This window comes from Barbus barbus (genome assembly GCF_936440315.1).
Source record: "Barbus barbus genome assembly, chromosome: 1".
Taxonomy (NCBI): Eukaryota; Metazoa; Chordata; class Actinopteri; order Cypriniformes; family Cyprinidae; genus Barbus; species Barbus barbus.
The window spans coordinates 31,125,533-31,197,621 of record NC_136729.1 but is presented as its reverse complement, the minus strand read 5'-3'; the positions used below and the strand labels follow the sequence as shown (position 1 = coordinate 31,197,621).

The 72,089-nt window shown below is 36.8% G+C and overlaps 4 protein-coding genes and 1 pseudogene across 6 annotated transcripts; 2 read left to right on the top strand and 3 right to left on the bottom strand.

The window, feature by feature from the left end:
• Positions 1-9,553: 9,553 nt before the first annotated feature.
• LOC306872376 (methylthioribulose-1-phosphate dehydratase) lies at positions 9,554-14,634 on the bottom strand. The gene is made up of 7 exons (XM_079420893.1): positions 14,447-14,634; positions 14,172-14,272; positions 11,391-11,439; positions 11,190-11,307; positions 10,980-11,115; positions 10,662-10,829; positions 9,554-10,570 (listed from the first exon to the last, which is right to left on the bottom strand). Exons 1-7 carry the CDS (start codon positions 14,498-14,500, stop codon positions 10,471-10,473), a joined length of 726 nt encoding a protein of 241 aa, XP_079277019.1. The 5' UTR covers positions 14,501-14,634; the 3' UTR covers positions 9,554-10,470.
• Positions 14,635-19,836: 5,202 nt separating this feature from the next.
• On the top strand, positions 19,837-25,437 carry LOC306872365 (uncharacterized protein). Its single transcript, XM_079420882.1, has 8 exons — positions 19,837-20,060; positions 21,352-21,517; positions 21,649-21,788; positions 21,886-21,960; positions 22,428-22,880; positions 24,407-24,472; positions 24,573-24,651; positions 24,751-25,437. Exons 1-8 carry the CDS (start codon positions 19,994-19,996, stop codon positions 24,947-24,949), a joined length of 1,245 nt encoding a protein of 414 aa, XP_079277008.1. The 5' UTR covers positions 19,837-19,993; the 3' UTR covers positions 24,950-25,437.
• A 1,607-nt stretch (positions 25,438-27,044) lies between these two features.
• LOC306848645 (excitatory amino acid transporter 2-like) lies at positions 27,045-37,490 on the bottom strand. 2 transcript variants are annotated; one of them, XM_079383313.1, is made up of 12 exons: positions 37,216-37,483; positions 35,115-35,254; positions 33,911-34,063; positions 33,130-33,380; positions 32,847-32,982; positions 32,631-32,757; positions 31,768-32,001; positions 31,395-31,589; positions 30,383-30,517; positions 29,899-30,118; positions 29,153-29,206; positions 27,045-28,996 (listed from the first exon to the last, which is right to left on the bottom strand). In XM_079383313.1, exons 2-11 carry the CDS (start codon positions 35,242-35,244, stop codon positions 29,189-29,191), a joined length of 1,599 nt encoding a protein of 532 aa, XP_079239439.1. In that variant the 5' UTR covers positions 35,245-35,254; positions 37,216-37,483; the 3' UTR covers positions 27,045-28,996; positions 29,153-29,188. The 2 variants fall into 2 exon arrangements, with proteins under 2 accessions (XP_079239439.1, XP_079239438.1); XM_079383312.1 differs by lacking the exon at positions 29,153-29,206 and having other exon boundaries at positions 37,216-37,490.
• Positions 37,491-44,008: 6,518 nt separating this feature from the next.
• Positions 44,009-49,181, bottom strand: LOC306870223 (inactive serine protease PAMR1-like; annotated as a pseudogene). The gene is made up of 9 exons: positions 48,974-49,181; positions 48,608-48,733; positions 48,218-48,496; positions 46,808-46,999; positions 46,343-46,534; positions 46,189-46,255; positions 45,884-46,105; positions 44,784-45,152; positions 44,009-44,586 (listed from the first exon to the last, which is right to left on the bottom strand). The product of its transcript is annotated as an inactive serine protease PAMR1-like (transcript).
• Positions 49,182-59,549: 10,368 nt separating this feature from the next.
• LOC306853031 (four-jointed box protein 1-like) lies at positions 59,550-61,215 on the top strand. Its single transcript, XM_079390192.1, has one exon. The coding sequence runs from the start codon at positions 59,676-59,678 to the stop codon at positions 60,849-60,851; it is 1,176 nt and encodes a 391-aa protein (XP_079246318.1). The 5' UTR covers positions 59,550-59,675; the 3' UTR covers positions 60,852-61,215.
• Positions 61,216-72,089: the final 10,874 nt, after the last annotated feature.

Genomic DNA, 72,089 nt, shown 5'->3' with positions numbered 1-72,089 from the left:
AAACAGAATTCCGGAAATGGGAACGTTTTTTTAAATTTGAATAAAATTAAAACTAAAGACTTTCAAATCACATGAGCCAATATTTTATTCACAATAGAACGTTGAGAACATAACAAATGTTTAAACGGAGAAATTTTACACTTTTATCCACTATGAGCTCATTTCAAATTTGATGCCTGCTACAGGTCTCAAAAAAGTTGCCACGGGGGCAACAAAGGCCTTAAAAAACAAGGAAAAATTTAGAAAATATTCAGCAGGGAGAACATCTAGAAACTAATTAAGTTAACTGACATCAGGTCTGTAACATGATTAGCTATAAAAGGGATCTTAGAGAGTCTCAGAAGATGGGCAGAGGCTCTCCAATCTGTGAAAGAGTGCGTAAAAAGATTGTGGAATTCTTTAAAAACAACTTCCGTCGTGCCATCTGCAGATGCCAACTAAAGATCTATCATGCAAAAAGGAAGCCATATGTGAACATGGTCCAGAAGCGCCGTCGTGTCCTGTGGGCCAAGGCTAATTTAAAATGGACTGTTTCAAAGTGGAAAAGTGTTCTGTTGTCAGACGAGTCCAAATGTGACATTCTTGTTGGAAATCACAGACGCCGGGCTAAAGAGGAGGGAGACCTTCCAGCGTGTTATCAGCATTCAGTTCAAAACCCAGCATCTCTGATGGTATGGGGGTGCATAAGTGCATATGGTATGGGCAGCTTGCATGTTTTGGAAGCCAATATGAATGCTGAAAGGTATATAAAAGTTTTAGAGCAACATATGCTCCCCTCCAGACCACGTCTATTTCAGGGAAGGCCTTGTGTATTTCAACAGGACAATGCAAAACTACATACATTTGGCGCATCATTAAACGGAAAATACGTCAAATACCATGAACTCTTCAGCAGCTGGAAACCTATATCAGGCAAGAATGGGACCAAATTCCAACACCAAAACTCCAGAAACTCATAACCTTGATGCCCAGACGTCATCAAACTGTTTTGAAAAGAAGAGGAGATGCTACACCATGGTAAACATGCCCCCGTCCCAACTATTTTGAGACCTGTAGCAGGCATCAAATTTGAAATTAGCTCATTTTATGCATAACATTTTAAAATTTCTCAGTTTAAACATTTATGTTATCTATGTTCTATTGTGAATAAAATATTGGCTCATGTGATTTGAAATTCTTTAGTTTTCTTTTTATTCAAATTTTAAGAAATGTCCCAACATTTCCCGAATTCGAGTTGTAGATATATTAGGGGTGGCACAGTACACAGATGTCACGGTTCGGTACATACCTTGGTTCGGCGGTTACGGTTCTATACGATTTTGGTACAACAGGAAAAAAAATAAAGAAATCTAGCTCAGTTTCTTTTATTTTATTTTGAACAGACAGCAGTGCAAATTACAATTTTTTCCACCTAGATGTGAAAATACTAAATATTATTACGTTATATATATAAAATCTGTTTTGTTTCATTGTGAGTGTACACAAATAAAAGCAGACCTTTATACAGTGATTATTAATAAGACAATAAGTGTTTAAAGTTGATTCTGCTGGTATAAGGAAACAGTTGAAGTGATCACACTGGAGTGCGCGCACACACACACGCACAAAAAAAAGAAACACATCAGTTCCAGCATTGCTAACTTGACAGCGCAGTTGGTACTTTATCAAAACAAAATACAGCGAGCCAAACATCATGTACAATGCCTATAGTTTACATGATAAATAATAGTTCAGCATTCAGATACGTTACATCGCAAATATGGAAATATTATGGAATATTTGGATTTGTGACGATTGAGAGGGGTAGGATACACGAGCACAAAGCCCCATTTCGCAAACAGTTGAGTGCGCAAGCCTTTAAAGTATACTCCTTTGTTAGTCTATGTGAGAGACGCGTTCAGAATCAGCACATGGTCACTGTCTAGTGGGCTTTGTTTTCAAGTGCGCAACTCTAAAAGACTAGAAGGGATACGGATGGCGCTACATGGCATTCGCTGTTCTTCTGCTGGCGGTTATCAAACAGCGTTGCATTACTGCAGGTGCCCCCATCTGGATTGGGGTAAATTGCCTGTATTCATCGTAAAGCCCAATTTATACTTCTGCATTGAACCTACGCTGTAGCCTACGCAGAGATGCACAGGCCTGCGCCGTAACCTACGCCGTACCTGACGTGCACCTTTCCAAAAATCTAACAGCGCGTCAATTCTACGCGGACCGCTGGTGCTGTGATTGGTCTGCTAGAACCCCTCCCTCCGTATGTAGCCTACTTGAGTTTTATGAGCACTGTAATATAGTTTAATGTTACACCTTTTTTATTTAAAATAAAACAAAGCAAAGAACAAGTGTCTTATCATTTATTATACTATATAGCATTATACATCAGTAGTTGTCCACGACAAACAATGTTGATCTGCCGTGGTACACGTCCTTGTGGAGATTGAAAGAATGCCACCCTCTCCTGTTCCGTTGTTGTCTCCTTTTTGTAGTTTTAAATAATGATTTAATGATCTGATATTTATCTGCCGCCGTCACGGCTATAATGCTTCTCCGACGAGCCGCTTCTTCTTCGGCTTTTGCCGTGGTACTGCGGATTACACCAGCAACATGCCTGTGGACACTGCATACTAGCGGTCCGCATGTGTATTGCACGTCAACATGGAAGACGACGCAGACGTATAAATGAAAACCGACGTGCTACGGCGTAGGTCCGATGCAGAAGTATAAATTGGGTTTAAGGCCTCATGCACCGAACTGAGATGTCCATACCGTGACGGTGTGCCTCCCTTAATATATATATATATATACATTGGGCTGGAGGTGTGCACACCTCCCAGTCCCGAGTCCTCACGCCGAGATGATTGGTTCCTCGGCACGGGCCGTGGCTTGCGGCCACGCCCTGCCCCAATTCCTTTCTTCCCGGAGGTGCATGAGGAGCTGATGAGCTTGTGGATGGCCAGAAGCTACTCGTCTGCCTCCCACATCCTCATTACCCTCGACTAGGCGACTAGGGGGTACGCTGACATTCCCCAGGTGGAGAGTACGGTTGCGGTGTACCTGTGCCCACAAAACGCCGCCACTTGGAGGAATCGTCCTCGTCTCTCGTCCAAAGCCTGAAGGCTGACGGTCACTCTCGTGGCCAAAGCTTGCAGTGCTGCGGGCCAAGCCGCCTCTGCACTGCATGCCATGGCTATCCTGCGAGCACACCAAGCCAAGGCACTAAAGTGCACGAGGGTAGTAGCAACCCGAGGTTGATGCAGGAGCTGCGCTTTGCGACTGACCTCGCCCAACAGGTGACGAAAATCAGAGCGTGGTCCCTTGGGAAGGCGATGTCCACACTTGTACCCCAAGAGTTGAGCAAGTCATGTGTGTATTCTTCCACGGTAAGGTTTTCCTCTTGGCAAACCCATGTCTTCCCTTTGACAGACCATTTTGTCTCTGTTGACGGTTGTTCCAACCCTACTCTCAGGTAGGACCTGCCTCAGAGACCAATTTCATATGTAGTACTGCCCCAGGCCTGGGTCAGTCCATATCAGTGTCTCCACATGTCACCTCCAGGATGTGGCCTCCGTAGTGCCTTCAAACACTTGTGAGAGCTTCACAAGGAGTGGACTGAAGCTGGAGTCAGTGCATCAAGAGTCACCACGCTCAGACGTCTTCAGGAAAAGGGCTACCATGCCACTTCTGAACCAGAGACAACGTCAGAAGCGTCTTACCTGGGCTGTGGAGAAAAAGAATTGGACTGTTGCTCAGTGGTCCAAAGTCCTCTTTTCAGATGAAAGTCAATTTTGCATTTAATTTGGAAATCAAGGTCCCAGAGTCTGGAGGAAGAGTGGAGAGGCACAGAATCCATGTTGCTTGAAGTCCAGTGTGAAATTTCCATAGTCAGTGATGATTTGGGCTGCCATGTCATCTGCTGGTATTGGTCCACTGTCAGTCAACTTTCTGAAGTCCACAGTCAACGCAGCCATCTACCAGGAAAGCTTTATGGAGATGCTGATTTCATTTTCGACTAGGACTTGGCACCTGCCCACACTGCCAAGGTACCAAAAGCTGGTTCAATGACCATGGTGTTACTGTGCTTGATTGGCCAGCAAACTCGCCTGATCTGAACCCAATTGAGAATCTATGGGGTACTGTCAAGAGGAAGATGAGAGACACCAGACCCAACAATGCAGATGACCTGAAGGCCGCTATCAAAGCAACCTGGGCTTCCATACCACCTCAGCAGTGCCACAAACTGATCAACTCCATGCCACACCGAATTGAGGCAGTAATTAAAGCAAAAGGAGCACCTACCAAGTATTGAGTACATATACAGTAAATGCACATACATTTTAATGAATTGTTGGGCACATAAACCCAACAATTCACTAAAATGTTTTTTTTTTTATTGGTCTTATGAAGTATTCTAATTTGTTGAGATGTGAATTGGTGGGTTTTTGTTAAATGTGAGCCTAAATCATCCCAATTAAAAGAACCAAAGACTTAAACTACTTCAGTCTGTGTGCATTGAATTTATTTAATACATGAGTTTCACAATTTGAGTTGAATTACTGAAATAAATTATCTTTTTCACGACATTCTAATTTATTGAGATGCACCTGTATAATACTGTGGAACAGGAAGTCACGGCTGGACAATTTCATGCTCTTAGTCACCCTGGTATGCTAAAAAAATTAAATATGAATGGGAATATACTTCAGATATATTTTACTCATAAGAAGTTCTAGGGGTGCCAATAATTGTGGCCGACATTCAATGGAGAAAAACATTTATTTCACCATGAGATTTTCTCTCCACTTTCAATTGTTATACTTCAACGATAGGTCAGAATTTTGTGAAATGTTTGTAAAGATCAAAAGGATAAACAATGCAGATTTATTTTCACAGCCGCCTATGCTCATATTTATTAAAGGTGCCAATATTAGTGGAGGGCACTGTGTGTGTGTGTGTGTGTGTGTGTGTGTGTGTGTGTGTATATATATAACCAGTCGTAAGAAAAATAAATAGATTACTAATTTGTAAGACTATTGTTCAGGCAGGGCCATAACCTTCTCTTGGGGGGCAGAAGCTGTCACACATGTTTTGTTTTGTTTTATTTTATTTATTTAAATTACTTAAAGAAATAAAGGATTGAACGGTGCACCCTTTTTACAGAATGTGATTATGTGTTTCCACAGTTAACAATTAACATCACAAACCATTTATTTTCTAATTATCATTCTAAAAATTGTAATGTACATTGTAACTATAATTTGTGTTTAATTATCTTTGCATTAAATAAATAAATAAAAAAACTTTTTAGAAGACATTTAAACTATTAGAAAATAATATTTGGCCATATACAATTAGGAGGATTTGTTCCCCTCAATGTAATGGTTATGGCGCCTGTGTTCTGGAATTGTTTTCAGTGTATTCTAGGATATTTAACTGTAGTAGTATAATGCAGGTTTGTCACTGTTCACTCAGCTGCATACCTCTGTTGCTATGGCTGCCTCTGTGAAGGAATGTGAGCGTTGTTCCCTGCAATTTGACTGCTCTCAGACACACCTAACTCTTGAAATAGAAGTCTCACATTTAAAACAGATGAGAGATTTTCCATCAAAAACTCGCTGTGACTTTTATATTACATACCTATATTACATACTTACTTACTATATTATATTACATACTTTTATATCACACACACACACACACACACACACAGTGCCCTCCACCTACATTTCACTGCTGGTTATACCCTGTATAATTGTGTATGTGACAAATAAAAATCTTGAATCTACCCAATAGCTTAATTGCAAATATATTCACTAAAATAAATAAAAACATGAATCAAAAATAATTTCACACTGCTAATTCACACAAGCCCACTTGTCTCACAGCTTTAATCATCAGTGCTTTAGTTTGCATTTTACTTCAGCGATGGCCAGGGATATAAGATGTCACTCTTGTAATTATGAGGACATAGCTGGTTGAGTCAAGGCTTTGAATCGATGGGGTCTAAATCAATCTGCAAATGAGCATGTGTGCAAAACAAGCAAAGCTTGTAGAAGGGGCCTGGGATGATCAATGTCTCTAGAGACGCAGCTTAGCGAGAGCTGAATACCCTGATTTTCCACTGCTGGGCATTGATGAAGCGTAGCCAAAAAAGCACCATGATTACCTGTTTAATGTATCCTAGTGCTTATGCCCATTCCACCAGATTCCTTTCTTTTAGCCACGCATGAGTTAACTGCATCAGACCTTCATTACACACAGAAAATATATCACATATCCTGTTGTAAATGCATTGCCCATCTTGTGACTTGTGTGACTCATTTCAAAACTTTTCATTGTGGCTCAATGGTATTTTACAGTGTTGATGAAAAAATTTAAACGATAATATAAAAAATGACATTTTCTCCAGCAAACAGTTTTTTGAGTCAGAAATTACCTTGAATTACCTTGAATCTACATAAAAACATGTTAGCCCAACAATATTCTGTCAAATGTCTGAGCAAACTATTTCATATTCAAGAATATTGCTGATTTGTCTAGGGAGCTCCCAGCATGCACTGCAGCATGAATGAATTATTTGCCTACTGTTAATATTGTTTTGCTTTTTGCTGACTTAATTTATGCTGTTGTTATTGTTTTTCGTTGTCACTGTTAGTTATTTGGGATGTGTTGATGTTCAGATCTCATCTTTTTACTTGATGTTCTTTGATTGTCACAGTGATTGATGTTTGTGTTATGTATTGAGCTCTATGTGCAGCTCTATGTCCATGTGCAAAAAACCTACAGCAAATAATGTTTTTCCTTCGCAAGATTTTTTCCTCTTCAGAGATACAAAGTTAACTGAATATTAAGAATCATTTAAAACTATACATAAAAATTATATATTGGTTAAGCAATACATTTTTCATTTAGCAAACTATCAATTGTTTTTTAAATAACATATTACTATTAACAGTAAGACTATTATGTTGTGTATTATATTATATTCTTCTATATTAAAGACTTGTTATTATCAGGTTATTATAAAAACGCAGACATGTAAATGTATCATGTCACCTTGATTTTTTAATTACTTAAAAAAAAAAAAAAACACAATGTGGTAACATTAATTCAGTTAACCAAAATAAATAAATAAATGCATTCAGATATTAATACCTGATTCTAGTTTTTTTTTACCCACAGCACCATACAAATGAAAAAAATAGAAGCTGAGTATTATACACCTGGTAATAAGTTGTAATTCAAATGTTGCTCAGACTCATTTAATGATGTTCAACTCAGTCATAACTGTTAAACATCAAACACAACACATGATGGACTACAGGACACACAGAGGCCAACTTGTGTCACACCATTGTTACCTCACTCTTCATACGCGCCCACACTAAATCCTCTAATACCTGTCAGAGAAGGTTATATGCTTGAAATCAATAAGAGCAACTTATGTTCAAAGTACCTGCGTACACACATAGTCAATAGGTGGCTTTAGTTCACTGCACTCCTGCTCAAAGATTTCCCTGTTTCATTTCAGCCCACATCAGACATTTTCAGCCTTTTGATAAACAGGTTTGGTGGTTTGGTAGTCTCATAACGTCCTAGCCAGGATATTCAGGTCATTAGCCACATTCCTTTCTCATGGATTCATTCAACAGTGCAATTGTCCCTTATAGAAAGAGAGAGAAACAGAGAGAGAGAGAGAGAGAGAGAGAGAGAGAGAGAGAGAGAGAGAATTAGTCGTCCATCTTGATAGATGGAGCTCAGTGGGAGCAACACACAAAGACAGCAAATTGCGCTTGACCCCGATTGCCTGCAATACAGCCCTGCTGTTTTCAACAAGTACCCAACATTTTAGTTAATCTCTGACGTTTGGGACCTGCAGGCAGAATCAAACTTTTTAGCTTGGATCCATGCATAGACATCTCTATAGGCGTAATGGTTTTTATACTGAACAAACTGTGTGTGCTATTGCCCTACACCAACCCTACACCTAAACTTAGCCCTCACAGGAGACTTTGTGCATTTTTAGATTTTCAAAAAAACACCATTTAGTATGTTTTTTAAGCCTTTTGAATTACGGGGACATAGGCAGTGTCCTCATAAACCACCTTCATATTGTAATACCTCTGTCATACCCATGTCATTATACAAATGTGTGTCGTCATAAACCACATAAACATACATGCACACCCCCCGACCTGAGACTCAAACTTGCAACCTTTGGATTACGAGTTCAAATCTTTAACCATTACACCACAACTTCCCATGAATCACAATATTGAATCAGTGTGTAATAGCCTAAATATACAGACTATATCTAATAAATGAAAGCTGCACAGAGGGTCCCCCACTGTGAAACAAAATTCTGTAACACATGGTATAAGGGCCTACCAAAATACTACAAAGATATTAATTAAACAGATGGGCCTAATATTTCAATTCAGTGAAACATAGCCTGAACATTACATCTGAAACATGTATCTGAATGTTATCCCTAGGCTTCACTAAAAGGAACTGCTCATGGAGATGACACACTTTATTCATATAAACATTGATGTAAAGGACTGTACTCCAAATACACATTCAGAAATCATTTGAATCTATTTGCTTATTTGCTATCTTTAATGATCTTGTGTCAATTTTAAAAGACATAGCAAAAAAAAAAAAAAAAAGATTTAAGCCATAACGTGTTCTGCTGAACATTATGGACATTCTTCACTCAGCATTAGTTGCATGTATATCTGTGCCAGTGATGGTCTGCAGCAGTTTTGAAAGGAGGGTGTATCAGATTTGATCATATTTGGATTGCACTGAGTGAGCTGATGAAACCTGCTCAACAACAAGAGGTATTGCCTCAGAGATGTTAACTGCAACAGTATACGGAGGGATGATGAGACCAGCCTCTGAGGGGGTTTGAATCACCCAGGCTCAGTTCAGACCAGCCCTGTAGCTTCTAGCAGGCGCGGGCAGCTTGTGAATTACAGGGCATTTGAGAATAATGTTCATTCAAATGGATGGGCAGGCAGAAGCAGTACAAAATGGATGGCAGTAAAACGTGGCTACATGGATTCCCTCAAATCACATTTGATAAGAGTCTTTCTCTGAGCCCTGACTCTGGCACAACACAATTGTTTTCATATTCCACTGACACTCAAGCTGTTAGATGCAGACATACTAAAAATAACTAATACAAACATGTTTGGAGTTGCAGAGGGCACAGCCACAAGAGTTCTTGTGAAGTACAAAAGCCATTGAGACAACAGTGCCATCTCCTGGCTATATTACCTGAATTGTACTTAATGCTGCATGTATGGTTTGAATCTCAATCGTGTGCCTAGTACACAGTTTCAGGGTCAATAATAGCATAAATCCAAAGCATACTATTTATCAAACAATACTAAGACCTGTTAAACTGATCCAGCAGCAGCTTTGAGTCATTCAAATAATTCTGATCAGTACATGAGTTCATAAACAATATAAAATACATACTATTACTGTTTGTTGACAAAATGTCCCAAAGGTAGACAAAGAAAACCCAAACAAATGAGACAAAAATATTGTGTGTATATATATAAATTATATTATACATATTAAAGGATGCATTAAATTCAGTGACATTTCATTGGTGTTTATAAGATTAGAAAACATTATATATATTTCAAATAATTGTTCACAAATAAAATAAAAAAAGAAAACATTTATATTTAAAATGCTGCTCTTCTGAACTTTCTAGTCATCAAAGAAAATTAAACATCAATGACAAGATTTGTTTCTTGAGCACCAAAGTGAGCATATTAAAATAGTTTTTGAAGGACCATTTAACAATGAAGACTGGAGTAAAGGGTGCTTTGCCATCACAAGAATAAATTACATTTTAAATTACAATAATATTTCACTATATTATTATTGTATTTTTGATCAAATAAATGCAGCCTTGGTGAGCAATTCTGTCAAAAACCAAAAAATACCAACCACACACTTAACAGCATTTATAATTCTTTAAGTGGATATTACTTTGAAATACTAATTATTTTGTATTCTTCAGGAATTAAAAAAACAACACTTGTGCATAAAACCAACAAATATACAGTTATAACTGTGTATTTCTAAGCAATTTTAGCTTAAAAGCACTTTTATTTTATAGCAATTTAATTTGAATACAAACAGCTGCCAAATTAGGCAAAAAATGCTAATCATGACATTATGATGCCATTGTTGCTAAGCATCAAAGCATCCACACAAAAAGAAGAATGACATTAATTAGTTTCAGAATGCTGTAGAATGGCATGTTAGCCATTCTAATCATTATTCTTACATTTCATTCTGTTTGCAGGTAATTGACATTAAACTTTGTAAAAAAATTAAAAATACTGAAAGTAATATTGTGAACATCATAAATTGTGCAAAAGTGCAATAAGCATTTATTATTTTGAAAACATAGTGGTAACATTTGGTAACTTTACAGACTTAAATGTATTAAACAATGCCTTTATCTTCAGCGGGAAGAGCAGAGGGTTCCAGGCCACACTGTTTCATCTGAACAGCTATGTCAAATAAGTAGTCATAACATTCACACCTGAAAAATAATGCAGATTTAAAAGATAAATATTGTATACATACACAGAATATAGCCATGAGGTGCACATTTCATTTCCTATATAGCTCACATTGTCTTTGCTTTCTCCCAGGTCTCTCCCCAGACGTAGACCCCATGTCTGCGGACGAGAACAGCACAGGAGTCGGGGTACATGTCCATGGCTCGGGCCATGCGCTCTTTTAAGTCTTTCTCCTCTGGGGTGTTCTCAATAATTGGAACAACTAGACTGTCATCATACCTGAGTCAAAACACATACAAAGAGTGTATTAAAATGCTGACATTACCATCACAACTGTTTATTTTTGGATGAACTACTATATGACAAGAAAATGTTACATATTACTAATGTAAAATGGCAAGAGTGAAGCCTCTTAGCAGCAAGTACAACCTGTAGTTTGTACCAGAGTTTCCTTTTCGAATCCCCTTAATCATCTCTTGATGCGTGATGCGGAATTCCTTGCCAGGAAACATGAGAGTAGCCATAACAGCAGCCTTTGAGTGTGTATGGATAACTGCCTGAGCTCCTGTAAAAAAGCAATGACAATGTCTTGTAAATAGAGTATAGAACAGAAGGAACCCACTGTGTGTGAACAGGTACCTCTCATTGTGTAGGCATTCATGAAGAGGGGTGTGCACTGGCTTTTCTTCAGCTTTTTCTGTGGAGGTGGACAACTGATGTCCTTCTCATCAATATCACACACAAACATGTCCTCTGGCTATAAACAGGAGTGGAAATATAGTTTGTTGTTGTTATTTCATTACATGCAGCAACACGCTAGCATGAGGCAAAAAAACTTACTTGTATTCTCTCCTTCTGAACACCTGAGGGAGCTATATAAATGTGCTCACTGGAAGAATAAATAATTATACATTACAATAAATTTCATACATTTGCAAGTATATGGTACATGCATGTTTTTAATTTCTCAAATAAAAATCAGTTATTTTAGTGAAGCTATGTTCCACTGACCGGCAGCTATTTTTACACAGATTGCATCGAGTAATAATGTAGTAAAACGCAGATATTAAAAGGCGAGATTCAGTAAACACCTTATTGATGATGTATATATTTTGTACAGGCAAGAAGATGAACCCAGATTATAAATACAATGTGCGAAGTTTCACGTTAAGTGGTTTCCCATAGAAAACCTTTAGAAGGAAAACACTGAACCGTTAAGCGGATTGCGTTCATATACCCAGTGTTGGGGAGTAACTAGTTACATGTAACGGAATTACGGAATTTAATTACAAAATAAATGTAATTGTAATCAGTTACAGTTACTGAGAAAAAAATTGTAATTAAATTACAGTTACTTGTGAAAATTTTAAGAATTACATCTCCCATATACAGATTTAATTGATTTCTTTCATAAATTGCATTGACTGCTCAAAAATATGAGACACCATTGTTTCAGGAGTTTAGGACACATGCTTATTTAGTAACTGTTTTATTTCCTATTTGGATGAATGTATTTGCTTTATTTTTTATGATTAACTTTGTTTTCTAAGCTATTGTTAGATGCCAGTGTTTCCTGTCATAACTATGCAAAGATTTATACATTTTATAATTTATGACTTTTCTACTTCTTGTTTCAGTTTTTATAACTATTTCTTACTATGTGTAAGTTGTTGTTTTTAGCATGTGTGTTTGGAAGTGTTATTTCTTAGGATTACTGATGAACTATACTGTTACTGTATTTGTTATCTATTTTAATTTTAGTTAAATAACGTCTGAATTTATTATGTCTGTATAAGTCTTTTATTCATTTTTAGTTTGATTTAATACTTCAACAAAATAAATGGAAATGATTGATATATATATATATATATAATTTATAAATGTGTATGTATATATATTTATGTATGTGTGTGTGTGTGTGTGTGGTTGTACATATACATATATAGTTGTTGTTTTTTGGTGTTTGGCTTAGTGTTATGTTAGAATCATTATTATACTCTTATACCTTTTGTTCTTTAATATTTTGAATTATTTTTAGCTTTATTTTTTTTCATTTAAATGTTAAGTTTTGACATTTTGTTGTATGCATTTGTAATTTTTATTTATTTTCTTTCATTTTAAAATGTGTATAGGTAGTATTTATAAAGTTTTAGCTTTTAGTTTTGTATTTGTTTTTAGTTGTTTTAATTGATTGCTTCTGTTGTCCTGATTTGTAAGCCGCTTTGGATAAAAGCATCTGCTAAATGATAAATAATAATAATAATAATTTGATTTCAAAAACATTAGCATAGCTATTAAACTATTTCTTATGGTTTTAAATCTGTATTTAACCTCAGAATGATCTCAAAGTAAGTCTGATTTTGTGGTGGCTGTGCTTTAAAATTAAATTATTATAATCTTAATACAAGTGATAAAGGATTTCGAAAGTTGAGTACTACTGTAAGGTTAACCCTGCCTGGTTTACATGTTTTAAAAAGATTTAAAAATGACATTACAAAATATTAGAAATTTAGAAAGGTAATAAAAAAGTAATCAGTTACATTACTTTAATAAAGTAATTGAAAAGTTACACTACTTATTACATTTTAAACAGGATAACTTGTAATCTGTAACCTATTACATTTCCAAAGTAACCTTCTCAACACTGCATATTCCGGCCTCATCTGCTTGCCTGTGTAAACTATGCATCATTAATATGGTGATTACTGAATTTGATCGTTTAATATTACGGTTTTAAATATATTAAGGCACTTTAAGTGCTTTTACAACATTTTGTCGCAGTTTATGATTGAAATATTTCCGCAGGTGCTTAATATGGATTGCAAATGGCCAAAACTTGCATTTTGTTCAGAAATACCTTTGTTTTATTCTGTTGACAGGAGATCTAAATATTTGCGGCTGGGAAACAGACACGCTTGTGCTGCAGGTCTATGGATGTTTTGCCCTCCGGGTCCTCGAGCCGGTCACGTGACTGAAAACTATCAATTGAAGGTCCAGGTAACCAAAAAGGTTATTAAGGCATTGTAAAATTAATTCATATGAATCAAGTGGTTTAATTTAAGTTTTGTGAATAAGTATGATCGCTTTTTATGATGAACAGCTTTAATGTAGGCCTTTATTTGAATCTAAGCAATGGTCGATGCACATACACATACATAGCACATTACGCATGGTACACAAGGAAGCTTGTGCATGTGTCTTAATTTTCTTGGACCTTTTAAGGTTTGGTTACCTGGACTCAACGGAGAGACAGAAACCTTTTAACGAGTGTTTTGCAGTCTTGTGAGTTTTTGAACAACATGAGAGCAAGTAATTATTGACAGGATATTCATTATTGGGTTTAAGTCACAAACATCATGGATGGATAGATTAATTCATAAAAAAAGCAAATATTTCAGAGAGGACACCTGCAGATCCTCAAGACTGTGTCATGGTCAAAATTTTGTCATCATAAAATATAATATATGGGAGAAAAGTCCATCTGTGAGAATTCGGTACATCTGTTTTTAAGACCTTTCCATTTCTTTATCATGAACACTATGCACGTCACTGATCCACATAGCAAGTGAATATTGCGGAACACAGTGGATTTTATTATTGGTGTGAAATGCCTTGACTAACCCATGCCGCAGGCTTATTCCTCCCCCGGTTCCTGTCACCCAGCCCAACTTATAGAAGAGCCTGCAGAGCTCTGGGATCAGCACACGAGGATGGTCCTTATCCTTTGACAAGAATATAAGATCTGTTACTGCATGGTAACCCCCATGACGCACACTCCTGATCAAATCTTTAATGCTGCTGTCTAGATAAGTAACCTTATAAGATTCTAGAGAAACAACGATATCGAATATTTCAGATTCCACAAAAGCAGGCACAAGGACAATATATAGTTTTACCCCTATTTCCTTTCCGTTGCACTCCGCCTGTACAGTGTTTATGATCGACGACATTCTTAACACACTGAAAAAAGACTATAAAATAATGCTGAAAAGACTCGAGCGTTTATGATTAATATTTCAGATCGTTTCGAGGCGCACAGCCCAAACAACTCAAACCAACATGTGACGCAACAGCGGAAGACGGAAGTAACGTACAGATCTTTAAAAGATAAAAGACCCCCAAACAAGGAGGTAAGCGCGTGCCAAAAATGTTAAAACACCCACCCACAGTTTTTTTTTAATACAGTCTGTGCATTGCTTAGCTACATAAATGTGGACATTGCTTAGATTTTTATAGTTTTTATACATACAGCTAGCTAAAAATATATAATAAAGACCCCCTATAACAGAGAAATGTTGTCACACACAATTTTAATGTACCCTGTTTGTGAGAATAAGTGTTCATGAAACGCTCCATAAAAACAGCATTTTAAAAAAGTAGGTTTTATGTATTATTAAGATTAATCCCACCCTGCAAAAACATTTCAGGAAGGCAGCATCTGTCAGGTGTCTTGTGACTCCCTTACCCCGTCTTGTGATCATGTCATGATCATGTTCCTTTGCTGAACGTGTCATGTTCTCTTTGGTTCATTGTCCAGTAATGTGGTCTTCTGTTCTGTTTGTTCTATGTTTCCTGTTCATTTGTTTCGTCTCATCATTGGTTGCTTTCTGCCATGTGTTCCCCATAGTTTTGTATCCAAACCAGGGGTCATCAGACCCGGTCCTGGAGGGCCAGTGTCCTGCAGAGTTTAGCTTCAACTTGCCTCAAGTATGGTGTCCCATACTATATTGTCTATAGTACCAAAGAGAGCTTTGGGCTATAGTACCAAAGCTCCAGCGGATGTGAAGTTCGGGCCAAAAGACAGATAAGACTAATGGCCGGTGTTAAGGATCCACCGTTGAGCTCAGTTTGAGCAGATCTAGTCCAGGGGTCCCAAGTCCAAGTCTGGGAGTCCCTGAGTTCCTGCTACTGTCGCCTGTGCTTCCTGTGATGGCAGCTGCCATCTTGTGTGTATCGGCTGCACACTGCTCTCCAGTCCATGAGTCTGCTCCAGAGCTCAGTCCTGTGTTGGCGCCAGCCTGTGAGTCCCTCCCAGTCCTATCTCGACCACAGAAGTCATCCTTGATCTTCCTGTCTGTCCTGTTTTGACCACAGTGGTCACACACGAACCCTCTGCCAGTCCTGTCACGGCCAGAGAGCTCTCAGCCTGTTCAATTATGGCCAAGGAGGTCGTCCCTGAACCCCTTTTCACATCTTGTCAAAGTGGCCGTTCTTGAACTTCCTGTCTATCCTGTTATGGCCACAGAAGCCATTACTAACCTCTCTGGGCTCTCTTTGTCAGTTCCACCTGATCCTCTGAGGTGGCCATCGGTTTTCTGTGGTAGTCTTCTGCTCCAACTCGGAGGTCCTCTGCTTCATCAGCTCCACCCGCCTGGTGGTCATCTGCTTCACCTTGGGGATCTTCAGTCATGTCCGCTCTGCCCTGGTGGTCTTCAGCTCCATCTGCTCTGCCCTGGTGGTCTTAGGCTCTGCCTGCTCCACCCTGTTCTCTGGCTCTACCCTCTTTCCCTGATTCTTCATGGTTGCTCCTCAGTCCAGGCCCGCCATTGCTCCACAGCCCAGGCCACGATCTAGGTCCTGTTTAGATTCATGGGCCTGGCCCTCCATCCCTCCCCTTGTCTGCCTCCACTCCACCACTCTTCTGGACTTTTTGGTTTATTTTGCGTTGTGGATGGGTATCTTATCTGGGTCATGAGCAGCCCTTAGATGGGAGGAATTGTCACGTGTGTTGTTGGTCATGTGACTCCCTTACCCATCTTGTGATTGTCCTGTTGTTCCTTTGCTAAATGTGTCATGTTCTCATTGGTTCATAGTCCTTTCATGTGGTTTTCTGTGCTGTTTGTTCATTGGTTCCTGTTCATTAGATCTGTCTCATCATTGTTTGCTTTCTGCCATGTGTTTCCCTTGTTCTACATTAGTTTGCTACATTAGTTTGCTCTTAGTTTGTTGTGTATTAGATGTATTAGATGCGTTTTTTGGTTAAGTCTGTTCTTGCTCATGGTCAATTCTGCTCATGTTTGAGTCAAGTCTTTGTTTTGTTCACATTGTATTAAATAAGCACATGGGTTCTTAAACTTGTGGACATTTGTTACAGCATCACTATTTCCCTGGAAACAGGGCTTCTCTCTCTCTTGCTCAATTTCCAGATATTATATACAATATCATTATGTGATAGATTCCTGGACCTTACAGAAAACCTTTTGTGTTCATACATTAAAAAAAACATGATTTATGTCCTCACAGTGTCAGGAATTTTAGCCTTTACTGTCCTTGTAGGGATTAACACAATTGCTTTATTGGACAATCCCTAGTATTCCAGTATCACAGTGTTATGTCATTGTGATGTCACGCAATTATACACTTTGCACTTCTGCTCTTTGCAGTAATCAGTAAAATAATGTATCTAGCTTAATGCATTGTTTTAGTGCAGGTGTGTGTATAAAAATATTACAATGTAATGCACTTACTACATTACACTTTACACATTACACATTGAGTTTTCTTACTTTGACATGAATTGTCTTACAATTTTCCTACTTAGATGCCATAATTGATAGATTACACTTTCTGGGTATACTGTAGTTCTGTAATTTCTGTGTAACATCACATAACATTTCAATGAAACAGGTTGCTGGACTATTATTATGTGTGAATCATTTATATGATCTAGATCAGGGGTCTTCAACTAAAATGGCTTGAGGTCCAGTAATGAACCCTCCCCACCAACCGAGGTCCGGACAATTCTAAAAAACAATTGATGGGTTTTACCAGGTCAGGTTATATGCAAGATATTTAAGCTTAATTTCAAGACTTTTAAAGACCTTTTTTAAGACCTGCACAAAAATAAAATAAATAAATAAAATAAAATGACTGTAAAAAGCATGATTTACAGTTCAGATGCAGGATTTCACAAAAACATTCAAGTATTATATGAATTAAATAACATATATAAATATATTTTACTGCCTTAATTGTTTACATTTTACAACACATTATCTTCTTGTTGATCCACCAGTTCACATTTACAACTCTGCGTGTTTGCTGCTTAAAATCATGGGTTGTTTTCACAATGGTCTTTGACAACAGCAGACGTACAGGCTGATTGAAAATGGAAAATCATTCTCTTCCAGCGGGTGGCCTGTTAGTGACCTATGATCTAGATCTACGTTCCACTTTTGTTATGAAACCCATTTTGTGAACTTTGAAGAAATGTAATAGGGACATTAGTGTGTTTTTGTAAATATATGACTGCACAGACTATATCCTGATTACTTGTAGTTCACAGCCTTAACACTGAACCCAGAAATGGGACCTTATTGATCCTATTCTTCCACACAAGCACATTTTTGATATAGGGCATTTACAAAATTATGCAGCTCCTGGTCTTTTATTAACTTATAATGTAACGATAACTCCAGAAAAACAAATATCTGTTATATCCTGGAAAGATAAAAAATATTTCTCAGTATGTTCCAACGTCATAGACTGAATTGACTCAAGAGATTCATGCTACTTCTGATAAGTTTCATCAGTAAAATGTTAAAACAAGTTATTCTTGAGTTCTATTTAATATCCACAAGATCCAACATGAGGAAAAAAAAAAGTTGATAACCTCCTATGAGCCACCTTCACTTTCTTCCCGCTCTTGAATCAGGAAGTGAACGTGTATCAGCACACATGAGGGCGAGGCCTTTTCTCACACACCTGAGTCAGCCACACCACAGCAATGTTCGCAATGACTCACCATAATACATGAGGCCACACTCCCCACTGCAAACTAGGCTATTTACTCCCATTGCTCACCTTTTTCATCTTGAGAAGAGCAATACTATACATTTATCAAAACATGAACATAGATTGAATAGTATTTTGTTTTTGCTTAATATTAGGTGTCTTTAGTAAAACAGTTTTGCTGCTATTGAGATGGGATACAGGTAAGAATAGGGATAGGTTTCATGGTGTAGTTAGGTTTAAAACTGGGTTAAGGGGAACATGCAATTACGTGCAGTTGCAAAAACAATATGCTTTCTCAATAGACAACTGTTGGTTTCAGTGTATACATTTTATCAGTGTAACTTATCTTATAGTTGCTGAGCCTAATCATTAAATGCTATTTTGATATTAAAAAAATAAATAAAATGTTTTTCAGTTTGTCAACTGTTCTGGACAAGCTATATGAAGAGACAGGTAACATAGTTGACAATTTCATCATTTTGACTCATTTCAATGGAAGGCCTTTTCTGGCCAACCAAATCTTATTTTCTTGAGCAGGTTAACCTATTTATTTGAATTAAAATCATAAGGAAATTGCAAACTATAATAATGTACCCAACATAGTTGACAGGCTATTAATATACTTCTTGAAAATAAGTAATTGTAGTTTAAACATAGGAAACAATACTATAACGTGTTCATTAATATCTGCCACAGAAGAAAATTCCATCACATTACACTGGTCACAGTTTTATAATAAACAATTTTTTAGTTTTTAAAGGGATATTTGGTATTTGGTTAAGAAATTTAAATTTAAACTCAGCCTATTTTTCTGAGGTATTTAGATTGTAGAAATAAACTTGAAACTTAATCTAGATAATCTTAACCTTAACATTTTTTATTCATTATTTTGAACTCTAGACTCAGTTAAAAAAAAAAGCAGCCAGTGCAAAAAACTGTAATTTAAGAGACATAAAGACATTTCAAGCCAATTGAAGAACCGAATGCATAAAATATATGCTGTATTCTCTTAATTGATAAAATACATTTCTGAAAGAAATTGTTAAAAATGAGCATTATTCCATCAATGACATGAAATGTACCTTAAATTATAGAACGACCCATGAATATACAGTATATAGTCTATCTTACTAAATATGAATAAGTAAACATAAAACATAATTTACACAGTAATTTGATTGTATCAAATTATTAATTTGTTACTTAGTACATAGTAGTTAAAGGCACTTAATATAACGCCGCTCCAGTATTTTAAACGTTCTGTAAGTGAACACATGAATAATTTTAATATTTTTTTAAGTAGAGTACAAAATTACTACACATGTACTTACAGCAATACTAAAATTGCAGCACACATAAACAAACTAATCTCTGTAACTCCATGAGATTCACCAGAACTGTGGTTTTCTCTGAAGTGGATTATGCAAAGGTGTCTTGCATGTTAATGCTGGCTGCACAGACGCAGATAGAGAGGAAGTGTGAGACACAATGACGAGGGTGTGTTCTTCATAGCACCACCCATCATTGCTCAGAGTCTGTCACAAAGTACTTCAGTCTGAGCGTATAAAAGAGGTGAGGTACATCTCTAGAGGGTTCACAAAATTACAAAGACTGGAAGAGAATCAAAGCATTGTAAGAACCATACCGGTTAAGGGCCAACAAACGGGTACAGTACATCTCTTTGTCTAGCACATGACACAGCACTGAACATGTGGACTTTGTTACTTGTAGTATTTGCTACTGGACCAACTCTACTTCAGGCAGCCCCGGTTCAGGGTGAGTGATGTGTGAATGTGTTACTTATTTATCTCAGAGGTGTCTTTGGTGATGGGTGGTTCACATACTGTATAGTCTTGGTCAAGACGCATTTACAATTGCAAGATGAGGTCATACTTGCGATACTGATATGACTGTAGTAATGAGATTGTAACCCTTTTTGCTTTTCACAACAAAGGCTATGGTTATAAACCCTATCATTAATCTGACTTCTGCTGTTACCTGGGCGACTTTAAAGACGTCAACCATAGAGGAAAAGAAAAAGTTCCTGCGCATTTTCACTAGTAATCACTGTAATCATTCTAATCAGTGTAAATGCTACAAAAGAATTGGCGCATCATGTCAATGCGAAGTACATTATGAAAAGGTATATTTAAATTGCGATTTGCTAAAAATGACATTTAACAGTAGTATTAAATTATTAGTGTTATTAAAGATTAACTTTACGTGGCTCTTAGATGACAGCAAAAGTAGGATCAGCTGAATGTGAATAAAGTTTTTTGCAGGCTGTCTTCTCTTTTCTCGTTGCTTTGAGATAAAGGCCTGAGGCTGTATTACTTAAACTTTATATCTTTATGATCGAAATTAAGATCTGACAGGTTTTAACCGATATCAGTATGACAGATAAGATAGCATGCCAGAGTAATGATCTTTCTGTAATACAGCCCATGGGTTGTTAAATTTATTGTACATATATTTTTTATATTGATTTTTTTGAGTTATTTAATCTCCTGTGCCTCTCAGACTTTAACTTCAGTGCAAAAACAATATTCTTACTCAGTATTTTTTGTCTTGTTTTCCAGTACAAATATCTAATCTTTTTTAAATCATTATACAAAATGACGCAAGATATAAAAATATGATTTTTTTTAATATTGTTCTTGCTTTTTAAGAATCATTTTGCTTCTTTAATAATGTATTTGGATTTCAAGGCAGTCTAGTCCCTTATTCCATTTTCTACGCAGTATTTATCACTTGTTCCACTAATTGATGCCCTTAAAATCTTATGCTGGTCTAAACGTGTTATTTTGAAACAAAAATGAGAGGTCATTTACAAAATCAGTGGATTACAGATGGCCTAGATGTGTTACAGATGTGCTCACGTCTACATATGCAATGAATCATCAAGAGATTTATCTAATGATACCTAATGCTAAATTGCTCATCCGTCACACACACATCTGGCCCTCATTTACAGACTAATCATTAGTGTGATTGTACATGGGAAACAATTAATAAATAAATTAAGATCTCTGACTTTGAATATTCACATTAGTTTCTCTTTTGACAGGTTCCAGTGGCAGATGCAGCTTTGCCAGTGTTTTCTATGTTGAGGGAACCAGCCGTTCCTTTCTAACTTTCCAACAGGCTTTGGAATTGTGTCAGAGTTTAGGTTACAAACTTGCAACACAGGAACAGGTCAATGAGGCATTTAAAAAAGGCTTGAGAACATGCAGGTAAAGAAAGCAAGCTGATTACAATAGACTTAGCCTAGAGCTAAATAACATGTTCAGACATAAATGCACTTCTTTTGAAATTACCTAATGGCAGTACTTAATTTTTAAATGAATCCCACACCTTTGTTTAGATACGGCTGGATAGATGGACAAAATGTCATGTTCCTCCCACACGTTAATGGTCCAAATTGTGACTCCAGTTCCACCGAGATCACCTTCCATCCTGAAGCAGCAGAATATCTTTCTGATGTCTACTGCTTTAACCCGTCAGGTGAGAGTATAAAGAAACTGGGGTATCTTACTGGCAAACACTATAAAAACAAACATGCTCCAAACAGGTCTTGACTTTTTATTTCCCTCCTACAAAGATGCATCACTGAACTGTGATGATACTGATAAATCTAACTCTGAGGGCTTAACCAATGGAAACACAGCCACAGCAAGTAAGTTCCCTCTATTGTTCCCTACAGTACCTAGAATTGGATTTTGATATCATTGCAGATTTTTTTAAATGGCTTAGACTATTGGTGCGTTAACTTTAACTTTTGAGTTGTGGGGTGTGTATTGTGAAGAAGAAAGACATGCAGCAGACATACATTCATTGTTCATTATCCAGCCACACCTAATCCAAAGCATTAGTCATATCTCCGTGACCTCACACATTTTTACGCACCTGCAGTACCACAATGAAGGAGGAACAAAAAAGTTGCTGATTTTATTTATTACTCAGGAATTGTTTCTCAGGAATTGTGATTATTGTTTCTCATTTAACCATTCACTCTGTGTGGTTTAACTCAACATTCCACTCTTTTATTTTGCTTTGGTATCAGCACAGAAATGCAAAACACTGATGTATCGTTAACATATTTAAGCTTTTTGGCAGTAATCCTTTATCTGTTTTCTCACAAAGATGAAAAAACACATGAAGACATTCTTACGGAGGTCGAGACTGAAGGCTTTCTAGTAGATTTGGAAGAGATCATGGGAAGGGTAAAAAGAGAAACTTCTGTTCTGAATGACATGGAGGTCCCCAAAACTGATGTGGCTATCGTGAAATCCTCTACTGTCTCTGCCTTGGAGGAACCCTCTACAACAACACACAATGAAGACAGCAAAGGCCCTACAAGCAAGCCCCGTTTTGGGAAGCGCTCATCCTCTGTTACCACAAGTGTTTTATTTTTGGATACAGAGGGCAGTGGATCAGGATCAGATAATGAGACATTGTTTACAAATCCTGTGCCTAGTCAATTCACATTAACAAAGATTGCCACAAAGGCAGCTGAGGGTATATCCATGCCAGAAAACACTGAGGAGACTCCAATTAAAGGAAACAGGAGGATAGAAGTGGAAGTCAGTCCTGAAGGTAAATATCCTTACAAATGCTGACCCTTATATATTGGATATTGTTGGGGTTGGCTGAGGATCATAAAGGCCAACATAGGGACAGTGAGACAACTGTGTAGCAGACATGTGCCTGGTTTCTATGGAAGCCTGTTCCACTTCAGAGCTTTAAAAAAAATGCATTGCAACTTTACACCGCTCAATGATATTTCTCATAATTCTGACTTTATATTTCACAGTTTGACTTCGTATGTCACAATATGACTATACTTCAACTTAATCTCACAATTATCTTTTTTAGTTTTAAAAACTTGCTTCCATAGGATAGTTGATGATATTTACACAAATAAGCTGTTTTAATTAATATTATTGTTTAATATCATCAGTTTTGGGAAGATTATTATGGAAATGTAATCGATTACAGATTACAAGTTACCCTTTATAAAATGTAATAAGTGGTGTAACTTTTCAGTTTCTTTTCTAAATTTCTAATGTTTTCAACTGTTAATCATTTTGAACCATTTAAACCAGACAGGGTTAACCTTACAGTAGAGCTCAACACCGAACACTTGAATTAAGATTATAATAAGTAAGGGATAATGCACATCTTTATTTTGCGATAACAACCGGCTGGATGTATGCTACTTATGAGCGTATAACGCAGACTTAAGTTACCCAGAGGTGCCTGCCTTATTATCATTTACCGGTTGTTATTGGGGAATAACATACCTTGGAAGGTTACGATTGACCAAGAATCAAGCATTCCACAGAGCCATGTAATAATTTAATTTAAAGCACAGCCACCACAAAATCCGGCGTTAGCACCTCTTTTTTACTTTGAGATCATTCTGAGTTGAAATGCATATTTAAAAATCATAACAAGAAATAGTTGAATAGCTATGATACTGGCTTTGAAATCAAATATTTGCATAGCTATGACAGGAAACATCTAACAATGCCTTGGAAAAACAGTTAACAGATAATCTTTAAAAAATTAAGAATATACATAAACCCAAATAGGAATTAAAACTATCGAATTATTAAAATTTTAAAATATTAAAAATTATCGAATAAGCATGTGACCTATTCTGTGTCCTACACTCCTGAAACTTTGGTGTCTCGTATTTTAGAGCAGTCAATGCAGTTTATGAAAGAGGTGAATTAATTCTGTGTTTGTGTGTGTGTGTGTGTGAGTGTGTGTGTGTGTGTGTGTGTGTGTGTGTGTGTGTGTGTGTGTGTGTGTGTGTGTGTGTGTGTGTGTGTGTGTGTGTGAAAATTCAAATGTAACCCCTTTGTAATTGTTAACATTTTCATAAGTAACCTTAGTTGAATCACAAATCTTTTCTCAGTATAACGGTAACTACTTACAATTTGATTTTTTTAATTAATTTACGTAACTCTGTTACATGTTAGTAGTTACTCCCCAACACTGAATATCATCATGTGGTACATAAAGTATTTGCTTAATCTGTTAATGAAAATGTTGATGTTAATACATAATACAGTATGTTAAGTCATCAGGTTTCATTACAAATGTATCTTCTGTAGGCACATCGAATGTCGAAGGAGTCAATTTACATCCATCACCCATTCAAAAATATGCTGGACCATCTAGTAAGTTCTTGTGACAGCACTGCAGATAACATCAGTTTCTTGACTTTTCATTGAACTAACAATGTAAATCTGTCAATTTACCATTTTCTCCCTTCTACAGCTTGGCTGATAATCTTTGCATTCTGTGTTGTTGTTGGAGCCATAGTATGCATACTTGCTGCTATTGCTACTAGAGACAAGTAAGTTTGCTTGTTAGCTTTTTTTCATTGAGTGAATTCTTCACATTCATCAGGCCTTGGAGTCCAGCTTCATTTTACTGAATGTTACTCTTTAATTAGGTGGTATGGACCGAGACAGAGCAGAAACATCACAACTGAAGTGCACAGCAAAGACTACAGTAAAACAGAAACACTGCCACTGTCAGAGAAAGAGCAGGAGATAGTGGCACTGATGAGAGTTGAGAAGCTGAAGAATGGTAAAACGGATGACATTACTGCTACCCGTCTGGATGAGCATGAGAAACAGAATTTAATGTAATGTTTTAAATCCTGCATACTGTGTATTATCAGGTTTGAACTCTTCTGTACTTTTTATTTGCACTAGTGATGGGTTTTTTTCTGCTCAGAGTCGCTTCCATTTTTGCTTCCATTTTTGTTGCTTCAGAATTAAAAAAAAAAAAAAAAGTTTCTTGTGTTTCACATTTCTTTTCTAATGTAAAGTATTATTTTTTCTCCAATAATAGAAAATGCTTATCTCTTAATGACTGATGGTTAATATGGTGAGAAAACATTTTTATACTGGTTTTCATCTGTTCGTAAGTACTATGTACTGTGTGAGATATAATGCATTTTTGAATATAAATTTTGAATCTGAATAGAGAAACCCTATGCAGTGTGTAATGCAATGAAGCAAATGTAAATCTTTCCATATATTAAATTACCCATAAAGATGTATTTTTGTCAGCTCTTAGAGCACATTAATGTGGAATGAGTCTTTCAATAAAACATATGAAATTTGAACAAGGTATGGGAATGTTTTGTTGTTATTGTTTTGTTTTTGTTTATTTGTTCAATTAGAGTAGCTGGATGTAAAAATGCATGAGTGAGTTGTATGATTATTAGTGCTATCAATCGATTAAAAAATTGCGTGATTAACGTGATTTCTACCAAGGGGAGCGCTAGAGCCCTGCATTTCAGCCCTTGCCCGACGGGCCCCGACTTTTTTTACGCCTCAAGGGCTTTGATCGGGCCAATTTTCACGTCATAGTTCAGACGCGGGCCGGGCCTCAGGCCTGTTTTAGGCTTCTACTTATTTTTATATTTTAGACATCCATCAATTAGTGATGAAAAAAAACTCGCCGCTCTGGTGGAAACAACACTAGACCGTGCTGCGACTGTGAAGAGCGATTTGTTTTATTTCGTTAAGTAGTAATTTAAAGCTTATAGATATATTTATCATGTCTGTGAGGCATGTAGGCTATTAGCTGAGTTTCGGTTCATTTTTGTGAAGCGCTCCTGTTCAAGATGAGCATCATGTTTGTTTTCTTTATTTTATAAAAGCACAACGTTTAGTCATATTGTGGGTGCACACAAATAAAAGTAGACCCTTTACAGTTCTGAATGATGTATTGCTTTTACCTTGAAATTAATGCAAAAATGAAGGCATAACTATGCACTGAAAAAAATGCAAATGATCGTGCTGAGGTCTCCATGTCCTGCAAAGTGCACTTTAGCTTCCACTCTCTGCACAAATTATTGGATACAGCGCACATTTATCTAGGTTTAACGTCTAAACATTGTTGTGTGCTTGAAATGTTTTCTATCTAAAGATTTTATTTTAGGAAAGTTGTGATGATTTGAGAAGGCTAAATTGATCAAAGACTATTGCTTACAGCTTGTATGCCGCGGGCAGCTTGGTCCTTACTTTAAAAAACAAAAACGTATATTTTACGACAAAAAAAAAAATAAATGCTCCAAACCTTTTCCAAATTAACTTAATAAAAAAAATATATATATATAATCACTTTGCACTTTTCAACGATCTGGAACGCAGTAGGGCCCGAGTGAATTTGCTGTCCAGGGGGCCCAGAATCCATAGCAGCACCCCTGTCTGACACTGCTTTAAATGTGACTCATAAATAATAAATACTTACATGCACAGTTTTAAGGCAGCTTTAAACGCCTTCTTTTGTAACTTCATGGCTTAACTGACGACATAACTACACCATTATACGCTAGTTTCATTGGGGTTTGCATATGATTGAGCTCTATAGCCTAATAGAGCCAGTGCGCGCTTCTGAAAAGTGTCCCGTTTGATGTGCTTGTAAATACGTTCTGCATCTGAATAAACACAATTTTTTAGCAGTTTTGAGTGGAGCGGCCAAACCTAGCCCCGCCCCTGCGTTAATTGCGTTAAATATTTTTAACGCGTTAAACTGAAAAAATTAATCGTCTGCATTAATGCGCTAATTGTGACACCACTTATAATTATATGATAAATACAATTTAATGTTGTGATTACTACATCTTTTATTTTTTTCATTTATTTAGCATCACTACCTACAGATTTGGAAAAAGAAAGAAAGAAAGCAAGAAAGCAAGAAAGAAAGAAAGAAAGAAACAGAAACACCACTGAGACAAGAAGCATTGCCTTTATTTACAATTTGTTACAGGTGTTTCATAGAAAAATAGAGGAAAAAGAAAAATTTAAAAAGTGGATGCAAAATCAAGTTTGGTAATACAATGTCTTTGAAACCAAACAGGGCTGCATAAATAAAACGAGCAGGACGGTCATACAATATTTGTTAACATACATCACTGTACCTCTACAGATGTGTCAGGCCCTGCCTGAACAGATATTCCAAAAGTGCACACTTTTACATTATAGATACTGTATCTAGGTTGTGTATAATTTCCTCAAGATACATATTCAAGATCTCTGCACGGCCGTTAAATCTGTAGTAAGCCTGGTTTATAATGATTATTAATTTGACTTTTTCCCCTAGTGTCACTATTCCTACCAAAATGTTTAACAATACACAATATTTCAGACACAACATCATCATGAATTGTAACAGTGAAAAATATGCTTACATTCATATACATCCATTTTTACTCATCAGTCAATGTCTCACAGCCACCTGTTCCATGTTACTTGTACAGTATATGATAACAATAATTACTTAAGACAATCTGTTACGCTCTAATCTACTTAGTAAAATACTGAATTGAATACATAAATTGCCATTGTTTTATAAAACAATAGGCAAAAAGTCATGAAATTAATACTACACTTTAATTTGCATGAAAAATAAATCTACAATATGACAGCATACATATGTGTATTTATATATATGTACAGAAAGTGCAAGGAGGCACTTTAATGAGAACATTTTAAGATTCTGGTGTAAAAGAGGACTGCTGATCGTGTTGCTATTACAGACTACCAAATAAATGGTGCAGATGTAATGATAGATCTCAATTCTGTCATCTCTTTTCCGTTACATGCTAACAACCTGAGCACCAAATAACTTGAGGGCCTCTCTTATCAGCATGAATATAGAATCCATTCAACTGGACTTAATATCTGAGTATCCAAGAAGGCTCCTCAGAGAATCAAACACTATTAGTGGTCTAAGATTCAAGAAAACGGGATTGCATTTAATATTAATGTCACAAAGTCTTCTGTCTGCAGTTTGCAGTTGATATCTTCAAGGCAAGATTGTAACTTAGTAAATAAACACATAAATAAATCGACAATTTAACAAAGCACACAGATACATACAAAACCTTCACACATGTAAGTCACTTCCCTCAATCATAAACACGCATGGAGACTTATTAATGTTTGAATGCAAACTATTCAGTCCACTACGCAGGATATTAACAGTCCTTGCAGATAACGTCAATCGACTCAGTGTCATACTTTATGTCTGATCGCTCTGTAATTGCTGACGTGGCATTTACGTCGGGCAGTGTCTAAAAATAAGTGGCAGCATTTGGAGGCAAACCACTATTTCAGAACATCTAAGTACACTGGTAAGCTCTTATAAGAGGCTGATTTGGAGTACCGCCACCAAGGATTAATCCACCTAAGCCAAGCCAGTCAAAGGTATCTTCAGAAAACAAGCTGCACTTCTCTCCTCCTGCCACTAGTAGTGCTCTAGGGTGAATCTGGGACTGGACAAACCACTGCGATTCCTCTATGCGGTAGCCTTAAGGCAGCAGGTTTCAGACTGATCCTCAAAGCCAAGGCCTACACTTCTAACTATTGTAATCCTTGAGTGTAAATAATATGCAGCCTGACTGAACCACCCGCTACTTCGAGCTACGTTCTCTTCCCTTTGTCTATCAAATTTACAGAGATTGTCATACAAAAGTCATTGCTTGTGCATATGAAATGTTCTGTGGTAACTTCTGACTGTTTATATGTACAAAATTAGCATTTGGTTTTCACCAGAAAGGATAAGCTTGCGGGACTCAGGATAAGGCGGAGCTGGATCTGTGTGTTGTGTTACTCGCGTATCCATGGTTCCTCCTCAACAAGTGAGAACTCCGCAGGGGAGCCATTTGAGGCCAAGGTTACCTGAAAGCAATTATCAGGGACAACTAACTGTTTGACCAAGGCACAGTCAAAATGCATTAACCGCTGCTAACTAAACTGTTTATGGTTTGGAGCAGAGAATTCAGGTAGATATTTTAACAGCACAATTTACATCCAAATTCACAGAAATGTACCCACCACAAGACAGATAATAATTAGCTGCAGCGGGATTCCTTACAGAATGCTGAAAGACTGAATACAGATAGAGAAAATCATTTGAATGGTTATATTTAGTAAATACAAACTTTATACTTTTTTTTTTTACTAATTACAGTGAATCTCTGCCCAAATCTAATCTTCTAAAGGGGTTGTGAAAAAGTGCCATGCGTGCTACCACAAAGATCTATGCATTTGTGAAACACAGGGTCAAAAAGAGGCATAAAATGTACAAAAAAGAAAGAAAAGAACTGCAGTTCTCTTACTGATGGAAAACAAACACTTTTCTGTTAAACTTGGAGGTTGAAAGAAATGAAATAGCAGCCTTTGTTGTATCAAAATGTAGATGGAAAAAAGAGGTGTGCCTAAGTGCACTGCTTTGTTTCGCTTTCATTTTTTTAGTTGAGAGCAGCCAAAGGCATCTTGGCATTAGTACTATACAAACATTTGAACGATTTACTGTACACATGTGTATAATTGCCAAATTGATGATGCCCAAATACTGATATACAAAGTACAAAAACTGCTATTTCACCAAATACCAGAACAAATAAATAAACCATATTTATTTATTCCTTCATTCTGTTTAATTTCTTATGCATTCACATCAGGAATGACCAAAAAATACAAAAAGTGTAAAAACAAAATCACAATGGTACATACAATGTCGGGGAAAGAAATAAAAGCATCTACATACAGGTTTCTATGTCTGTGAAAGTAAAATGTACCTTGCAGTCATCTATTTGGACCGGCTGACAGGAGTTGTGAGATGCATATACACCGTGGTTAGTGTTATTCTCAAAAAAGGATTGTGTCTTGGCCATCTCAAAGTCATCTGGCCTTATCTGCTGTGCATCAAACATGTCAAGCTCATCTTTGGAGAGGTGGTACACAATGCCAGCCCCATACGAGTCACCAACGACATTGACTGATGTTCGGAAACGGTCCCTAATTGATGAAGCAGAAAGAAACAAACAAAGGTGCCACATCTCTCAAGGCTAAACGACTCTAAATGCCATAAGGACTTGTTCTAACATGCAAAGCAAAGGGCTAAACATGACATGAGATTTGCATTAACAACAAATCTTAAAGTGGAGATCATTTACATATCAATCATATAATATAGCCCTATTGATTGAATCTTTGACTGACAAGTATTTCATGAGAATGTTTATACCACTAAAAGAGCAGAGAGAGATTGGTTTAACTTACAGTAGCCAGTCGACTGCTACCAATAAACTGATGTCTTGAGTCGGTAGTCCCACAGCTGTCAAGATCAGAAGCATCGTCACCAGACCAGCACTGGGAATACTGGCAGCTCCTACGCTAGCGAGAGTCGCTGTAAGGCTACAAACAAAATGTAATTATTTTATTTGATAAGATTAGCTGCAAACTTTAAGTAATAACTCACATTCTCACTTTGAAAATGGTGTAATGTGATTTTATCAATAGTTTGTTTAAAACAATTTTAGTTTTGATGATTAAATTAATAGTTTTACAAAAAATTTCTAATTTGTCATTATTTATTTACCCTAATCTCAGTCCAGAACCATATGCTTTGATTTGGTTTGCTGTAGAACTTTCAAAGAATATCAACAGTTCAGAGTGACCAGCTCTATCAAGCTAAAAATAATCCTATATTTTCAAGTCGTCTGGAACAATATGACAGTTTTATGACAAACACAGTGATATTTAATTCTTCGTTTACTGATATTAATTCATGCTAATCAGTTGTTAGCTGCTGCTACCTGATCCAGAGCTGAGTCAAAGAGCTGAACTCGAGAACCAGATCAGTCCAAGTCATAAAAGAAATCCCTTTTCAATGAACCAGTTAATAGATTTCATAAATCAGATTGTACTGTTCTTTTCTGACACAATGATCCGGATGTACCCAGGAATCCTATTAGGAATGCAGAGCACAATCATATGGACTTCTTCTCTGGTGCTTTTTTGATATCCTCATAATACTTTGAAGACATGATCACTACGAACTGTCATTGTGTGGCAAAAACTGTGTAAAGATTCTTCTGTTTCTGTTAAACTGAAAAAAAATAACTCTAAACAAGTTTGGAACAATGTGAGGATGAGAAAATAATCACAGAATTTTAATTATATATAGCTACCAGACAAACCGCCTGCAGTGAATCAGCAGCCATCAGAATAACATTTGTGAAGTATATATTAATAATATATATTAATTTCTGTGTCCAGACATTAGTCTTACCTGACTGTCACGATCTGACCAGGATCAAGTTCTATTCCGTTCATCTGGGCAATAAAGATGGCCGCTACAGCCTCATAAAGCGCTGTACCGTCCATGTTGATCGTTGCTCCAACAGGTAATACAAATCGAGTCACTCTCTTGTCAATGCCCAGATTTTCCTCCAGACAGCGGAAAGTAACAGGCAATGTCCCAGCACTACAAAAGACACATATCAAGATTTCAGAACCCATTCTTGTCATTATTCATAACTCAACTTCCAAACAGGCCAAATTAAATCATTGACTTCCTTTTATTTAACTCAGTATATGTCCTAATTCTCAAAGGTTTACAAAAATCAGGGTCCAATTATTGTCTTTTTTTTTTTTTTTTTTACCTCGAAGCTGTTCCTAAAGCGGTGACCCATGCCTGGAAAATTCCCATGAAGAATGTGAATGGGTTTTTCCGAACAATAACAAAATATATTAAGGGAAGGAATATGGCTCCGTGAATAATAAGTCCAACGATAACAGTGACCATGTACATTCCCAGCTGCCTGGCCACCACTTCCAAATCATTAATTGAAATGATCTTTCCACAGATCAGACATGCAATACCAACGGGGGAATACCTGTTACAGGACAGAGACAAGCAGCTAAGTCAACTAGCATGTTAATCAGACAGTACAGTTAAAGGCAGTTAAACTGTTAAAGTCACTATCAGTACACTACAGTTCAAAAGTCTGGGTTCAGTAAGAGTCAATAATAATAATACTTTCATTCATCACGGACACATTAAATTAAACAGCCCAACTTAACAAAAGTGACAGTGCATTTATAAAGTTAGAAATTATTTATATTTATATATTTTTTGAACTTATGTATCACGGTTACCACAAAAATATTAAGAATAACACTTTTTAACTTAATAAGAATTATAAGCACCAAACTAGATATTAGAATGATTTCTGAAGGATCATGTGACACTGAAGACTGGAGTAATGGCTGCTGAAAATTCAGCTTTACCATCACAGGTCTAAAATACATACAAATAATTACTTTAAACTGCAACAGCGTTTTATAATATTCTTATTTTTACTGTATTTTTGATCACCTAAATGCAAGCTTGGTGAGCATTCTTTTGAAAAATATCTTCTTACTGATCCCAAACCAATCATTTAACAAACAGATTACTAACACTGGAAATGTAAATCATGAAAACTTTACTCTAGCCATTAAACAATCAATCATGAAAGCTGACCACATGATCATGCCGACAAGTCTCATAACGATCTCATTGAGAACATTGAAGAACTCAAGCATCATCTTGGCCTTTTCTCCCATCTTTCCCATGCAAATCCCAAACGCGACAAAAAACCCAATGAGACCTACAGAGACACACATAGCCACCATGTTAATTTGAAGAACATAAATGACTGCTTCATGCATATACTATGTGATCAAAACCATTTATTACCTAAAACATTCATGCCACTTTTGAATTGAAGAGACTTCTTGATTACAAATTTTGCTGCGCCCTTGGTAGAATTTCGTCCAAACCGAGTTGGATTTGGAGGAGGAGCTACTTCTACCTTGTTAGTAACGGTCTGGATCTACATAAAGAGATGTAAAAACTGTTAATGAAATACGAATGAAAGACTATTCAAAATTAACAGATGAAAGATCAACAGAAATTAAGTTATGGTTGAGATTAAATGGATAACATGATCTGAAATCAAAAGCCCATTGGATGTACACACCTGCTGAAAACAAGCCTGAACGAGATTTTCTGGAAACAGATTTCTGATGAGATCAAAGAAGGCATCTAAACTGGACACTTCATCATTCTTTTTGCCCTCGCCCAGGTTTGCCTTCAGTTTGGGGTTACCAGGGTGGATGAGGAGCACCAAGATCACCCCCAACACAGCTGCGATGATGGTGGTAGACATGTAATACACCATGGCCCTTGTGCCCAGACGACCACTGGACTTGGCATCCAACCCTGCTAATCCTAAAAAATAAAGAACAGAATGGCATTGAAACTACACTAATATCATTGCATTTTCTCAACGCAGAATTACTCTTTCTTTTTCAAACTGTAACACTGTGCTCTGAAAGTTACTCACAAAAGTTATTTCTCAGGGTTAAGTTCATAATTATTGCTGTGATTACTGAATGAGTAATGAATTTGGAACCTTTTGGGTTTCTAATTACATTTCTTTTTTGGTAACATGTTTAGACTTGTTTTTGCTGAAACTGATCCACCCTAAATTTGAAAGGCATGCTTTTTTTAATCTTATACTGGATTACAAAGAAAAGGTTGAAACGACAAACAATGGCTTAATCATTACAAAATGACTATTTGTGTAGTTATCCCACTGTGTTATCCCACAGCTATAACACTGTGGTTATAACATTGCAGATATTACTTCTGCAGCTGATTTGTATGTATTTTATTGGCATTTTTGATGTAAAAAAGGTATTATTGTTTTGTGTTGATAGCATTGTTTTGGAGGTGTTTAGCAAAGCATATAACATTACCTGTGATCAAACTTGAGATAATCAGAGGCAAAATCACCATTTTTAACATCCTCATGAGAATGTCACCTGGGAAGGCAATGACCATAATAACATCAGCGGGGATAGGTGATGCATAACGCAGTAGAATACCAGCTACTGAACCAGTGATCACACCTGGAACAGAGACAGAGAATAGAATCACAGATAGAATCACATATATATATATATATATATATATATATATATATATATATTACTGCTGTCAAACAATTAATCGTGATTAATCGTGTGTATATATATTTATATATATATGGGTAGTTGACGTATCAATGGGTCCTATGGTGTGACGGAAAAATGTAAATAAAAAAAAAACTCTAACATTGAAGAAAAACCTCTCTCATGCTATTTGTAACTCTAAGAATGAAGATACATTTTTCTCATGTTATTTGTATGTTGTTGTCTTTTCTACATCTATGTCACACCATAGGACACAGTCCAATTTTTATTTGTCAACTATCCATATATATATGAACAGAACAAATTTTCTCCTCTAGGCATATAGTAACCACTGTAAAAAGTGTTGCTGACTTAACTTAAAAAAATTGAAAAAGATTTTTTACAGTGAGAACGTTGGCAAAATTGTTCTTAAGCATGATATAGACTTAAGTCTTTAGGTCATGTTTAAAGATGCTTGAGTAAGAAAGCATCAACCATCTGAATGAAAGGCTTATTTTCAAAGAATATGTGATGATATTTGATATTTTATTCTCAAGAAAGTGTATCTTGCTTTAATGACTACTTATGTCTACTTATTTCTTAAGCAAGAATATGTATCGAAAGATTGATAGAGTACATGTATTATTTTTTGTTGTATGTTGATTTAGATCTGTTGTCTGATGCATTAAACATATTGTCTGAGTATCGTGAAATGCAAAAAATATTAGCAGACCAATATTGTTTTAACCTGCTTAGTGCTAATAAATGTCTAATAAATGGACGGCTGTAAAACGCCTCCTTAGGCATAAATACTTGCTGTAGAAGGATGCCTTCACTGTGTTGCATTGCCATGTAAAAGCTTTCAGGTAACTGTAATTATCATAGACATGACTATTTATTTACAACAGTAACAAGTGTTCTTTCATAAGCAATCTGACACATGGAAGCGACATTCCCCTATACAAACTAAAGCACAACACAAACAAACAAAAATGCTGAAGTAACTTACCAAGAACTGTGAGCGCAAGTATCAGATTCTTTGTGATTTTGTCACAAAAGCTTCCACACATGGACTCTTCAGGTGGTGGAGGAGGGTCCAGATGACTCTCATGCATTCTGATCTCGACTTGCTTCTGCATATTATTGGCACTGGTGGATAGTAGATGTGGAGCACACAGTAAAGTATGTCAATATAAATGATCTAATCAAGGAACACTAGCAGTACTAGTTATGCTTGTCATTTCACATCCTTCCCAAAAATTACCACTTTATGAAAAATGTATTCATTCATGTCATAAATGCAAATCGTTGTTGGTGTCAAGATACGAAGAGTTCACATGCAAAAGCCTCTAAGTGCCAATTGGTAATTTTCATCTAAAATTAGCATTTTTCTCAGGCTCCTATGTTTATGTTCCATTATTTCACTTTAATAGCAATGAAAATACACATCGGAGCCTGATAAAAATACTAATTTTAGAGGAAAATTACCAATTGGCACTTTGGTTTTTGCATGTGAACTCTTCATATATTTGTGCATGATATGCTGAAAATGCAACGACACTGAATGACAATGCTGTGCAATTCTTGCATTTACATTTAACGTTTTTATCTGCATGTTTCGCACAGATGCAATCAAAGTCTGTGAACCACAGAGTGAAATGAAAATACACATTTCAAACTGAACAAAACGTGCAAAAAGATGTATGTTTTGGCTTCTGAGTACCTGTCCAGGTATATTTGATTTAAAACTGTAACCACAAGGTAAAACGCACCATGCCACATATTTTGTACACTGACTTTGGTGGATTTCTTTAAATATTGCACTAAAATATCAAACTAGTTTCATTGTAATGTTTTTTCCTGATCTTATGGAAGTCTAGGGACGGTCAAAAATGTGTACAGATCACATCAGCAGTACTGGGAATGTGTTTTCTGGGAATACCATAACTTTAACATGCCTGTGATTGTTTCTTTACTTTAATTTACCAGCTGTATACCAACTACTACAGGCGGTCACGTCATGTCACATGACACGAGAGTTGTTTAGCTTTACTGTGGTCTGGATTAAAAAGTTCTTAAAAGTCAACCCCCCCCCTTCCCACAAGAGATAACTTTGTTTGGTTACATAACCTGTAGTCTTGCAGTAATTAGTCACATGCATGCAACAGTATGTTTTATTATGTCCAGATAAGTTTAAATCAAGTTGCATGTCTTTCTTGCAGTGGTGCAACAGAATGACAGTTGATGTATCTCAAGGGCCCCTTTTAAAAAAAATTTTTTGGACCAGCACTATCCAATAATCATTACCTGTGTTGAAAAAAATAAAGGAAATGCAAAGAAAAACATGCAACAAAAACAGCTACCAAGTACCAACAAAATACTCAACAAATGATAGATCCTTTAGTGTGTGTGTACATTGTGAGCTCTCAGAGTAGCTGCACTCAGGCTCATCTGAACAAGATTAAAAAGTTGAATGATGCCAAGGAAATCAGAGACTGTCTGATACACACAGCTCCGGTCCTAATGAGATAAAAGCCTGCTAACTGGTTAATTTTAGCCGTTGAGCACAGCAGTAATTGTGTTGCCCAATATTCGAGAGCATGTCGGAAAAGTCAAGGTGCGAATGAGTGTTTTGGTTTCAAATGGTAAATAATAGCATTTGACTAATTTAAATGAAGCAAAACAAGCCCAAAAGATTTGATCTGTAATTATTGATTCTGATAATTGATTGTCCTTTTATGTAAAAAGTTGAATCCCATTACATATCACTGACATGAAGTCTGAGGTGAGCGGCAAGAGCTTGTCTGTAGGTTATTGACAGATTAAGTGCTTTTCCTTTGGATCTTTGTAGAAATCAGTTAATTTAAAGCAATTAATTAGGTAAAGCAACAATATTAAATGCATATACTGCACAGGCATTTCCTACAGACTTTGTTGGCATGTCATTTTGATTTGCTGCAAATACCTAGTCCTATAAAATTTTAGCAAAATGCTAGCTTTGCAAACTAAATGCAATGATAAAGTTTAAAATATTCATCAGGCTAAAAGTTGCTAAATGAAAAGACGGATACGCAAGACGATCCTGAGAGGCTTTTTATCACCCATCTTACCTGTTGTAGTGCAGGTACTGAAAAGGAAGAGTTATAGAAATGGCTCTGAATGAAACGCTGTCAATCTACAGTTTATCCATGAGGAAATCCGGTCCAGGTCATTAGAAATGCCAGTCAAAACTCCAAGCACCAGGTGAACAGCAATATAATAAGTGATTGCTCTGATGCAATCAGCAACACTTCTTTGCAAGATCAATCAAATTGACGGATAGGAGATTCCATGCACAATCCTCTGTCTTTGAATTGATCTTATCCCACCATTAGTACTAGAGAAATGGGCGAAAGGTGCTGCTAAGGGCTTCGTGGAGCAACACGGAGGAGGAGTCTAGCACCCAGATTATGTGTAAGTACCAGCTAATATGCTTGAGACTCCTCGTCCTCTCTCTCTCTATGTTTCACCTCCTTCATCTCACTCCCAAGGTCTGATCTTCTCTAATGAGCTCTGAAACGAATGAATGGAATCAAAGAGTGATACATGACAGAAATACAGATTCAGGCGAGCGGTCAAATATAACTTTCATGCAAAACGGGTTCAAAATTTTGTGAACGAGACCCTAACAAGATAATTATTTGTACTGTATATGTGATTATTTGCATACTGTATAAGACCAGTGCAAATGCGTGTTATAAATTTCTACAGACTACTGGTTTCTTTCCAGTTTAGATATCATGGCCTAAACATTGTATTATTTAAGGGAAACACAATGTTGACCTGTGATGACCGTTCACTTGCATATGAAGACTTTGGCCTAACATGACAGAAATAGGCAGGAGTTTCTCATCACCTCCAAGCACAGACGCTAACAGATCAAACAATTAGTAGTGCATGAGAATAGTGGCCTTCTCTGAGAGCCTCTTTTAATGACATGAAAACCCAAACTTCTGCTTGCTTATAAATATTCTTCAAATAAATATTCAGAGTGTACACTGTAAAAACCAATTGTAATTTTACCTATAAAAGACTGTAAAAATGCTACTGTAAGAATCTATTTTTCATCATGAAGCTTTCTATTCACCATGGTACACTGCAAAGAGGATTTTAAAGAAAATATTATTTCAGTCTTTCTACTTCAAATTTTCACATTTAATTCAGTGTGTTACCTGCCATTTCTTTGTAATTAATTGAGACAATTACTCGCAATCCCTAAATTGCTAGTAACTGGTAACACTTTAGTATAGGGACCAGTTCTCACTTTGACTAGTTGCTTATTAGTAGGCCTATTATGCACATATTCGCTGAATATTATAAAGCACATATTCTGCATTACCATATTCTACATCCCTAAATTGAACAACTATCTTTCTAACTATTAATAAGCAGTAAATTAGAAGTTTATTGAGTGAGTTTATTTCATGGTGAGAATTGGACCTTAAAATAAAGTGTGACTAAAAATGTTTCTACACCAATTTTTATTATTATGGTGGTCGTCTATATATATATATATATATATATATATATATATATATATATATATATATATTAAACATTTGTACTTGTAACATTTTATTTTAATACATTGTAATATTTTGAATTGTTTTTAGCTTTATTTATTTATTTTTTCATTTAAATGTAAGTTTTGAATTTTTGTTTTTGTCATTTTTATTTAATTTCTTTATTTTCAAAATGTGTATAGGTAGTATTTCTGAAGTTTTAGCTTTTAGTTTTACTACAATTGATTGCTTCTGTTTTTCTCATTTGTAAGTCGCTTTGGATAAAAGCGTCTGCTAAACGACTAAATAATAATAATGTTACAAGTACAAATGTTTTAGTAGCAGCATTGCTTTGCTAATACAAAAGAAAACTACTGTTAGATTTACCAGTGTTATTTATTGTTTGTTGGTTTTTAGGTAATACTATAGAGTCATTTTGATTTTGGTTTGTTTGTTTGTTTTGCAAAAATGTTATAAATGTTCTGTATTTTTACAGAATTATTCAAGAATATATTATTAAAAAAAAGACCAGATTTTATTACAGTGTATCAAAAGAGACAAAAATGCATAAAACATAAATTTCATTAAATACTGACACTGCTTTAATCTGTCTATAGTGAGTCTGCAAGTCCTACCAGAGATTGAAAAACTCATTTTGTGCGAGTGGAGAGGTTGGACTGAGGTCACATGCAAGGAGTGTGCACAGGCACATGGTCTCACATCTGCTGTCTGCCCCCACCTGTGCTGCACCACGCTGAAAGCTGTCCAGCACACTCTTCAAGATCATCCACCTGACTCCAGTCTCCATGCTTAGCAGACAGGTGTCTATAATTAACTAATCTGTTCCAAACCTCTCTAATCCATCATACATAGACATGGTTCACACATACACACATTCTCAGGTGAAAGTACTGCATCTACACATAGTGACACTTTTAAAGTCACTTTTATTTACTGTTATACAGGTCAATTCCTATCCATAATTGCATTGGAAATATAAGGCTTTAAAATTACCTTGATTATGTGGTCTTGTGTTGGTGTGCAATGTTATGTGTCTCTAAGAATCTGAAACTGATATTGAACATGATTAACAAATAATCTATTGCCAAAATCAGATTTGAATATCTTATGTGGCAAATGGGACTGCCCATTAGGAAAGGTTAACTACAAATACTACAGTTCGCAAGGGTCATGCACTTGGTTAAGTAACACTAGCATGTGGTGCATCACATGTGTGTTGTCTTCGTGTTGTCCACCTGATGCGGATACCTAAGGTAGCATACACAACCCACCTTAAAATGAAAGTTAATAATTTATACAAAATAATTTATATGTATCTGTATAATGAATATCCTGTATTTAAAAAAGAACACTTGAATTGATTTAGTTTTTTTTTTTAAACAATGCTATAAAAATACTATTAAAAATACTATAGTAATAACAGTAAATTATGCAGAATTACATGCAACTAACCCTAAACCAAACTCTATTCCTAAACATAATCCTGTAAGTGGACCTGTTTTTAATTAACATTACTCAGTACTTAAATATATAATTACACTGTTACAAGACACCTTGAGATAAAGTGTAACCCCAAAAAAATATGATTCAAGTAACTGATTCAGGTAATCAAGTATTCAATTACAACTTTTCTCACTCGCCAATTTCAGAAGTGAGCTAATGGAGGATCATGTAAGAAAACAGACAGGTCTGTACCAGCCTTGACAGCCACGCTAAGGTCAGTGGTCTGTGTTACTCATGAATCATGCATCAGTGGGAATAAATAACAAGTATATTTCAATATAAATTCACCTTATTGAACGAGGACCAAACATGTTACAAGAAGCCTAAAGCTGAACAAGTGCTACAGGAATATGTGGATGTGGGCATACGTAGTTGACATTGTGCCAGGCACTAATAGTTATTGTTGTATGTTATTTTTGCACAATTATTAAAGATGCAATTGTATGACATCTAATTAACTGAAGGATTACACTAAATATATTGTTTATGTGGCAACACAGGAATATGAGTCGCAATGAAATGGAAGAAGCCACAGATCTTTTCATCCATATTGTGGCGTACATCCAAGTGAAACTGGTTATCGAAAAAATAGAATAGATTTCGAGATGTGGTCATCACACTCAAACACAAATTCTTGCAGTAGATTGTGAAGGGGCGGGGTTTAAGCAAACTAAATAAGTCAAGTGCACAACAACACCAGAGAGAAGACTGTTGTTTTCACCAGATCAAGTTATGACTTTATGATTAAACATTATAAGGTCAAGAGCAAATAATAAAAAAATGAAACATACACATGAATGAATCATTCACAATAAGATGTACTTTATAATATGCAACTAAACATCATATAGGAGAGTGCTCAATTAATGCCAACTTTAAGTAAACTTCAACAAGCTGAAAAGTGATTAAAATTGGTTAAATAATTGATTAAATAAATAATTAATTAAAATTGACTAAATAAATTAGAAATTGTTACCTAAATTACTATATATACATTTAAAATGAATATTAACCTATAATCTTTGTTGAAAAAAGTTCACGTCCATATTATTGTCAACTACCTACAGTTGAATAAGTTGAGTATTGCCTCTACTCTCAGAAAAAAAGGTCCAAAAGCTGTCACTGGGGCAGTACCCTTGCAAAAGGTACTAATATACATTGTACCTTTTAGGGACTAATACTGTATGTACACTGTAGGCACTAAAATGTACCTTTGAGGTTAAGGTACCAAAATGCAGCCATTAAAAAGGGTACAAAGGTGTATCTTTTGAAAAGGCACCGCCCTAGTGACAGCTTTTGTACCTTTTGTTTTTTTCCTGAGAGTGTATATAGTGCCTTATGCACAACTTGTTCATTGCAAACTACTTTATTGCTATTCACTTTAAACTCTGATACATTTTTTTCTAATAATCTTAATACTTGTATTTATTGATTTCTGCATCTTTCAGCTAAAACACTTTTTGTAGGATTTAAGTGCAACCACTCCCACAACCTCCCACAATGCAATAGTTTCACATGTGATGCTTAGTCAGCATAAATAAATTCTGCAATGTTTGTCATTACTGAGAGGACGGCTTTTTAATACTTTAACACGCTTTTCACAATTCTCAGTAAATTCATTTAAAGACTATTTACAAAGTATGCGTCAACTAAGTACATAAATGAAGCACATGTTTCCAAAGAAGAAAGACTTTAAAGTTGAATCTTTGAATGAATCACAATATCAATCATTGTTCCTCAGATTATCTTGAAAAAAAGTTAGATAAACAGACAAACCTAGAAACCATAGACATAAACATACAGCTCTGCCTAGACTTGCCCAACTTCAAGAAACATACTGAACCCCCTTTCACTATTAACATCCAACTGATTGTCTGCATTCATAACACACACACACATACATACACACACGCGCGCGCAAGCAGCCACATGCACAAGCATAAGGTCAGGATCCTACCTTGCAGTTTATAGGTAGTAACAGATTAGCATCTACACCCTCTATTTTCAGACACACAACATCACAGAAGAGCATGGAAAACAGAGAACAACCCACTTCTCATGCTACACTTCTCTAGTATTACCAAAAAAAAAAAAAGTCATCCTAAAAAGTGCATATTAAATTGTTGAAAGATCATTCTGTCATTTATCTTTACTATATGTATACGTGTGTGTGTGTGTGTGTGTGTGTATGAATAGTGTGTATATATAAATAGTGTATACCGAGGGGTGAGAACCAGAAGGGCGTAAGTGACATTTTTGGTGAAATGGGGATATATACATAAAATGAAAGCTCTTAATGAGCTCTTTCCACTGGCAAAAGTACTGTCATCCATGAGTGTACAAATTTGTATTATAAACAATTGAAATCAGTACACAAAGTCAGATCAAACTATGGTAAAATTTGTGTTTTGGCTCTCCTGTAAAGTTGGTGAAAAGTCAATATTATTTGTGTAGCGCTTTTAACAATGCAAATTGTGTCAAAGCAGCTTTACATCGGCTTGATATAAAGCTGGGTGGCTTTATATCAGCTCTACAGTATTTAGACGGGGAAATAGTTTGTCGAAATAGTGCCATTCTCCTCTGGCCAGACAAAATCAGCAGTTTAAATCTAAAGCAGACTCAGATTGTGCAAAGGACTCATCTGGTTCCTGTGGTCTTGTCCCGATGGCCGTCTTGGAGACAGGGTCTTCACTGGGGATCAGTCTCTGGGGCTCACCTAGGTGTCCTGGCTGTAGAGGTCATCTCTAGGTGCTGATCCACCATCTGATCTGGATACAGTCTGGATCTGGGTGGCTACGGTGACCTCGGAATAAGAAAGAAACAGACTAATATTAGCGTAGATGATAAAGATTATAAAATGACTTCAAAAATAAGGAACATTTGTTAATAAAAACACTAAATACTAAATTGTGTTTCTCGATTTTCATTTATTTAAAAGCATTTTGAAAAATAAATACACTGTCCCAGTTTTAGTTGACAAGGGCTGCACTAAATACATATTCATGGTGTAAAAAGTATGAGCAAATAGGATTGTGAAACAGAGCAAAGTCAAGCTAAGGCCTGCAAACCCAGTGACTGAATTCACATGGAACGCATTTTACCATGCAAAAACATATCCTCATACACACGCAAGGCTATAAACTAGTTGTGAAATCTCAAGTTTTACACTTTCTCTCACCAATGAACTTTTGATTTTCTGAATATGATTTTTGACAAAGAAAAAAAAACCTGTCAAATGAATGAGAAATCGGAAAAGACAATGCAACATGTATCATCGCCATTTTTTTATTATCTGGAACATGGAAAATGCGGTAACACTTTAGTATAGGGACCAATTCTCACTTCTCAATGGGTGGTGATGGCGCAGTGGATAAGACACATGCCTTTGGTGTGAGAGACCCGGGTTCGAATCCACTGTGAGACACCAATGTGTCCCTGAGCAAGACACTTAACCCTTAGTTGCTCCAGAGGCGTGCGACCTCTGACATATATAGCAATTGTAAGTCGCTTTGGATAAAAGCGTCAGCTAAATGAATAAAAAAAATAAAAAAAATAAATAAATTCTCAATAGTTATTTATTAGCATGCCTATTATTAACATAATGACTGTTTTTTAGTACTTATAAAGCACATATTCTGCATGACCATAATCTACATCCCTAATCTTACCCCATACCTAATTTAACAACCTTACTAACTATTAATAAGCAGCAAATTAGGAGTTCATTGAGGCAAAAGTCATAGTTAATGATTTGTTAATGGTGAGAATTGGACCTTAAAATAAAGTATGACCAAAAATGCTAAACAGATGATCATGCTATAATATATGATCTAAAGCTCTATGTAATTTTCTTTTCGATCCAGTTCTTAAAGTTTGCTACCCGTGTGTAGATGGTGTACAAATCTGGATTACAGCCCCGCAGATCATATCCGAAGCTCACTAGCCCTAGCAGTTCCCAAGCATGATGAGAATCAGCATCTTCTGATCTGCTGGGGGGGGGGGGATCTCCAGCCCTAAAGTGGGTTGGGAATCAGCAGAGAGTGAAAGAATAATCCCTCCGGTTTCAGAAGGGCAGATCATGGACGGGCTGAGTGGATGTTGGCGTCCACTTAACATGTTGTCAGTCATACTGATCGGTACCCTGTGTTTGCTGAATTGCCTTTCGCACTTCATCACATCGGCTAATTCTATCAGTCCGGTCGGGGCAGCCTCAGAGTCCTGTGCCCTGTGTTGGCCTGCTACGGGCCAGCCGGTGAGGAAGGCCTGCTTTGCAGTGACCTCTCCACCCTGTAGACGCGGCAGGCACACAGGGGACACATACTCACTGATTCGAGCTTTGTCCGCCAGCTTCAGTATGGCCAAGTCGGAGTCTAAGACATGTGGATCGTAGTTCGGATGGATCAAGATCTGAGAGATCTGTGTGGGAACAGAGATGATGAAAGACCTGAACTGAAAGAGGCTGGTTGGTTTGAGACGTAAATAATCCTACAGACTACCTGGCAAAGCCTAATCATAGATTATCGATAAGAATGTGCCTTGAGTTTTAATGCGTATATTTAGTCTGCAGTATAGGGGAACTTCTGCAAGACATATTGCAGTCGGAAAGCTCTCACCTGTATGTGCTGTAGCCTCTTGTTCTCTCTAAGGTCACTGAGGTAATGTTTTCCCATCACTACATTTAGATCATCTGTACTGAGCGCTTCAGTCTGTCCAGGCTCCGTCACACAATGAGCAGCCACCACAACCCAGTGCTGGTTGACCAGAGCCCCACTGCAGACGAGCTGCCATCTCTGGTCCTTCTTAATCCATTCTTTATCTTCCTCTCCCTCTTCTTCCTCATCTATGGCAAACGTGTCCCCCCCGTCTCTTAGTCCTTGCCATAAGAGGGCTGGCATTATACAGACGGGTATATATGGCAGCATGCCATGGCCACTGAATCTCTGTGAAATTCTGGGGACTGGCAGTTGGCAATTTACCACATACTGGAAGAGAATGAATGCCGGTTCTGTGAGTGAGTGAGTTCTGGCACAAATTTCTAATTATATCAGATTATTAGTGAGTGCCAGCTTTGAAAAAAATAAATAAAATTAAATAAATGATTAAATAAATAAAAACCAATATTATAAAATAAATTTAAAAAAGAGTGTTAGCGATTATTGGAATAATATTGTAATTCTGCTTTGTCAGCCTACATCCCACATGGGTATTAATGTATTTGTAAATAGGAAAACAGGTTCCACAATATGTTTAAAATAACAGAAAAATAAATATGAATAATTTTAATAATAATAATTATTATTATTATTTACATATTTACTGTATTTAATTCAATAAAATTATATCATACACACTGAAAATATGGTGTAGAAACTATTTTCACTCAGAAATTGCAAGTAAAACTCAAATAATTACAAAGAAATGGGAAGTAGGGCATTTGATAAAATATGAAATTCTGTAGTAGAAAGATTGAAATACTGAGATAGTATCTTCTAGTAAAATATACTCTAATAATCTTTCTTTTAATTACTATTATTGCATAAAAAGTAAATATTATACAATACATTTAAACAAATTGTATAATCGATGTAATTCTGCTTTATCAGCCTACAGTTGTCAGGGTTACAGTTGTCAGGGTTATTAGTGCATAGAAAATGTTTATAAATAGGGAAACAGAATCCATAACATGCTTTAAATGTGTTAGTGCTTCCCCCACTTGGTGAACAGGAGAAATGGCGACTTTCCAGTCTTTAGGCATGTGCGGCGCGCGCTACCAGAGTGCTTGTAAAGCGCTGAAACACACTCATATTCTAAGCTGGTGTACACATGGTGGAAAGTTGGTGGCAAATATCCAAAAACAGAAAAGGCTTTCTCCAGTGTGTCTACTTTAGTCCCTCCCTGACTGGATGCAGAGTACAGCTTGTGCACTGGACTTTTCCTAGCATTAAAAGGGATCAAATTAAGATCCAACTTTATGAGTTCAATATCACTCTGTCACAAAGAAATGAACAAAAAGTCTATCTGGAAGGAGGTTGGTATTTCAAGACCTTCTGCCGCACAAGTTTAGAAACTTTAGGTTCTCTACAAGCTGTAAAACAGTTTAGACGTTCAAGTTGACAGTGTGTTTGCAAAAGGTATTTCATAATTGCTTAGCAACTTGAAGTAGAGATGGTACCTCTGACACACAGGGGCTGACTGCTGCTCCAGGTCCCATTCTTCTGGCATGTTCTTTTTGAGTCTCCACTAAGAATATATGTATTGTTGCAGAAATATTCAACATACTTTATTCTGCCATCAGAGCCTGAAACCTCAGTGTAGTATCCACTGTGGAGTTGTGGTGGAGGTGGACAGTCTTTTATGGTCACTTCTGTAATTCAAATAGCAGTGGAACAGGTCACAAAAATTTTCGATGATCCAACAACAAAACAGATTTTTAGAGCATTGTCCATACTTAAAATCAATACATTTTCATACAGTTTAAAATCCTGAATGTTCTCAATAAAAGCTAATATTCTGTGATCTCAAGTTCAAAGAAGCATGACTCCCAGGCATACATGCACACCTGACTTTGACTGTAAGCAGCTTTGTAAGTCTCAAAGGGTGTTATATCAAAAGAAGTTGTCATAACTACATAAGTGTCAGCGTATGCACACAGGAGCACTGCCACTCCAAGTGCCATTGGGAAGGCATGCCCGCTGAGATGCTCCCTTTAGCTTGTACGGTTTATAGCAAAGATACTGAACCAAGGTGAGAATGTCATCTTCCTTGTACCGCAGGAAGAGATCTCCGTGTGGTGGCTTCTTGGGGGTTGCACAGACAGGTGGTGCTTGTCCTTGTGGAAAGCAGTAAAATATTATATGATGCAATATGCAAGCATTAAAAAATAAACAACATTTTTGCTTGGAAATTAGTCTTAAGGGAATCTCTCTGTAAGCGTGAATCCATGAAGCCCACTCAGCAAGAATGATAAAAAGCCACAAAAAAGGTCCATAAAATTAGGAAAAACAGACACCTGCACTGAGGAAAGGAATTATTATAATATTTTAATTATATATATATATATATATATATATATATATATATATATATATATATATATACAGTGGTGGCCAAAAACAGACACCTGACAGATCTGAAAATACTGACATTTTTTGCCACCAAAACATGATTTAATTTAATAATGTTCATGAAAAATGCATATTGGTCACATAAAGTGAGTCGTATTTTTTTTAATCCAATTTTAACTTTAATATTTGGTATGTCCACCTTTTGCAGCTATTATTTATTTATATATATATATATATATATGGAGAGAGAGAGTTCAGAAGCAAAAGCCTCTAAGTACGTCTGATGTTTTTCTTTAAAATTAGCATTTCTTCCTGGCTACTATGTACAGGTTTCTATGTACTGGTACTTCTGAATGGGTTGAGGCTGGGATTTAGCGCATTTGGAGTGAAAGTACTTGATGAACATATACTATGTGTGGACAGCATTCACTCAGTTTCGTTATCTCATTTTTGACCAAGATGTCTTTTAGAGGCTTTTGCATTTGAAATCTTCATATATATTTTTATATATATATATATATATATATATATATATATATATATATATATATATATATATATATATATATATATATATATATATATATATAGACAATAATAAAAAAAAGGTTTATGCTTTATATTTATATTAAATTATAAATTTAATTGCTAATAAAATATACTCAAAAGTAGGTGCACTGTAGAAAGTGATAAGCTGACTTAACTTTTAAAAAAAAATTGAGGAATAATAATAATAATAAAAAAAAAATAAGTTATGTGAATTGTCAGGTTCACTTAACTTATTTTTTTAAATGATTATTTACTTTAAAAAATTTAAGGCAACGGGTTTCCTCAATTTTTTTAAGTTAAGTCAACTTATCACTTTTTACAGTGTAAGTAAGTAACTAACTAACTGACTAGATAAATAAATAAATAAAATGTAAAAATACAATGATTAAAAAATATAATTTAAAATAAATAATAATTATTGATTAATTTTGTACCTGAGACTTCCTGGAAAGTAGCAGAAAACTGAACACGTGAACATTGAGAAAGACTGTATTGAGAAAACATACTGCACACATTTGCTATATGTTTGCAATTGATATGGATTCAATTGAAAAATGTTTAAACTACAAATCATTAATTAGCTTTTAACAGTAGATACCTGAGATCCATTGTTGCTCCTTGGCCAACTTGTAGTGTCCATTCACATTTGGCATTGATTGGATAACTTTCTAAAGTCACATGACCATGTGGTCTCTGTATAACTTCTCCGCATGCTAAAGTTGGCAAAAAGAGTGTGTATGTGAAATTATTTAAATATTTGTGACAATAAAAAGCAATAAAGGTAAATGTCATACAAGGATTCTGTAAAGGACCAAACAACTCACTGAGACAGTCTCCACCAGACCACCATCGACGACACGATGTGAAGTACCTGCCTCCGATGTAGAAATCATCCTTGGCCTGCCAGGTGCCATTGTTGCAAGTCTTGCAGTTATCAAAAATGCTGCAACCTTATTGGATACAGAAATTATTTACTTAATAAATAAATAAAGTTTATGAAAATAGCAAATAGAAAGCATAAATAAATAATAAACTAATGAAGTATGCTGACGCTCATATATTTGAGAAAAATCTATTTTGCACAGACGCGTATGCAATATAAATCCATAACATGAACTGCTCAAGTTGAAAATTACACTTCCAGGTCATCTAAAGTTCAAAAACTTCTAGAGAGTTGTGTTCCTTCTTACCCTGGTGAAGGAGGCAGGGGTCACACTCATCCAAAACGTTTCGACAGCAGGGTACAGCGTAGCCCACTTTCGTTCCCTGAGATGGGCACTTACATGAAATCTGCTCATACTCACAGCAGGTACGGCACATGGCGTTCCACTGAGGGCTGGGACATTTATCCTCCTGCGACCTAAAAACTAAATCAAGCACACTACAATTCAGAGACATTATGTCTTGCATGCTTTTCTAGAATTCATGTGACTGACGTTAAGTGTACAGTGTCTTCTTCAAATGAAGTTTTCACTGTGATAAGTTTCATTTGGCATGTTAGAGGTAAAGTAAGTCGATTTATCTTCCAATTCAGTCAGGGAAAAGTCATTATTTTTTACAATCAGTCAGCGAAAGTTGATGTAATGGAGGCAATTTTGTGCCAGAGAAAAATTATAAGACAAGAAAGTCCATCTTTAGAGAAATAGTTTTTTGCTGACATTGTACTAAACCTCAGGCCATTGGAGATACAGATGAGTTTGTTTCATCATCGGAACAGATTTAAATTTGGCATCACATCATTTGCTCACCAATGGATGCTCTGCAGTGAATGGGTGCCGTCAGAATGAGAGTCCAAACAGCTGATAAAAACATCACAATAATCCACAAGTAATCCACATGACACCAGTCCATCAATTGTGTCCGTAAACAAATCTATGAAGATATTTTTAAACCTTTAAATCGTTGTTTCTGTGTCCATAATCCATAATATTGATTTCTCCAGTGAAAAATTCATCTCGTCTGAATTAGGAGAGAAATATGCACAGATCAAGCACTTTTTACAAATGAAAACTGTTAAAAAAAAACATGTTAGTTGATGTGAAAGAACAAGAGATTCACTTCCTCACTGGAGAAGTGTTATTATGGGTTATGGACTCTCAATGGTTTAAAGTTAAAACACCTTAGTGATTAATTTGTTTATTCACAAGATGTTAATTGATGGACTGGAGTCATGTGGATTACTGTGAAGGTTTTAATCGGCTGTTTGGACTCTCATTCTGACGACACCCATTCACTGCAGAGCTTCCATTGGTGAGAAAGTGATATAATACAACATTTCTCCAAATCAGTGAAAAATTCATCTCGTCTGAATTAGGAGAGAAATATGCACAGATCAAGCACTTTTTACAAATGAAAACTGTTAAAAAAAAACATGTTAGTTGATGTGAAAGAACAAGAGATTCACTTCCTCACTGGAGAAGTGTTATTATGGGTTATGGACTCTCAATGGTTTAAAGTTAAAACACCTTAGTGATTAATTTGTTTATTCACAAGATGTTAATTGATGGACTGGAGTCATGTGGATTACTGTGAAGGTTTTAATCGGCTGTTTGGACTCTCATTCTGACGACACCCATTCACTGCAGAGCTTCCATTGGTGAGAAAGTGATATAATACAACATTTCTCCAAATCTGTTCAAATGAAGAAACAAACACATGTATATCTTGGATGGCCTGAGGGTAAATACATTTTCAGCAAATTTAAATTTTTGGCTGACTTATGCGTTAAGTTCTTAACCATGTCTTGGCAGGTTCAAGTCATGCTTTTGTCATAGATCTGATAACCAGTCTTGTAATTATAGTCTGTGGTCTTTCATCGGCCCCCCCCAGAAGTTTAGCTTTTATATAGATAAAAGATGAGTGACTGTGATAATTGTGCAGCAGTGCTATAATTATAACACTGCTTGTTTGTTTTTTTGTGGGAGCAAGATTCCTGTCTGTGTCTTGCTATCTTTGAGTTTGCAAAAAAGTTTCCTATAGTCATTTCCTGGCATATTTATCTCATGTCTGTTTTTCTAATTTGAGAAAATGTCCAAAGAGATTTATGCACATCAAGCACATGTATCCAGGTTTACTAAACACTAAACAGAACTGACCATGAATTAAACTTCTATATAATTTGGACACTGGCAAATGATTATATCAAATTTGCAAGCAACACAAGGACATCTTATGAATATGCAAACAGATTCACAATTTTCAGCAAGTCTCATATGACAAAAGTCAGCTGGGACTTAAGGAACACTTATCTAAAGCTGATCTTTAAAGCACATTTTAATGGAATGTAACCTGCAGAATAACATTAAGTGGTGTTAAAGGACTAAACATACAGTCAGATAAACACACTTTGGCTGTGGTATTTAAATTACACAGTGCATTGCAATAACAGTGTCTGTGTCAGAAAAGCACAGTCATTACTCTTGAAAGCAAATGTTAAAGTTTGTGCATAACTCTTACCATCACAGCCAGCTGGCCTGAGGGAAAGAGCATTCTTCTGCCAAGACTTCTGTTGTGTCAAATGAGCTCCGGCAACATGAGGCCAGTGATTAGAACCCCTAGTATCTCTGTCTTTCCTCTCCCACTCTCTCTCTCTCTCTCTTAGACAGTTCCTATAGCAAAGAGAAACCTTTAACCCATTCTCTTACCAAAGTCATGCTTGTATATTTGTTAGACACAGTTACTAAGTTTCTTCTAAATATTCCTCTGCCAACAAACCAAATTGTTGTAGCAGCTTTGAACAAAAGTTGTAAAAGTAAAAAACTGTAAATGTAGTTTCTAGAGAAGTGTAGTGGAGTCTTTGATAATAATAATAATTTAGGTTATAATTTATGTACTGACAATGCACTTTTGGGAGAATATATATAGGTCTATATATAAATATAATAAATTGGCACCATTTCACTGGTCAGGCAGATGTGGAAATGTATTCTACAAATGACTGACTATAAGAACTCTCTTTCATTCTCTCTCTCTCTCTCTCTCTCTCTCTACCTCTCTCACTCTCTCTCTATAACCTCTCTCCCATCTGTTTCTCCATTTGACTGATCCATTTGGATTATTTTCTTTACATGTAGACTTTCAGCCTTCTGCTGCAACTTTTACTTTTGATATGAGAAATATATTTGTGATTCTCTAAGGTTGGTGTCACAAAGACAGATGTGAGTTATTTTCTAGTTTGGTAGAACGGTTCAGCAGGACAGACTAAAGAGGAAAATATTTCCCCGTTTGTTTTGAGTTCCCATGGAAACCGAGTTTCCATGTTCTTAACTGTTCCCAAATACACTCGTTCTGTCTGAAAGAAGAAAACCCCCTGCTCGTATGACTGTGATGATTAAAAAATATGTCACAAGACACAAAGCACAAACACACTGAAAAAACCCCAGTAAACAACAGTTGATCTGACCTATCAATATTTATAATTAGACAAGCATAGTCTAATGATACTTTTGTTCAAAATAGGATCTCTGAATAAAGCCTTTGCTGTTTTCCAGTTGATTTTTTATTACTGCCTGTATCCACCCTCTCTACACCATACAGTATTAATTTTCAATATAAACCCTCCACAAATTATTTTCATTCTCTCCAAACAATAAAATCCGTAACCAAATCCATACACTACTGCAGCTTTGCATGTTTATGATTATGTGCATATTGAAAACAAATGCTAAGATGTTTATGTCCTCAGAATGTTTAGCAGTTTTACGACTATTGAAGTCAAACATCAATGTGTCCAACAGCAGGCAAACAGCATATGCGTACAATACATTTACTAAAATGATCTACATGTTTTTGTTTTTTTGAGGGGGTGTCAGAGATGTTTTACATGCAACTCTGACATTTAATTTGTTTCAGCTCTGGCAGCTACATACAAACAAAATTCCACAGAAAGGACCGAGTCTAAAACATATTTTCAAATAAACATCTCCTTCCAGATGGAGTGTTTATCTTGGACAAATATGAATCGATTATCACAAACTTTTTACTTCTGTTCAGGGGCAGTCACAATCCATCAATGTCTAAGCAATATTGGATTATATCCTTGCACAACTGTATAACTCATGATAGAAGAAGACTGTAATCACTTATTGAAAACCTAGACTTGCCTCTGGATGTTTTGAGTGAGACTCAACTACCAAATAAGAAACATTCAAGAAGCGTTGCTGATGGTGTGTTCTACTTAGCATCTCTTGCTCGAGGGCACTCTGAAGGGAAAAGGGCTTCTCTCTAAAATATTCATGGACATTCTGGACAAAGTTCGCTAAAACGTGCATTTGCAATGAGAAGGAACACCGAGGGAACAGACACTTCGGCACTTTGCCACTTCGGCACACACTCTGCTCAGCTCTGCAACATCTAGTCACTGTATTTTAATGTTGGTCCTTTTTATACTACCTGCGCAATGATTCTAAGTTGCATTCATAAAGTAAATGATTAATGGACCATTAAATGCATTTGAATGGAGCGGAATGGAAAATGGAGGGAAGTGTCAACAGAACGTCAAGTCAAGTCAAGTCAAGTCGAGCTTTATTGTCATTCCGCTACATGTGGGGACATACAGTGGAACGAAATGTCGTGTCTCGCAGGACCACTGTGCTACATAAATATACATAGAAACAATGAAGTAAAAAAACACTATAAACCTATCCACAACTAACCTACTGACAGATTTAACTATAAGTATACTATATATAAGTATTTACCCTATACAAACTAAAAAATAGAAGATAAAAAATACAAACTATACGAATGCTTCACATAAATATTCACCCTATACAAACTAAAAAATAGAAGATAAAAAATACAAACTATACAAATGCTTCACAAATACTGTACATGTGCAAAGAGAGACATTTTGAGTCAAGCAGCTGGTTGGGGAACAGATGATTGAGCACTGATCCATGTTTCAGCAGGTAGGGGTTTGCATGGGGTTTCAGAGGGGGGCGGGGTGATTTGAGTTCAGGGCTCTCACAGCCTGGGGGAAAAAGCTGTTGAGCAGTCTGGCGGAGCGGGCTCTGATGCTCCGGTACCGTCTTCCTAGATAGGGTCTTCCTTACATCGGCTGGAGACAGACAGAGTGCCCGGTCGTTGGGAGGTGTGGGCAGCTTTTGTGCAGGTGTGTCATTCTGTATCTCAAACCCTGAATAAAAGTGGTTGAGTGCATCGGGGAGGGATGTGTCCTCATCACAGGTCTGTGGCAGGGGCTTGTGGTCTGTGATGGTCTGAATGGCTTGCCACAGGCTCCGTGTGTCACTGCTGTCTGTGAAGTGATTGTTGATTTTTTGAGCATATGACCATTTTGCATTTTTGATGCCACAGGACAGACTGGCTCTTGCTGTTTTGAGGCCTGCTTTATCTCCTGATCTAAATGCTTCATCTCTGGTCTTTAGCAGCCCACGAACCTCTGCTGTCATCCATGGCTTCTGGTTTGCACGTGTGGTGATGGTCTTGGTGACTGTCACATCATCAGTGCACTTTTTGATGTAAGCAGTCACAGTTTCAGTGTACTCATGCAGGTCTGTGTGGTTGTTGTAGGTGGCTGCCTCTTTAAACATGTTCCAGTCTGTGTCCTGGAAGCAGTCCTGCATTGCTGAGGTGGCATTGTCTGGCCATACTGTTATCTGCTTTTGAACCGGTTTGGCGAGTTTGAGAAGTGGTCTATATGCTGGGATTAGCATAACAGTGATGTGGTCTGAGTACCCGAGGTGGGGGCGGCGTACAGCCTTGTAAGAGTTCTTTACTGTTGTGTAAACAAAGTCCAGTGTGTTGTTTCCCCTTGTTGCAAAGTTCACATGTTGTTAGAACTTTGGCAAAACTGTCTTTAAGTTTGCGTGGTTGAAGTCACCGGCTATGATGAAAAAGTCGTCTGGGTTATGTGTTTGTTGTTCACTGCTGGCGCTATACAGTTCACGAAGCGCGTTCTTAGCGTTTGCACACCGGGGGATGTAAACTGCAACAATAACAATGGCCGTGAACTCCCGCGGCAGATAGAACAGTCGACACTTCACAAACATAAACTCCACCAGCGATGAACAATGTTTTGATAATACCGCAGCATTGTTACACCAGTCTTTGTTGATATACACACACAAGCTCTTTGTTGATATACACACCTCCACGGGTCTTACCAGATAGTGATGAATCTCTATCCGCTCGGAAGGTGGTTAGCCCGTGCTGCTGAATGGCGGAGTCCGGGATGTTGTCGTTTAGCCATGTTTCGGTGAAAACAAACACACAACAATCCCTTGCATCATGCTGTGTAGACCGACTGAGTTGAATTAAGTCCAGTGTGTTTTCCAGAGAGCGAACGTTTGAGAGCATGAGTGTTGGAAGAGCCGGTCTTGTGGGGTTAGCTCTTAGCCTAGCTCGTATACCTCCGCACTTACCGCGCTTCCGTCCTCTCTCACACCGCTTGCGACGCTGCCTTGTGTGGATAGCATCAGTAGGTGAGGCCGCGGTCTCAAGGTCCGGCTCCAGCAGTAAACAAAGGCCTCGTAGCTTCTCAGTAGCTGCCGGTGAGAGTTGTTGTTGGTATGCGTTGCCGATATCCAAAAGACTTTGGCGATCATAGATCAGTTTTGGGGTGATTTCCTTATGAGTTAGCGGTAAATTGACACTATTTGGAGACGAACAGACGACATTAAAAGACATAAAAGCACCGTCTTTGGGACCCGGAGTAGCCGCTGCGTCCGATCGCGCCGCCATCTTGGATCTATCCAAGTACACGAAACGTGAGGTTTTGTGTACAAAAAGTATAAGTAATAGTTTTAATTTAGCTTTTTTTAGATTAATTGCCAAAATCACCTACAATAAAGTTTCTTACTTTTATTATTTGCTTTGCTAAATAACAAGTCAAAGTGATTAATATGATTCTTCTGGTTATGTTTGTCCCAGTGATGAAGCAGCCTGGAGCAGACAAACAGTCTTTTTAAATATTTTATTTAGGTTTATTTTTGAGTTGTTGTCAGTCAGGTCTCTAACTTTCTTCAACAACATCTGGTTTCAAAAGGGGACATTCCACAGAGACTACACTGATCTCTGAAAGCTGCCTCCAGATCAGCCGTCCTCATTCTACTGGACTTGTCTGATGTATTTCAAGCTAATGACATAGAGCTCATACAACATGACAAAACCTGTTTTTAAAGACCAGTTCACAGTCTCTGCACCAATCTACTTGCAGACAAATTGGCCAGGATGAAAGAACAACACCTGTAACCCAACCTAGCAAAGACAGGCCTCTTTGTCAACCCTTCCAGCCATAAACATAACAAAATCTCTATACAGATAAGCTTATTTGGTTTTCTTTGACACTCTAGCGACTTTTGAGTGCTGTAGGATATCAGAGCGAATCAGACCATTTAAGAATCGAAGAATCGATCAGATTGGTGTTAGAACCACCAAAAGAGCAAATTCCACAGAGAGGCCCCAGGGCAACAGGATGTCATAAATCGGAACCCTAGCTTCAGATCGTCTGAAGCAAGCGAACCAACCAACTCTGTCAGTGAGCAGCTTGCAACATTAAAACAAAAGGAACACTTATTGATAAGTCCAACTCAGGAAGGAGACTGTCAAATTTGGGGCAAGTAATCAAGGCTGATGGTCAAAGAGACGGCCATCCCATGTGTTCCATGATAGAAATCACGAGCTTCCTTAGATTGACTTTTCCCCCACATAGAAGACACAGACCAGACTGAAATTCCTTTGTTCACAGAACATCAGTCCCTATGTCTTACACAGAACCTCACAGAGACTGTCTTTTCCATATGCACCTAAAATCATCTTAAAAGAACTTATGAGCAACTAATAATTTATATGTATAACTCCATTTTATGTAACCAAAAAAATCATGCTTTAAACGTTTCTTCCAATCAATTCTTTGTCAAATGTATCATATTCTGGTTATAGAAATCACATCCAAAAGTATATTTTGCAATACTTTGGAAAATTCGGACAATGTGACTGACCACGACATGTTGATTTATTGATTGGGTGGAGAAACAGAGCAACACCCCTAGCTAAGATAAAGTCTAATTGGTCAATACACCAGTTGGGAGGGGTCCAAAAGCCAAGTTTAAAAACTCAGGACACCATCAAATCTCTCTCTTCTCCCTCTTCTCTGTTTTGATTTTGCCACCGCGTTTTGACGCTGCTCTTTGTGCGCCATTCCAGCATGCTTCAGCCTGCATGCCAGCTGCTACCACGTTGAGAAGAAGAACCACCTAGTCTCGTTACATCATTTTATTCTTTTACTTTAGTTTCTTTTCTTTCCGTTGAGTTTCGTGTTCAAAAGTTAAGTTTGCACAAAGTCCAGTTCGACTGCCCCCGCTTCAAACTTCAACTAGCAACTGACTCTGGAACCATATCCAGCCAACGCCCAACGATTGGCTTCCCAAGACATCACCACAAACGACCACTGAACTGTCAGCCAATCAGCAACCTCGGGCAACCCCTTTTTGCAATGACAACAACAAAAGGGAATCCCTTAACACAAAGGCAACGCAAGCAAGTAACTTCCAGATTTTCGCTGAGCTGGTGCATTTACTACAAATTTTAGCCTCATTGAGAAACTCAATGCGAGGGTTAATTAAGTGATTGATGGTTGTTCAGGTCTATGCAATAGCACATATTGCTGTAAACTTGGGATTTCACTATTATTCTCTTAAACTCATCCTTTCCTCACTCTCTTTCTGCAACGTGTGAATGCGTGTGTTCATGTGTTAGATTAGTTTATGTCTTAAGTTTATATAAATAAAGTCTTATTTATATTGAAAAGAGAAGTATCTTGTGTTTTGTGCTTACAAGTTAATGTCTTAAACTGCTGATCTTGTTACTGTTCTATTTAATAGTGTTTTCATTATATTTTGGATTTTAATATCCAGTGCAGAGTTGATGTTATACGGCTTGTTCAGTGAAATCACTGCCGACTCAGTGATCAGCCGTGAAACAGTGAGTCTGTTCAAATTCCCTATAAAATCATAGATGATCCCTTTTGAGCTAAATTAAACTGTTCCCATTTAAATTACATATTTCCTTACATTGCAAACTTTTTATCTAGAGGGCACAGAACCAAAGTTTTAGGTTTTCACAGATAAACCACTGTTTATGTATATTCAATAAATAAATATGTTCTAAACATATCAGTGTATTTCAAAAACCTCATGTTTTATATATTGCAGACCTGCACAAGTAACAGTTCTGTGATTCTGATTTGGGGTGCATTTCCTATACAACAATGTAACTCACTGCTTAAACATCACAGCACAATGCCATGTTGGTTTAACAATATATGACAGAATAATAACTTTTGCAAATGCATCAATTTGAGATCTCCGAGATGCTGTTAGGAACTATGTTTTTGGAAAAACTGAATAGTTTAACGATGTCAGTAACATAGAAATTTGCCACCAGATTTTTTTTGCCAATGCTCCTGGTTCGGCTTTGTTCCACTTTACCAACATCCCATTTTGGGGACCTGCAAACAGGTATCTAACAAACAAACCACAACATACCCTAGTCTTCTCAGCAGGTGCAAAGCTCCAAAATCAGTATGCTTATACTAAGTAGAGTGACAGAATGGTGGCAGAGGGAGTATTTAGGCACAACACCTGCAGCTTCTTCATGCTCCTGGCCAGACATTTTGGGAACATGGTCTGACCAGCTGTATCTCTGGCAGTGCATTCAAGTAATAAGTAACAAGTCAAAACAGAATGACAGTAGGATCAGCTCACACATGACAAAATAACCCAGAATGACCAAACAGTACCACACCAAAATGAATGTTGAAATTGTCATTGTTGAAAACAATGCGTCGTTTAAAGGTGACTTTTTAAATGTGCTATATAAATAAATGTTATGTCACTGGTCTGCCGTGAGTTCTCTCGCTGCAGTGGCTATGTTGGATGCCTGTTGCAGTGTGGCAGCTGTGACCATCATGTGTTTATGGTTGGTGCTTGATGTCCCCGCATTTATTCCCAATCTGTGGTGTGAGAGCTGCAAATCATTGCAGTTTGTTACATGACTCCAGTAGGGACTGCTTGTTTGGACATTTAATTTCCTGTTGACTCAGACTCAACAATGTTGTGTCTGCTGTATGTACATTGTAAAAATATATTATATTATCTGATTTGCTTGGTTTATTTAGATCTATCCTCATGCTTAAGCTTGTTAAAATGCCTTGAGCACTAGCTGAAAGCACTATATTTAGTGAACATTATTATAAGTAGTATAATGCCGCCTTCAAATGCACCTGGGAAACGTGTACCTTGTTATTATGACATGTCACGCATTCAAGTCGGAAACAAGTAGCCTAAACAAAAGAACTCTCTGAATTCAAAATTATGAAAAATGTCTACTTTTATCACTTATTTATACATATAACAACTAAACAATGTTGTTACATAAAGCAAACTGTGAAAGTTGAGTGATTTGGCTTAGTTTTCTCTGTGTAAATCTTTTTTTAATAAGCAAAGTTACTGAGTGTACCTTTAAGTAAAAACCCACTAACTAATGCATGCCACGTAAACTGATAGGTCGCTGCATGGAGACCTCAGTCTGAGTCGTTTACTCAAATAAACAGCTGTTGATAGACACGTTTGTAAATATATAAAATCCAAATACTTTCCTGTGCATTTACCAGAAAAGTCTAAACATCCTCTTCTAACCTTTTCGTCATTGGCATTCCCCCCTGGAGAAATACGAAACCACATTTGTCAAGTCTCATGATCTGATTTTGGTCACATGATTCGCGTCCGTGCGATTAGCTGTACTGTGAAGGCTGGAAGAGTTTGGGATGAGATGCAGGGAACATCGCATAAGAGAGGAGAATTCATTGTGATCATATTTTAGCCATAGAAGACTTATGTAAGAAGAGGTAAATGGAAAGCGAAATGGACTAAAATGCGTTTGGAAATCATGAACGCCAGTAAAGTGAAATTATGCGCGTCACTTTGCATGTGGCTTGGAATAGTTACCTGGATTGGAAATATGAAGTTGCAACTTTGGTTCGTATTTGCCCCAAAATCCTCTGAACGGGACGTTGTATTTTCCGTTGCAAACGAGCAGGTAAATGTTTCTAAAAGACACGCGCCGGTGAGCACAGGATTGCGCGATGGAAAAACTTTTAATATTCTGGATAACGCGATCGAGCACCAGGTTTTCTGGAGCGCGTGGCTGGACGGTCTCTCCACTCGTGTTTTTAGCGTGGAGCACGAGAGGAAGTGGAGAGAGCAGGTTCGGGACGCTCGGGTGGTTGTGCTGGAAGCGGGCTGCGGCAGACCCACAAACCGCCTAGCGACCTTCGCCGACGGGACGAGAGCGTGCGTGCGATACGGCATCGACGCGGATCAAGTGCTTGGTGAAACGCTCTCGTATTATCTAGCGGAGCTGCTTGGGATTTCCAACCTTCCGCCCTTGGCACTTTCCAAACTGAACTTGTCCAGTGAGCAGTGGGCAGGTGTGCGAGGAAACATCGAGGCGTTAGAATGGTCTCCAAATGCCATTGTGTCTCTCACTGAGTTCATCCCAAATGTCACTGGAGTGTTTATTCCATTGCATTTACGGAAACAGCAAGGAGGAGGTCTGCAACTCTCTGCTGAGAATGTATCTAACATGACTGTAACGTATCTGGTTGAGTTAATGCAGTGGAGTGATCTAATCATATTTGATTATTTAACAGCCAACTTTGATCGAATTGTCAGTCACATTTTCAGTCTCCAGTGGGACGCGCGCGTGATGGAGAGGACCACTAATAACCTTCTCAAAACAATCAACGGGCATTTGCTTTTTATTGATAACGAGGCAGGGCTTGTTCACGGATACAGAGTGCTTGATCTGTGGGAACGATATCACAGACTACTGCTGAGTTCGTCGTGTATATTTCGCAGAAGTACAGTCCGGCGTTTGTCTGAGTTGAAGCGCTCCGGAAACAGCGCGAAGCTGCTGTGTGAACTGTACCGCGCGAGGGAACCGTTGTCGCGCGAACTGGGCTCTCTGTCTGAAGAGCACGCGCTTACGTTGCAGAACAGGATTGATGTGGTTTACAAACACATTAAGCAGTGCACAGAAATCATATAGACATTTGCGAGCTCAGGTGTTTCTATTTGTAGGGGCTATAAATACGTTGCTGTCTGTACTGTTATCGTGTCATTCCAATATGAACTTATAATGCTTAGTAGAATTTATGTATAACGTGTCTGAATAGGGATATTAACAAAAGGCTGCTATTGTTTAGTCTATGGGTTGAAACATTCCAACTCTCCTGCTGAAAAAAAGATCATAAACCAGCATAAGCTAATGTACTTGTTTCCCAGGCTGCTCTTTTGGCTGGTTTTAGAAGAATTTGGGACATCAGTTTGGGCAGGCAGCAAGCTGGTTTAGGATGTTTTGTTTTCATGAGGGTCCAAATAAATAATCAATAATAAAGAGTAAATTGATCTTACACTCTAACATGTATCATATTTTCATGTGTTCATGTTTGGTATCTTTTATGCTATTTACTTATTTATGCCTAAACTGTTTTGATGAACGTCAAGTGTGGAGTTCTGTTGTTACACCTACCACACCCAGGCGAGTTGTAACACAGAAAATGTACTAAATTTAAAATCGACCTGTTAATTTTGTGTCATATTTGTAGTATAATTGACTTAAATTTCAAAGAAGTGTTACAACCCTCCCCATCTGTTCAGCCATGATGGTACTCATTTCTATAACATGTAGATGAGATTGATGGTTGAATGTGAATATGCTTGACAGAATGATAAATGACTGTTCAATGCAGCTTATTATGAATGCGGAGACAGCAATGCGTTTCTATACTATGCCATCATCTTTATCAGCAACATTGATCTCCATGATTGATATACTCTACAAAACCCTTCCTGAAAAACCATTACGTGCATTATTTTCCTAGTTCAGAACTATGCTTTATTACTGTATTTGCCCACGTTTTTACTGGTGGAGTAGTGCCAGCAAAGAAAAAGAAATCAACTAACTTGTTTGCAAAAAATTGCAGATTTTATATTTTTATTTATATTATTAAATCTGTCAATTATGTTTGGTTCCATAAAGCAGATGTGATGGAGGCAGGGTGAACTGTCACTAAATATTAAAGTGAAATTTTAGAGCACATTTTTATGAGAGTACGACTTTGTGGCATCTCACAAGTAGCAGAAATGCTCATTTAAAATGCAATATACAGCTTTAGTCATATGGAAGAAATGCCATTTTGTGAGAATTGGGAGAGGGACTTGAATGAAACAAATATGGTAGAATATAGGGCTCCATTCCTTAATTTCCCTACAGACTCTCAGTCCTTTCATGGCCTGTGCTGAGGGGGTTTGGTTTCAAAGGCATTTGCAGCTTTCATCAACATCATTCATAGCCTCTTTAAGCTATTTTATCTTGACTGCTTAGGGATCAGGAACACTAACAACAACGTGAGCTTTTTAAATACTTTTCTATGCCACATATCTTTTAAATATGTAATATTGGTATGACTTTGAGTCTTATAGCTTACATACAGTAAAAGGAGCAGCAGAAGTGATTAAGTGGAGGTCAGAAGTTAAGCGGAGGAAAATGTTTATACCAGATCAGCAACCTGCCGAATCAGTCGATTTCCATGTCAAACACTAACTCTTGCAGTTTGCAGATCATAAACTATATCAGCAGGTCTACTTTACTGAAACTCTAAACTGTAGGATGCTGGTGCTGTGTTTAACATACATAACAAGCTTTTGAATTTTGAATTTGTTTAAAAAAATAAAAACAGTAATTTTGCAAATGTAGACTATTGTTTGAAAGTTTAGGTTTAGAACTAAATACTTTTTTTTCAACAAAATTGATCAAAAGTGACAGCAAAGACTTGCTATTACAAAAGATTTCTGTTTCAAATAAATGCTGATCTTCTGAACTTTCTATTCAACAGAGAATCCTGAAAAAACAAATCCTGAGGTTTAAACAAAAATCTTAAGCAGCACAACAGTGTTTTCAACATAGATAATAGTAAGAAATGTTTATTTGGCACCAAATCAACATATAACACTGAAGACTAGAGTAATGGCCACTGAAAATTCAGCTTTTCATCACAGGAATAAATTGCATTTTAAAATAGTTTAATACTAATAATAAAAAAAACTTTTTTTATTTGTATTAACTCGTTTTTGAAAAAAAGTTGCCAGCCACCACCAGCGTTTTTGCTGATTTTCAGAAAAATTTCACGGCCCCCAGAATAATTCGTTGTATGAATATCTGAACATGCAATACACCAAAATAAAGATCAGACCGTCTACTTTCAAACAAAAAATAAATTTTATTCTAGCTTGAAGCATTGTTTTTTTATCAACACTTGAATGTAGGTAGGTTTCATAAAAAAAAACAAAAAAACATTTGCTACAACAAATGCTACATCTGGATCATATTCAGTAATATTATCAAAGCAAAGATGCAGTAGATGGTTTCCATCACTACTCCCAGAGCTTGCACAGCCCTTTACCACTTTCTGGATGGACATTTCACTCTGTAACATTAGGCAGTTTTCATTTATATGCATTTAGTGTTGATGATCGCATTATTTTTCATATGCATATGCTTACATATGAAATCACTCGTTTCTGCATCTTCCTGGTCTGTGGTTTTGATCTGCACTTCCTAGACTCATTCAGGAAATGCATAATAGCGCACCCTAGCATATAACAATGAAAACACGGAAACTCAGAAAATTCTGTGTTTGACGGGAAAAGAGTTAATGTCTCACAATATACCCAAGTTCTGTCTTGAAACTCTAGATGGCGCAGTCCTATAGGGCAAACTCAATCTGACATAATGAAATCATTATAACATGGCACAGCTTATTGGTTCTTTTTGTATCAGCAGCCAATGAGCTCGCTGCTCAAAATTCAAATACTTGGCTAGTGCTTGCTGTAGCAGCACAGTGCGCTTCGGAAACCCACCTTCCCCAGCTCCACCTGTATACCCTTCTGTGTGGTGATTCATATATGCTATATATGGGGGTTATTTTGAATATGTTATATGTGCAGCAGTATTTCTTACTTGCTCACAGCAGCATGTTGTGGATGTATTGGCAGAAGCAAGACTCAGTACTTGCTCTGCTACAGCAGCAGCAGCGTAGCAGATCTATTCCAGCAAACCCCCAAAGGCCAAACATTTGGTTATATTACCATGCCAATCCCTCCGAGAGTTGTCATGATAGAAATATCGTTTTTACTGTATTTTTGATCAAATAAATGAACCCTTGTTAAGTAAAATAAATTTCTTTCAAAAACAGTAAAGTATCTACTAACCTCAAATTTTTGTTTTCCCAACTCTAAACCTGAAGTTCAAAAAGTTGAGCCAAAAGTAAGTTCTTCTGTATTTGAAGCAACACTATAGGCATTATGTAATGGCCTCAGAGACAAGGCCTTATTCTATTTTTCAAAGGTCTGTAGTTTTGTGTACTGCTGTAGCTTTTTATTTTACAGTGATATATGGAGCAGCTTGTAGACTATATGGGTTTTTAACAATTTCCAAACTTCAACAAAAATGAGACGAATTCCCTGTTGTGAAGGTGTCAAGTATGGTTAAAATATTAACCCATTTCCCCCGTCTATGGAACACAAATAATTTACTCAGCCTCCACACGAAAGGCTTTCCCCTCTCTGTGCACCACTAACACTGATGGAACCAAATAGAATCCATCTATAATAATGACAAATACATGGAGCCGAGTGGAAGTGTGAGAAGTTTGAGTTCACCATCTATCAGAACAGACGTGGGAGTTGCTGAATGGCGAAGTGGGCGTAAGCGTGAACTTATAGAGAATTTAATGACTCTGTTTTTCAGACATTTCCCAACCTTGGCACATGAATGTATTGTGCATAAGTGGAAAGCTGTACATAAAATACATAAAATGTTTCTTCATTATTTTGCCAGTAAAAAGTATTTTTGCGTCTCTTGCCTGTTATAGTAAGGATTTTGAGAGAAGTATGTGCTCATGAATGCACTGTTTGTTGTAGTAAATCTGTTACTCATGCACACAAACACATGTACACACATGCAATTCATGAGTTGCTATGGAAGAACAGAGGCGAGGCCAAAGCATTCCATAACAGACTGGCAGTAATTGGCATTTCTCCCTCTCTCTCCCCAGGCCCTATTTTTCTCCCACACTGAGGAAAACGGAAGAGCCATAAAAATAAATAGGAGAATGGCACACAGCGCATTCCCTCCCCTGTGTTTCCCTCTACTGATCTCAAAGCACATTGAGCACAGAGGGAAAATGGCTCTTTCATGAGACCCCACCAGCCCCAAGACACCACTTCCTACTACATCCTACTGGCTCAGAAAAGATGAAGTCATCCCTTTTGTCAAAAGTAAAGTAATGGCCTCATCCACATACTCTCACTCACAAAGCTCTACACATAAGCCCTGGTCCTCTTTCATAATACGTTCTTACTATAAAGAGGAATTTCATTGTATATTGAAAGAGATTTTTATGTATATATATATATATATATATACACTACCATTCTAAAGTTTGGAGTCTTGAAATAAGTGTAATCTGCTCACCAAGGCTGGATTTTTTTAATTAGTAAATTGAATGTATAAATTTAAAATAACAGTTTTCTATTTTAATATGTTTTAAAATGTAATTTATACCTGTGATGGTAAAGCTGAATTTTCAGCAGAAATTACTCCAGTTTTCAGTGTAACATGATCCTTCAGAAACCATTGTAATTGATTTGGTGCTGAAGACATATTTCTTATTATTATCAATGTTGAAAGCAACTGTGCAGAGTATAATAATTTTGTGAAACTGTGCTATATCAAAGAATCCTGAAAAATATTATATAAATTTTATATTAATTTTTATGAAAACAAATATATATAAAATTTACATATATAATTGTTGTGTGTGTTCTAGTTTTTTTATGAATGAAGTTATCAAAATAATATATTTGTTTGAAATGCAATGTCAGATTTTTTTAAGCACTACATAATACACATAAGTGAACTTTTTTTTTTTTTAGAACTTTATGTATACATAATACATATTTATTTAATTTAAGCACAACACCCCCCCCCCCCCCCCCCCCCCATCCATCCTATTCATCCTATGTATTGTTATTCATCCATTATTCATTTGGGCTTATTTTAATTAACTTTCTTTAAGTAAAAAAACGAACAAACATACAAACTGTGCATATTCAGCCACCAGGTGGCGGTCTGTTATAACAAAGTAACAAAATGGACTCCTGCTGCAGACTACCAATTGTAAAAAAAAACAAAGAGGTTTTAGAAGACGTTTTTATTCTTTGTACGTTTTAATAATGAAAGATAAAAAAAAAAATTGATCATAGATCTGATTCTATCAAACAGTGCGCAATATTTTGTGAATGTTAATCCCATAACATCATGTCTCATTTTATGTCTCCCCTTTTCTCTCATTCCCCCTTGCACCTTTCTCTCAGGAATCTCCAGACAAGGGAATACCTCAGTAATTCCCTCAGGAGTGCTGATACTTCCTCCCGCACTAAATGCCTTAGAGCACCAGGTGATGCAAATATTTAGTTTTCCCTGCGCCAAGAGTGGTCAGCGCAATCTATACGCTCAGTCAGGGCTTATTGTAATGGGTAAGACCCCCCACCAAGGGACAGTCAGTATGAACCACATTTTCACTCTCCCAAACAGCAAACATACTTTCCCTTTACACAAAGGAGAACAAGGAAGAAATGCTAATCACCTGCCCATCAAACTACCATGTTCAGTGGGCTGTCAAGGCCTAACACGGGACGACACATTAGTCAAATTCTTTGCAATGTTTGCATTGTCAGATGAGCAGGGTATAATATTTTTTTTGAGAATAGAGTCATTTTATTGTAGAATACCAACAAAAGTATGGTTTTTGGAAGTAAAAGCTATGAATTACTCTACAATGAAAAAACATTAAAGGACATCCCAGCATGACACGTTTATTATATTTAAATAATGTTTCTTCTCATTTTGTATGCCAGTAACGTAAAAAATAGGGTTTTGTATTACATGTTATGTTATTTAGTTAATGTTTATTGCATTTGTGTGTCCATGATGGTGTTTTGTGTCGTGTGTTTGACCATGTACACTGACCATATGCAAGTATTGGACATTTTTTTTATGGACAGGCCACTTACAATGAACTCTTATTCATCATGTGGCTTTCTATTGTGCCACCTGTGTTATTATTATCTGTACATTTTAAGGTGAAAAGCAGATTTTGATATAGTAACATTATATCACTTAAATATATATATACATTTATGAGTTGTAAAATATACAGTACAGAAAAATATGGCTTTTTTTTTCCTATACCATAATTTAACAGGCTACTTCTTAAAATAAGTGTGTTCAAAAGCTTAATTCTGCTCTGTTGGGAGCTTGAAGGCCTGAAGTTTCTCAAATGCACCCTTGACTCTGTCACTAAGCTGTGTACTTTACTCAGTGAAATGTTCTGAGGGCCACTTATTCTGTTTGTTCAGTTTACTGCTAGTTTAAAAACAGACTTCACTTCCTCTCATCAAACATGTAGCTCCATTCCAAGCTCAGTGCAGTCTGCAAGCTCATGCGGGACGTTTAAAGATCCCCCACAGGGGAATAGTGAGTGAGTGCCACACTTTCACTTGGCGAAACAGCAAACATACCTTCCCTTCATTGCCACACAAAAGATTACAAGCAGGAAATGCTAATCGTCCGCCCGTCAAACTATCACAAGTCTGAGGTGAGCTGCTCTGTTAACTGTCATCCCTGCAGAGCCGCTGGGCTTCTGATGGTTTCATCTGCCCTCAGAAAGAGACATCCACGGAGGCTCAAACAGTGGCTCAGGCACCAAGAACAAAAACAGTCCCAGGCTCCAGGGATGTGGGCTCATTATTAGTATGCATGCCAGTGTGTTCTCCCATTGACTTTTGCACTAAGGACAAGGCCAGAGAAGCACTCTTTTATTAAGCAATGGGGAGCTTATCTTATTCATCTGCGAACCGCTCCATTACATATGCAGGCAGACGAATGTTATCTCATTACTGCTGTCTGTCCGTGCATCAAACGTGTAGAATGTGATACGGTCCGTGTTGAGATGGGAATTTAGATTATGGCATTGTGTATATTCAAAATATCAAATAAAGGTGAGTCTTAAAGGGGCGGTTCACCCCAGAATGAAAATTCTGGCATCATTTACTCATCTGCATGTTGTATGCATGAGCTTTTTTCTTCTATTGAACGCATAAAAGAAGATAATTTGAAGGATGTTTCAACTGTTTTTGTCTGTACAATGAAAGTCAGTGGGGTTCAAAACAACACTGAACCTCACTGACTTTCATTGATTGGACAAAAAATATCTTCTTTTATGTTCCACAGAAGAAAGTCAGTCATGCATGTTTGGAATGACATAAGGATGAATAAATGTTTTTTTGTTTAGTTTTTTTTTTTGTAGCTTTTTAGTTTTGTTTTTTCAGTTTTTTTTTATCTTTAGTAATTTTGCTATGTGCTTTTGTCATTTTATTTATTTATTTTGCTTTGAGTGTGCTGTCAAATGATTAATCACGATTAATCACATTCAAAATAAAAGTTTTTGTTTGCATAATATATGTGTGGGTTCTGTGTTCAGTATGTATTTTGGAAATATTTACATGTATTTATATGTCTATATTTATATTCATCTAATTTATATGATAAATAAATACATTTAATATATAAACAATTTTTTTCTGAAATATATACATGCATGTGTGTATATTTATATATACAGTACATAATAAATTGGCACAGTACATACACATATATTATGTAAACAAAAACTTTTATTTTGGATGCGATTAATCGTTTTGATTTATTTATTTGATTTTTTTTTTTTTTTTTGTAGTCATTTTATAATTTACTTCCGTGACAACATTTCTCATTTTAATTTAAAGTTTTTCTTGTAATGTTTTTTTTTATTATTATTATTCAGCCTCATTTCATTTAACAAAAAGTCATTTTAATAGTTTTAGTTACTGATAACAACACTGGTTCAAGTGTCAGGAAAAAAGATGAGACTAAGGTGATGTATAATGTATTTTATGAACTCTTACTCTGTTGTATGTTGTTGTTTTCTTGTTCGACATTGCTTGTGGATACTTCAGTTTTAGTTTGAAACCAGTGTCTTTATATTCCCATCACAGCAGGCTGTTAATGTGGTGCCTCACGCTAATATTAGGCAGGCATGCTCACTCAGTCTCACTCATTGTGTTCTCGCCTCCACCCAAAAGCTTGAAAGTTTTTTTTTTTTTTGCTTTTCTGTTCCTGAATCAAATCCCCCGTTACACCCGCCACACACCCAGCCTCAGGCTGCAGAAACGCACAGAGCGGGAGGCAGCACGTCCCTATTCAGACACTCACCACCATCCACAAAAGCGCCAACAACCCACAACCCATCCGTCACACTGACACCCACCCTCCTCCTCCCCAGCTCCCCAGTCCTCGGCCACCCTCTCCCCAAAACAAGAGAGAGTTTTGGGGTAGCACACACTCCAAACACCTTCACATAGTATCTGAACCGCCCGGCCCGCGGCTCCCTTTTGTCCTGCCCCGGCCGGGCCCCCTGCACAATGTGACCAGGCAGAACAGAGAAAAAAGGGAGTGTCTGGGCTGAGGCACTGGACCCCGCCCTCACCAGCCCTCTTCTCTCCGGTCACCAGCAGCATCTCTTGTGTGGGGCTCTCAGAGGGGTTGGTAAGGCCTGCCCCCCATCGCGCTGATACCACAACAATAAACTGGTGTCCATTCACAGTCAGAGTGGCTGTCCTTTGCTGCATCCAAAATGTCCACAAAAGTGATGCATTGATGTTGAAGAGTCTTAGTTCGGGCTTCTTTGACAGTGTCTTAGGCTTAGATGAAAAGTACTTTTCTTACCACAGTGTGAAAGTAATTGTGCTCCTGTCCCACTTGAGTCAGTGCTTTTTTGGCACTCTATCAAATTCATGATTACTATTGAAATTTGATACATAGACAAGGTAAGATGGCTATTCAATAGGATTCAGCTTTATTATTCTAGTTCCTTTTTTTGAGATTTAAGCACACAATTACTGAAACCCTGCAAGCATTAATTAGGACTACTCTTAATTGTGGGCATGTTATTTCAACCCTTAAAATTACTTTTTAATGCAACAGTGAAGCCGGGCTGATCTGGTCATATTAATATCATAATATTTAATATACACTTCCATTAGTATAAATGGAAGAGTTTGGGGTTGGTGAACTGTTTTTGAAAGAAATCACATATGCTCAGCATATATTTGCTAAATACAGTAAAAACACTATTGAGGCATGTTTTTGCAATTTCAAATAGCTATTTTCTATATTAATATACTTTAAAATGTATTTTATTCCTGTAATGGCAAAGCTTAATTTTCAGCATCATTACTCCAGTCTTCAGTGTCACATGATCCTTCAGAAATCATTCCCATATGTTGATTTGCTGCTCAAGAAACATTTCTTTATTTCATATTATTATCAGTGTTGAAAACAATAGTGCTGCATAATATGTTTGGCAACCGTGATGCAGTTTATAAGGAGTCTTTGATGAATGGAAAGTTCAAAAGAACATCATTTGATTTGAAATTGATTTTTTCTGTAACAACATAAAAATTTTACTGCCAGTTTTATCCAATTCAATGCACCCAAAAAACACTTTTAATGGATAATACATTTTATATATAATACAGGAAATATGCTTTTATATTTAATATAAAATATACACACTATTTAATATAAAATATAATACATTATGTTGGCCTCACTGATGTACGATAATGCACAATGGAGCTGTTATTTTATCACTCCACACTCTGCTGTAGTTGTAAATGTTTTTAGTCCCTCCTATTTCGTAACACAGAGGTCCCTGTTGCTAAAGTGCCATTGAAAGTCAGCAGTGTGGAATGCAGGGATTCTGCCAGCCCCATGCCCTTTCCTGAGCGGGCATGTGCCACTCAGACAGCAGGGGCCACAACCTCAAATTACGCTGCATCCCAATACAAGAACCCTGCTGTGCAGGGAGGAGTGTAGATAGAATAGTGGCACACACTCGCATTAGCGGGACTGTTTGTAATTCACTGTTTGTGTGAGGGTAAAAACTGAGAGGCCGTATGATTGGCTGGTTGGGAAATCTAGCTTGGCCTCTTTCATGACCACTCTGATAGAGCTTTCTTCAGGATTTGCTATGGTTGTCTTGTCCTGCTGCAGCTGTCCTTTAGGAGACAGCCAGCACAGTGAAAAGAACTGGCCTTGAGGGACCAGAGGTAAAGCAGGGTTGATGGGCTTATATTAATCAGTATTGTAGAGCATGACGCCTCTCATTAACTAATATTATTTAGTGGAGCGAGCGCAAAAGATAAAGTGATTTCAGTTGTGAGGAATGCATAAAGAAGAAAAGAGGGAGTGAAAGGAGGAGAGGGAGTAATATTTTTTCCTTTTCTCTCTTTCTCTCTTTTTGTTGTCAACTTTTTATGAATAAAAATGATTGAGTGAGAAAGTGTGGACAGAGTCGCTTAGCTTAAGTACGTATCAGAAATGATTTCTAACTGTGTTTAGAAAAGCAGTGCGTAGATATTTACTTTTATCCAAATGCTTTACTACATTTCATTTTTTAGAATTTTTTTCATATTATATATGTGTGTGTGTGTGTGTGAAATTGTTTTATATGAATTTTCCCTATATTTTATATATTTTAAATATTATATTTATTATAATATCAAGGGTATTAAAAAAATAACTTTATTAATTTATTAAAACTTTATTAAAACTTTATTAAGCAAATTCCGAGTCCCTGGTATGTAAACAACAACATAACATAAAATCAGTTCATGAGTGCTCAAATTCACAGTTGCAAAGTGAACCAGTGCTTTGCATCATTACAATTACTATTTTGCTATTTGTTATTGTGCTTTGAATATTGCATTGACAAATCAGAATCCAAGACCGGAACTATCTGTTTTATAATAAATGATTCGATGGGGATATCTTTTAGTCATATTGTTCAGGCCGGTTGTGTGCATTTTGTAGCTAAAATGAATAACATTTGTAGTGCATGTTGAGAAATTACATTTGTATGCGGTGTCTCTGTGCATGTGTGTGTGTGATGGAGGTCATAGTCCAGGGCAAGCATTGAACTGGAATGGCCTGCAGGGATACATGTTGCTAGGCAAAGTGCACTGGCTCAGTTGGAGTTGAACGCACAATGCAGCAAGGCCCATTCGTCCTGATGATAATAAATGAGGTGCCAGTGCATCTGTGGTGTTCCAGAGCTCAGAG

Coding starts and splice junctions, on each gene's coding strand:
- LOC306872376 (XM_079420893.1), bottom strand. CDS start 14,500: ATGTCGTCGATCATAAACACTGTACAGGCGGAGTGCAACGGAAAGGAA. Junction 14,273..14,446: donor GCAACGGAAAGGAAATAGGG/GTAAAACTATAT, acceptor TTCTTGTCAAAG/GATAAGGACCATCCTCGTGT. Junction 11,116..11,189: donor GAATGCCTACACAATGAGAG/GTACCTGTTCAC, acceptor GCTTTTTTACAG/GAGCTCAGGCAGTTATCCAT.
- LOC306848645 (XM_079383312.1), bottom strand. CDS start 35,244: ATGCAGAAGCAAGTCGAGATCAGAATGCATGAGAGTCATCTGGACCCT. Junction 32,758..32,846: donor AAGTGGCATGAATGTTTTAG/GTAATAAATGGT, acceptor GTGTCTCTGTAG/GTCTCATTGGGTTTTTTGTC. Junction 30,119..30,382: donor GTAGCAGTCGACTGGCTACT/GTAAGTTAAACC, acceptor TTCATCAATTAG/GGACCGTTTCCGAACATCAG.
- LOC306853031 (XM_079390192.1), top strand. CDS start 59,676: ATGCGTTTGGAAATCATGAACGCCAGTAAAGTGAAATTATGCGCGTCA.
- LOC306872365 (XM_079420882.1), top strand. CDS start 19,994: ATGTGGACTTTGTTACTTGTAGTATTTGCTACTGGACCAACTCTACTT. Junction 20,061..21,351: donor TCAGGCAGCCCCGGTTCAGG/GTGAGTGATGTG, acceptor CTCTTTTGACAG/GTTCCAGTGGCAGATGCAGC. Junction 24,652..24,750: donor GCTATTGCTACTAGAGACAA/GTAAGTTTGCTT, acceptor CTCTTTAATTAG/GTGGTATGGACCGAGACAGA.